The sequence below is a fragment of the Convolutriloba macropyga genome, chromosome 3 (genome assembly GCF_964194025.1).
Source record: "Convolutriloba macropyga chromosome 3, txConMacr16.3, whole genome shotgun sequence".
Lineage (NCBI taxonomy): Eukaryota > Metazoa > Xenacoelomorpha > Acoela > Convolutidae > Convolutriloba > Convolutriloba macropyga.
In genome coordinates, this window is record NC_134470.1 from 80,082,764 (window position 1) to 80,154,852 (window position 72,089).

The 72,089-nt window shown below is 35.3% G+C and overlaps 2 protein-coding genes across 2 annotated transcripts in view; one reads left to right on the plus strand and one right to left on the minus strand.

Moving 5' to 3' along the window:
• Positions 1-6,990, plus strand: part of LOC142336504 (protein SSUH2 homolog) — a 611,495-nt gene extending 604,505 nt beyond the window's left edge. The window contains exons 4-6 of the mRNA XM_075385391.1: positions 335-629; positions 3,466-3,744; positions 6,434-6,990. Of these exons, the coding sequence (XP_075241506.1) occupies positions 335-629; positions 3,466-3,744; positions 6,434-6,827 (968 nt within the window). The 3' untranslated portion in view covers positions 6,828-6,990. The remainder of the gene's footprint in view (positions 1-334; positions 630-3,465; positions 3,745-6,433) is intronic.
• A 13,934-nt stretch (positions 6,991-20,924) lies between these two features.
• Positions 20,925-60,716, minus strand: LOC142336506 (transient receptor potential cation channel subfamily M member-like 2). Its single transcript, XM_075385393.1, has 7 exons — positions 59,142-60,716; positions 53,133-53,958; positions 47,631-48,565; positions 38,372-38,541; positions 37,557-37,832; positions 27,812-28,002; positions 20,925-22,374 (listed from the first exon to the last, which is right to left on the minus strand). The coding sequence occupies exons 1-7, from the start codon at positions 60,118-60,120 to the stop codon at positions 22,191-22,193; spliced, it is 3,561 nt and encodes a 1,186-aa protein (XP_075241508.1). The 5' UTR covers positions 60,121-60,716; the 3' UTR covers positions 20,925-22,190.
• Positions 60,717-72,089: the final 11,373 nt, after the last annotated feature.

Sequence of the window (72,089 nt, forward strand, 5' to 3'; positions counted from 1 at the left end):
CAATTTGCCCGACGTTAGTCGGTTAGGTTTTCTTATTGTGTGCTGTTTCAGATGCGAACTCTCCACTTTTAGCAACTAAATTTAAGTATCAAGTAATTTTCACAAGAAAGTGCATGCCTGCAGTGAGTTTAAGTGCATGCTATTTTGCACGAGTATCCAAATATTTTTTGCAGTGACAAAATTAAATTATCCTTATTTTGCGTGATTATCAAAAATCGAGTTTTTTGTTGCAGTTTTCAAAGAAAGATCTTTGTTAAATTAAAGGTTTGAATCTTGTCTCGGGAATTGTTGTTTGATGTATTTTCCTCTCTAAATAATCCGATTATTGTTTCAGCTGCGTTTCAAGCACCAACTTCGTATCTACCTGCTTTCAATAAAGTTTACCACGCAAACATTATCACAGAAGATCAAATTCTCGCATCATTCGAAGAATACGCGAAGAAGAAGAGCTGGTTCTTCAACAGACCCAAGAACCCGCGTCGTTTTGTCAACATCAAAAGCCACAACACAGATTTCAGACTGAGGTACAAGTTGAGCAGTTATATTGAGAACAGGTCTCTTGTCACTAGAACGGAGAAGGTGCACGGTCAACATCGACCTCATCAGCTGGCAAATGCACAACCTAACAGGTACAAACTATAAGTTTTTAATTGCTCTCAAACGAAGTTTGTAACAACTATATTAGTCCTGTCGGTCTTTTTTATGCGGTTTTTCGCTTGACCGATTTTTTTTCGGACGCTTTTGACTTCTCGTCCTCAAAAACGGGATAAGCAGGTAGCGCCTGGAGGGCATTAGGTGCTCTTAGAGCCTCTCAGCTCTGTTTGAGCTCAAAATGTTTTGGAGACTCATACTTATGGTGTGAAGGGCTGTTCTTAGAGGTTGAAGACCACTCCGCTTATTGCCCCCCCCCCCCCCCCCCGTGCGCTGTAACCCCCACCCAACGTTTGCCCCCCCCCCCCATCATCCCTTGGTGCACCCCCCCTCGTTTCTAGCTACTGACGAACAACTGCTCGCAAAAAACACTCAAATTTATACTATTTTGCTTTTTTTCAAGCTTTTTAATAGTCGCGAAGCGATAGCGGCTATTATTGGGGACATCGTGGTGATGTTTTTAATTCGTCGTCTCCATCGATGATTCTTACGACCTGACTTCTTGGAATTGACTTTTTCAATGACTTCAGTGACTTCTACTGCTTTGCAGTTAAAATTTGTGTGCGCGACGTCATTTCTGCTTTTAGGTCAATTGCGTGACTTACCTCACTAAAAAAATGACTTCTGAACTCACTTATGGATCTTTATGAAGATTTACTAAGTAAAGATCAATAGTGCGCATCTAAGTAGTGCCAAACTTATATGCCCTAATTCTTCAGTATTAGTCTTGAGTTTTTGATTTTGAATATCATTTTTGAAAAAACTTCTTTAGGGTTTTTTTCCTTATAGACCGCATGTGTCATAAAGTTGACAGCCCGAAGCTAACCTCAAAAGTTTCTTTAGTTGTTTCAATTCATGGAAGGCCACAAGCGTCCATCGCGACTATTTTCGGCAATTTGCCGGCTGTTTAAAAATTTTCCAGATTTTTTATTTTTATCATTCCTAGCTGTCAAGGAACCTCCTCTAGGTTTTAATAATAGGCTACTGCATAGTTTATAGTAATAGAATGGTTTCAACATTTTAACATCACCAATTTAAGCATTTTTTTGACAAAACGTGCAATTTAAAGTTTTTTTGACATTTTTCCAGTCATTCCAGATCCAGGGGCCAGCAAAGGTCCTAAGGGGTTTGATAATTAGTTACTGAAAAGTTTTTATTTGCCATGGAATAGTTTTCAACTTTTTAATATCACAAATTTTAGCAATTTTTTGATAAAACATGAATTTTTTTCTAATTTCTTTTGAAAATTTTTTTTCCAGGTTTCTCCAGCCTCAAGGATCAACTAACCTCCTCTGGGGTTTTACAATAGGTTACTGTATAGTTTTTAGATGTAATGTTTTTTAAGATTTTAAAATTTTAGCTTTTTTTCTACAAAACTTGCATTTTTTCAATTTAACATTTATTGTCATTATTCTGGTTTTTTCAGCCTCAGAGGTCAGAAAACCTCCGTTAGGGTTTGCTAATAACTTACTAAAAAAATTTTGGTGGCCATGGATAAGTTTTCAAGTTTTTATTATCGCAACTTTTAGCAATATTTTTTATAAAACTTGCAATTTTGAATTTTTTTGTCATTTTTTAGGTTTCTCCGGCCTCAAGAGCCATATAACCTCCTCTAGGGTTTGGTAATAGTTTCTAGATGTAATGGATTTTTTTTCATAGTTTTAATATTACAAATTTAAGCAATTTCTTTAAAAATATTCGCAATTTTAAGTTTTTTAATGTTTTTGAATTTTTTTCCGACACCAGGGTCCTAGGGACCTCCTCCAAGGTTTGATAATAAGCTGTTGCATATTTTCTAGAGTTAATGGAATGGTGATTAATATTTATATGTCTCCAGTTTTAGTATTTTTTGGATAAAATTTGATTTTTTAAAATTTTTTGGTAAATTATTATGTTCCAAGTTTATGGATCTTTATGTGCCAGTGAATCTATTTCAGGCTTAAAAAAAGGATACTGGATAGTCTCTTAAGACAGTGAAATGGTTTTGAAATTGTTAATATCTGAATTTTTTGCGAAATTTTTTTAAAATTTGCATTGTTTTTTGTCCTTTTCTGAGTTTAACGATCTTTACTGGCCAACGAAACTTTTTAGGGCTTGCAGATGGGTTATTTGACAAAACTCCAGAGACAAAATTTGGTTTTAAACAATTTTTTGACTGCGAAATCTGGAAACTTTTATTTTTGGCAATATTTTGCAATTTTTTAAAATATCAGTTTTTCTATTTGATTATTTACGAACAAGGCTAGAAAACTAAAAGAGTCGAATCAGGCTAAAGCTAGCCTCACTAAACCGTGGCTAGCTACTGAAGCAGCGAACCGCTCGCCAGTCGTTTGAGAGCAATTCGCTCGACGTTAGTCGGTTATGTTTTATTCCTTAGTTGCTCGGGAAAAAATCGGAAAACGTGTGAGGAATTCTCCCGTGTAAGGAAGTGGCATTCAATGTGTAGAACATTCCAGAATATTGAAGAAGAAAAATGAGGCTACTGCTCTTCTTCCAGACCTAAGGAAAATCTGATTTGTTGGTTTTTCAAGATTATATGTCTAAAAGGGCTTTTTTAAGTAATATTACATTGCCAATCTTGCACCGAACATCGCATGTAAAATTGGTATGAGAAGCTACAGTCAGTCCTCGTCTTGTTTATAACACTTCTTCTTGACCAATAGTGTTGGCTCATATCCCTATCCATTCCTTGGTCCTAACTGGTCATTTTGAACAATCACGATCGTTCGTCCCTTCTAACTGGGCAGAAGCTACTTAGGCAATAGAACTGGTGTGCGCGATCATTGTTGTGATTTAATTGGTGTGTGTTTCCAGTGACCTGTGGTACTATGATCTGCGACCAGACAAGGAGTGGTGGAAGGGATCACGTGACCGAGTCATCCAGCACACAGTTGATAAGTGTGACAGGTGTTTTGGACTGATGAAGAGGAAGTGCGACTCCTGTGACACGAGAGGAAAAGTGAAGTGTTTCCCTCACAAGACAATCGGAGGACCGTGTGAGAAGTGTGGGGGGTCTGAGATGGTTGTTTGCTCTCATTGCAATGGGTATGGATCTGTCAAATGTGAAAAGTGCGACGGGATTGGAGCTATAAGGTGTGTTCTCCCATAGCTTGCTGTTCAGAAAGATTAGCAATTTTTCAAATTCTTCCGATAATGCCAATAACGATATTTTAATCAAGCTGCTTGCTATTTATTCTCTTAATAGAAGGGTGATCTTGGCATTGAATACTATGTCGTTCTGTTTCAGACCCGTTAAGTAGCTTCTATAATCTCAAATGTTGTAAGCTCGTCTCTTTATTTTCTTATGCTCTCAAACGAAGTTTGTAGCAATTATATTAGACCCGTGGTCTTTTTAGTGCGATTTTTTTATTGACTGATTTTCCGTCTGACCCATTTGACTCTTCATCTTCAAAAAGGGGATAAGCAGGTAGCGCCCAGAGGGCATTAAGCTATCTTAGAGCCTTGTGGCTTACAAGTCTTTTAAGTATGTGGTTCAGCAATATTGTTTGAGACATATATATTCAATTAAGCTAAAGCTAGCCTCCCTAAACCGTAGCTAGCTACTGACGAAGCCAATGGCTAACCAGTTGTTTGAGAGCAATTCTCCCGGCGTGAGTTGGTTGTTTTAATGATTCTTGAAATGAATTAACGAATGTTCACTTCAGCATGCATAATTGTTGACGTAACATCAATATAATTGTAGAGCATTCTGGGTTATTAACCAGGTGATTCTGCTTTTTGAGTCAAAACTCCTTTGGAACCGGAATATAATTATTATATTTTACAGTTTATTAATAGCCGCGGTCAGCCTCTCAAACCGCTAATATTTAGGCGCTCTACTTTTTACAATTCAAAGAATTTGAATTGTATTGGTGCGCTGTCTTTTTTTAAGACCTGTTCATGCTTTTTTCTGTTTTTTCACGTCAAAGAGAAGTCAAATTAGAGTGGTGATTTTGGTCACATTGAAATGGTAAAGGGAGTGAAAAATCGAGTAGGTTTGAGACGAGAGTTTTTTCAAAATACCTTCAAAGTGGAGTGAGAAATAGGTAATTTGAACAATTTGGCGTTTGAGATGGATTTTTTTTCAGGTGCGTCAATTTGACTTATGTTTCAGAGTTTCCTATCCTTCGGTGTTTTTAAGACGGTACATATGTGTTCTAATTGTGCCTATTTGCTTTTACTTGAATTCATTAAAGGGCAGCTAAAACTTGTTATGAATTTACCACTATTTGTTGTAAAATATTAGTGAATTTTAGATTGTGCCCCCCTTTTTAAAGTATCTGCTGTTTTATCACTTAATCTCATCAATGACAGGTCTGATTGGATGCTACTGAGGCATAAAAGAACCTAATTATTTGCTCGAGTTAATAACTAGTTGTTTTCATGACTTTGACACTACTTTTCTCAAAAATTTTTAGTGAATTTTCGAGTTCTGCAAGTATTTATTGTACTTTGTTGTGCAAGTATTTATTGTGTCTTATGTTTTAATCTCATTGGGGACAAGTCTCTAATGCTGCTAATAGGCGCTAAGTTTATCGATTTAATCGTTTTTGGTCGAAGCTAGAGCTTTCTATGACTTTGAAACTAATTGTTTTCATAAATAATTATCGAATTTTTTTTCAACTTTGTTTTTCTTTTCAACTTTGTCGTCTTAACTCTTAGTCTCATTGTTGACAAGTCTCATTTTTTGATAAAAAGGCTTCGATTCAAGGAAGTCATTTCAGTTCATAGGTATTGCTTTTGTGACTTTTACGCTTGTTCGTTTTTAAAAATCCTAGTGATTTTTTTTAGTTTTGCTAGTATTTGTTGTACTCATTGCCGTCTTATCACTTAATCTCATTGATGACAAGTCTGAACGGTTGTCTTTGAGGAGTCAAATAATTGATGTTATTGTGTCCCTCAGTAGCTGTTGCGTTCTGTGATTTCAGCAAGTTTTATTGCGATTTTTGGTTATTTTAGTCTTTTAATCATTTAATATTATTATTTAGAAGACTCATAGACATTTAATGATAAGTTGCTATTGAGAAATAGAGTTCATAGCAGTCATTTTTTGATTCTGTTGATTCTGTCTTTCCAAAAAATGAAAGTTGAATTTTTAGTGTTGCTTGTTTTTGTTGTTCTTGTGTTGTTTTTTTGCTTTGCCTCATCGCTAACAGCTCTCATTTGCCTTCTAAAGCGGAGTAAATTATTGTCAGGTCATAAATTAATACAAATCTTTGAATTGTATTTCAGGACTTGTTTTTGAATTTGCTTTACCTTTTGATCACGTTTTTCGTTTTACATAAGTCACGACTGACTCACCTCTGACTTACCTCGCTCACCGTTTCAACTGAATGGTTTTTAAACCCATGCACTGAATGAATTACGCAAGATAGTGAATACAGTCAAGGTCAAAAGAGCAAAATCAAAAGAGACGGGATAAACCGATAAAGCCCGGTCATTAAGTCATTGAGAATTAGGTTATCAAAGTTCATTAGAGTGTTTGCTAGCTGACATTGGAATTGAGCTTATTAGCTTTCAGTTTAGAAGCTGAATTAATAAAAGTTTTAGAATCCAACCGAAACTTCACTCCGAATTAGAACACTTTTTGACACTAAAAAAATAGAACAAAATTTAGTCAATTTATCTCTTTTTTCTTTTTCTGTTTCAATCCCGATGTGCTTCAAGCGCGTCAAAGGCGGCTATTTTCCGGCAATATGCCGGCTATGTTATTTATCAGAGTGCTTGATCTAAATGCATTGTTCAGTGTTTTCCGAGAGCTGTATTTCCCCAACTTTTGTAGAGTAATTCATTCGGTGGTTGCCAAATTCGAAACCAAAGACGCCTTTCATTTTGAAGGGGACTCAGTCTCAGTCCCAGACAGCAAGCTAGAGAAAGTCAACGGAGGTGTCCCAATGTTCTCTGATGAAAATTACCCTCCAATTGCGCCCTTGCCCGCTTACCCAGAGTCGCCTGCTCTTAATGAAGCTGCGATGAGATTTCTGCGCGAGCATTATGAGAAGTTTGTGATGAGAAGTAGAGAGAGTACGCGTATTTTGAAGCAGAAACATTCGCTGTTGGCCATTCCTGTGACCACTGTCGACTTAGTCTATAAAGGGAAGCAGTACAAATTGTGGGTCTATGGCACTGAACGATCAATTCATTGCCCTGCCATGGAAAGCTGTTCTATTCTATGAGTTAAGAAAATTTACAAAATATATGCCAATTGAAGTTTGCCCTGCTATCATATCTAATCATTTAATGGAGGATTATACATTAGTTAGTGTAGAAAAAGTTGAAATGAGCGAACGTTTCAAAAATCACTTAACCGAGGTCAAATTTAAAACGTAATAAAAACCAAATGAGTTGGATCTAAAGCGTTATTAGTATACGCTAAGCAAGACGGTGATGGGTGGGGGGTGGGGGTGGGGTGGGGGGGGGGGGGGGGGAGACACCGCATATTTAAACATTGCACATTTTAATTTATTTTGCGTACAGTCTTCATTTTTATAAGGAACGTCATCTTATCTTAATGGTATGCGGGGAAATGCGGCTATTTGTCTCAATTAAAAAACCCTTAAATTCCCCCGTAGGTGTAACAATTGGGTTTTTTGGAGTGCTGCTGATTTTGTTGAAATTTAAAACTTTCGTTGCTTTCTCACTACAGAAACCAACAAGAAACGAAAACTCTTTAGTGTAACTTTATTTTAAACACAGCAAAAAATGTATTTTTTTACTTGGTTTCTCTTAATAGAGAGAACATACATGCAAGGTTCGCTTGAAGACTTGTGACAAGATGGCAAGAGAGTTAAGCAGGATACAGCTATAAGGTGAAAAAGAATAAATGTATTCAAGCATGCATCAAGATAAATTGACAGATCTTTTATGCATGAATAATGAATTGTAGGTACGTCTTTGTAAAATTATATAAAAAATGTGTAATGTCTAAACTTGCGCTACACCTCCTGTCTTGCTTAGCCTTAATAGCGTTAGCATTTGAAGGACCAGCTGTATTTAAATGCATGCTTCTGAGTTTTTTGAACGTTCGGTCATTCCGTCTTTATGATGAGAGTCTATAATAGCCACGATAATTGGAGATTGAGATTCTGTAATTTTCATGACCGCAAGATCAGTTTCTATGCCCTTAGTAGCGATTTATGTTTTATTCAAAGCAGTCATGATTAGATGTCAGTAAATTCAATTTTATTGTGTGCTATTTGTGAAGATAGTGAATGAGCTGTAGGAATTCGAATGCGGAACAACTCTCGTCTCTTACTTTTATGTTGATGTACCAAATATCGCGGCTATTTATCGGCTGCCCTGGCGTCTATTCTTTCAAAGAAATGAGATATTTAAATAATGTGATTTATTTTCCTTGATTCAAAATTCAATTTTATCACTAACGCTCTTTTTGAGAACATTTAGGCTTAAGTGAAGTGTCAACTCAATGCAATCTGAAAAAACTTACTAAAAAACTGCAGTTTGATTGATACTCCTCATATGCATTTACTCATTTAAGTTTGCAGCATCGGCCAATTCGCGATTTACAAAAATTGATTAAATCCAAAAGTTCATTCTATAAACCGTCGGCTATTTTGTCGAAGCTAGCTTGAAAAATGCCAGCGAAATCTCATCGTAGAGTAGCGCGAAAGAAATTGCATTTAAAGGAGAGATAGATAGTGAAAATCTGTAATTTATCGCCTTCATTTTGTAAGAAAGTTTGTTTGTATCAGCAAGTAGTAAATATTGGGGTTTGCGACTTATGGGAGGTAAAAACATGAAATCAACTTGCACTTGCGACAAGCAAAGATGTGCAATTTTAAAAAAAAACAAGTGATGTCCATATGATTTTGAAAAAGAACTCGAACTGCACAAACAAGGGGGCTCGTTAATGTGCGTTTGCACAATGTTCCAACCTCCCCAGTAGTTTTTGTGACAAAGAGCACCCACAAAAACTCAAAAAATAAAATAACGAGAAAAAAATGTTTGCTCCAGCGAAAAGTTGGAACTACAGATTAGTAATAAAACTAAGTTACATTAAGTCGAAATCAGAAAAAAATCAAAAGGTTCAAATATTTTTATAGCTGCGAAGCTGTAAGCTGAGCGTAGCTATATTGCGGTGATCTTGGTTCTTTTACGACTCGAAGAGGAGTATTGGTTTTCTCTCGGTTTTTTTTTTACAGGAAGTAGATTTGTTCACGCGGCATTTTGACCTAAAAGCGAAAGTGAAAAAAGCTGTCTTGTTGAACAGATTTTCGCTAAGCGAGAGAAGTTTTTTGATCATGCGCTGCGTTTAGTGAATGACTTTTTAATAGACTTTGAAAAGTAGTTTTTGACTGAATTGCACATATAATGACCGTTTTTAGCCGTTTTTAGCCGCGTCTAAGTGGCCCAATTTTTTTGCTTTTAATTTGGTATCTTGTAGAAATAAATTTTATTCGATACTATATTGAAATGTCAACCTCGGAAATTGATACGACAGTGTTTTGCAGAGCCTGAAAATGAGTTTCAAGTTGAAAATTAGCACATAATTCTTGATTTTTGTTGTTAATTTTTTGCTTTTTTAATATTAATTTCTCATTTTTGGATCTTTTAACCGTCTTTTTGTTAAAAATCAGTTAATATGGCAGCTTCTCTTTGATAATTCCTATACTCAATGCCTCTTTCTACCTCGATGTAATTTTGTTTCATAAAATTGTACATATGCCAATCCGATTTTGGTAGTTTTTTTCCGATTTTCGTCAGTTTTTCGTTTGTATTTTGGTTGTAATTGCATGAAATAGTTTTGTTGTGAAACATGAGGGACTTTAATTTCGTTTCAATAAAAATTCAATTTGAAAAAACAGTTAAAACTTTTTCATAAATGCATTCTTATCTTAAAAGTTCTTTGACCATTTTTTTGCAAAATGTTTCAATGTTTCGTATTTATGAATTCTGCTTTTTCCTATATTTTGTTCTCCTCAGGAGGATAGATCTTTATATCGGATCACTAGTTATCTTTTCTATGTCTTGAATGCTGAACAATGAAATGTATTCTTTTTTTTCTTGAATTTTTTAAATTTGACTTTCAAAAATCAAAGAATGTCTTTTTGTTACGGTGTTCTTTACATTGTGCACATATTTACATTCTAGTTAGTATCATTCTAGCTTTGTCCTGGCACCTACATTTATTTTCGGGATATTGATTTTTTTCAGTTGTAAAAAATGAATGATTTCAGCTTTTTCTTAGATTTTCGACATTCTTTGGTTTGCAATTAATTTCATTCAACATAAGGCAGTACTTAGAGTTTGATAGCAAGTTTTTTTCAAAATTTCCACTTATTACTAATTACTACAGCTTTCTTCCGGCCTTGGTCTTATTAAAAACGATTTTTTGCCTTTGAAAATTCTGCTGCTTATGTCTTCTATGATCAATTTTATTTTTGATTTAGTATGAAATCATGTTGTCTAGCTTAAGAAGGAACGGGTATGTGTTGTTTTTTGTCTTAATCGCAGTTATTAGAAGTGTAATTGTAGGTGTTTTCTGATTCTTAAATTTGAGCTTTCTTTTAATAAAAATTAACTTGTTTCTAAGATTTATCTGCCGTTTGCTTTCGCGATCTTTTTCAGATTAGAATCATGGTTTATTTGAGGGCTACTGATAACCTTGTCAGCTTTTTCAGACAATCAGGTTTTTGATCACATTAATTATTTTGGATTTTTTAACGATAGCAAGCGTTTTCAATAATAAAAAAATTTTGCTGCAGTTTGTTTCTCTTGTTGACAGTGGTTTAAGTTTCACCAATTTTTAGAGCAGACACGGGGAGGTAGTGAGGTAATGGTTTAATACAAAACGTAAGGGCTTCCGTTGCAATTACGGTTTTGTTAGTGAAGTTCTGACGCTTTGAGTCGCTTCCGGAATTCTTCCGGCTATGATTTTTGTTTCGTCGTCTGACGCTCTTTTTTCGTTTTACATTTGTTCACACAGCAAAGCTGAAAAAGTCAAATTTTCTGAACGACTTCTTCCTCTCACTAACGGCATTTGCGCGCGTGACGTCATTTCTCACTCGCTTTAGCAAAAGTTTTAGGTTATTTTGAGTGATTAGATTTTGATCATACGTGACTTACCTCACTCAATAAAATGACTTTTGCACTTTAAAACTTAAGTTTAATTTGAATTTGTTTAAGTTCAAAGGAACTCCTATGTGCAGTAAAGGTCCCTAATAAGAGGCTTCTGTGGAATGAATTTTAACAACCTTTAGTTTTTTGAGCGGCGTCGATTTTTTTTTCAATTTAGATCTGTATCTGTTTCTATCTCTATTATATGACACGCAGGTCTATTCTTTCGCAGCTATTCCGGCCATCTGCCGGCAATGTTTAATTTTTGAAAGTCTTTTTTATCTCAAAGGCATTAAAACCATTGAATTGGTCCATTTACACATCCAAAGACTAAAAAAACAACAATAAACACGGTAAAAATTCTAATAATTTTTGCGAGAGAACTGTGTCGCAGCCGTCAAAATCCACGTTTTTTGAAAATGGTACTACCAAAGCCGAGATCCATCAGTTAAAATTAAAACACTTATAGAAAACGAATTCTATTTCACAATGAAAAAAGGTTGAGCTGTCACTACTGAGACTCAGCTACAGATCGACAGTAGTATGATATGAAAGATGCATAGTTCAAAAATTTAACTCATAATTTGACTCATAAAACAAGTTAAAACAAAGTAATGAGAGCCATTGGATAGCAACCGAAAACACGATATAGTTTTATTTGGACCAAATAAAAAAGGCAATTGGGTTTTTTGATTAATGAGACTACGCCATAAGCAAAACACAAATCAATTCAAGTTTTGTCGAAGTCTAAATACTCATGACCTCATAATCCAAAGTTATTATGTTCTGTTCATTGAAGCTTATTTTCTTGCACAAGAGACTTGCTTCAATTGAAATTTTAAAACATTAAAAACAAAAATTGCAAAAAATATTTGGAAAGAAAGATCGCGCCCAAATACAATTCGAAAAATTTTTGATTAGAGTTCACGAAAAGAGCAAAACTGGCCCTTCTATAGCTGCGCGTCCCACTAAACACCTAATTGTTCAAAATTTTGCGAAATAGGCGAAAGAAATATTTCTATCAAAAATAAATGATGCATTTTGGATACATATCGAGTCAAGTTATCGAAAATGGGCAAATTTTTAATTCAAAGAGACACTTATTGGAAGCTGAAACAAAATTAGCCCCCTTTGGAAGTTGAAACAGAGTTTCATAGGAGTTGTTAGTCTCTACTTCTGGCAAAAATAAACAACTCTACTTTCTACGTCTAGGCTATAAAAGCGTATTCGGCAACATTTTTGATGAGAGTCTGAAAAACGAAAAAATTCAAAAAAAAGCTGGGATCAAACCATTCAGCAACCCTTCTCTATCCTTAGGAGGTTGGACCAATAACACTATCGTTGAGAATTTTAACAAACTTAATCAAAATTAACAAAAATAAAACTCCCCGAAAACAAACGAAATTCAAAAAATCTTTTTATCACTGTTTGACACTGTTTATCAATGTTTAATTCTGTTTCAACGAAAGATTAAATGGCTCATATTGGCTTTAATGTTGTTACCCTGACGACCGCAGTCATATGTTACAATTCTCTCCTTTATAGGAAAAATAACTGCCTCATTAGAATAGTTTAATTTTCAGATTGAGCTTGTATCGTTCTAAAGATTAGGTGGTTACTTCACATTCGTTAAGATGAAAGATGACTCAAGATGAAGGAAACTCCAATTTAAATGAAAAATATTCGATGATCATTTCTAGTTAGATTGCAATTCCAGCTCATCATGTTGCAAGCGCCATAATTCAAGAGCATTTTGTCTCGACTGGTTCTTTAAAAAGTGAATTCTCTTCTAATAATCTCTACAATTATTCTAACGAGGTCAAACAAAATTATTGAGCAAAATTAAGAAGCGACATGAATTACATAGCTCAGTATCTCAATTGTGCATCTCAATCGTTAGTCCTAGCGCACCAAAAAACGGGAAAAATCTCATTTGCCCCTCTTGCTACCTTCTTGCTATTTTTGTATACGAGTCCATCCCAGATGCTTAAGAATTTCAAATGCTTAATAATTGTCTAATATCAGATGCTCAACAATTGTCAGATTCTTCAGAGGCTTTTAGTCTAAGATTTATACTGTAATTAATAACAAAGGTTTTTTCTATATACTGAGTTAAATTAAATATCGACGTGTACACATAGAAAACTTCTTTCGTTACCAAGTACATAATTCAAGGTCGAATTTCATTAAGTCATTGTTCATGAGGTTATCAAAGTTCACTACAGCGATTGCTAGCTGGCATTAGTATTAAGCTTAATAACCTTCAGTTTAATTTTTCTCTCTTTTTTGTTTTAATCCTGATCTCCGGGTCACCAGCAGCTATTTGCCGGCTATGTTAACCTATAGATTACTTTCATATTTGACTCAACGTATCAAGTGCTAGCAGAAATGGTAACATCGCTGAAATTAAAGAGTTAATATTAATAGCTATTAACTTTTGAAGAAATTTACGCTAATATTGAGCGGCGTTGATGACTTAATCTTAGCTTGGAAGCCACTGATCACCAGAGAAATGAATTGAAATTTTCAATAAATTTAAATCTACAAACCAATCCTTGTATCGGGATGATATACTATGATACTACCATCGTAACAAAGATACTTGCTTCAATTGAAATTTTATAACATTAAAAACAAAAATTGCAAAAAAATATTTGGAAAGATCGCGCCCCAATACAATTCAAAAAATTTTTGATTAGAGTCCACGAAAAGAGCAAAACTGGCCCTTCTATAGCTGCGCGTCGCACTAAACACCTAATTGTTCAAAATTTTGCGAAATAGGCGAAGGAAATATTTCTATCAAAAATAAATGATGCATTTTGGATACATATCGAGTCAAGTTATCGAAATTGGGCAAATTTTTAATTCAAAGAGACACTTATAGGAAGCTGAAACAAAATTAGCCCCCTTTGGAAGTTGAAACAGAGTGTCATAGGAGTTGTTAGTCTCTACTTCTGGCAAAAATAAACAACTCTACTTTCTACGTCTAGGCTATAAAAGCGTATTCGGCAACATTTTTGATGAGAGTCTGAAATACGAAAAATTCAAAAAAAAGCTGGGATCAAACCATTCAGCAACCCTCCTCTATCCTTAGGAGGTTGGACCAATAACACTATCGTTGAGAATTTCAACAAACTTAACATCAAAAGCTTAATTCAGCAAAATTAACAAAAATAAAACTCTCCGAAAACAAACGAAATTCAAAAAATCTTAATTCTATTTTCTACGCCAGACCGGCTTTTCAATGATACCACACACAACTCTCTTTGATAAATATATCGATCGGCGAACCCAAAGGGCTGAGAATGCAAAAACATGTTACCCTTAGAATTAATTAATCATTGACACTTTATCAATGTTTAATTGTGTTTAATTCTGTTTCAATGAAAGATTAAATGGCTCATTGCCTTTAATATTGTTACCCTGACTACCGAGTCTTGTGTTACCATTTTCGACTTTATAGGAAAAATAACTGCCTCATTAGAATAGTTTAATTTTCAGATTGAGCTTGTATCGTTCTAAAGATTAGGTGGTTACTTCACATTCGTTAAGATGAAAGATGACTCAAGATGAAGGAAACTCCAATTTAAATGAAAAATATTCGATGATCATTTCTAGTTAGATTGCAATTCCAGCTCATCATGTTGCAAGCGCCATAATTCAAGAGCATTTTGTCTCGACTGGTTCTTTAAAAAGTGAATTCTCTTCTAATAATCTCTACAATTATTCTAACGAGGTCAAACAAAATTATTGAGCAAAATTAAGAAGCGACATGAATTACATAGCTCAGTATCTCAATTGTGCATCTCAATCGTTAGTCCTAGCGCACCAAAAAACGGGAAAAATCTCATTTGCCCCTCTTGCTACCTTCTTGCTATTTTTGTATACGAGTCCATCCCAGATGCTTAAGAATTTCAAATGCTTAATAATTGTCTAATATCAGATGCTCAACAATTGTCAGATTCTTCAGAGGCTTTTAGTCTAAGATTTATACTGTAATTACTAACAAAGGTTTTTTCTATATACTGAGTTAAATTAAATATCGACGTGTACACATAGAAAACTTCTTTCGTTACCAAGTACATAATTCAAGGTCGAATTTCATTAAGTCATTGTTCATGAGGTTATCAAAGTTCACTACAGCGATTGCTAGCTGGCATTAGTATTAAGCTTAATAACCTTCAGTTTAATTTTTCTCTCTTTTTTTTTAATCCTGATCTCCGGGTCACCAGCAGCTATTTGCCGGCTATGTTAACCTATAGATTACTTTCATATTTGACTCAACGTATCAAGTGCTAGCAGAAATGGTAACATCGCTGAAATTAAAGAGTTAATATTAATAGCTATTAACTTTTGAAGAAATTTACGCTAATATTGAGCGGCGTTGATGACTTAATCTTAGCTTGGAAGCCACTGATCACCAGAGAAATGAATTGAAATTTTCAATAAATTTAAATCTACAAACCAATCCTTGTATCGGGATGATATACTATGATACTACCATCGTAACAAAGATACTTGCTTCAATTGAAATTTTATAACATTAAAAACAAAAATTGCAAAAAAATATTTGGAAAGATCGCGCCCCAATACAATTCAAAAAATTTTTGATTAGAGTCCACGAAAAGAGCAAAACTGGCCCTTCTATAGCTGCGCGTCGCACTAAACACCTAATTGTTCAAAATTTTGCGAAATAGGCGAAGGAAATATTTCTATCAAAAATAAATGATGCATTTTGGATACATATCGAGTCAAGTTATCGAAATTGGGCAAATTTTTAATTCAAAGAGACACTTATAGGAAGCTGAAACAAAATTAGCCCCCTTTGGAAGTTGAAACAGAGTGTCATAGGAGTTGTTAGTCTCTACTTCTGGCAAAAATAAACAACTCTACTTTCTACGTCTAGGCTATAAAAGCGTATTCGGCAACATTTTTGATGAGAGTCTGAAATACGAAAAATTCAAAAAAAAGCTGGGATCAAACCATTCAGCAACCCTCCTCTATCCTTAGGAGGTTGGACCAATAACACTATCGTTGAGAATTTCAACAAACTTAACATCAAAAGCTTAATTCAGCAAAATTAACAAAAATAAAACTCTTCGAAAACAAACGAAATTCAAAAAATCTTAATTCTATTTTCTACGCCAGACCGGCTTTTCAATGATACCACACACAACTCTCTTTGATAAATATATCGATCGGCGAACCCAAAGGGCTGAGAATGCAAAAACATGTTACCCTTAGAATTAATTAATCATTGACACTTTATCAATGTTTAATTGTGTTTAATTCTGTTTCAATGAAAGATTAAATGGCTCATTGCCTTTAATATTGTTACCCTGACTACCGAGTCTTGTGTTACCATTTTCGACTTTATAGGAAAAATAACTGCCTCATTAGAATAGTTTAATTTTCAGATTGAGCTTGTATCGTTCTAAAGATTAGGTGGTTACTTCACATTCGTTAAGATGAAAGATGACTCAAGATGAAGGAAACTCCAATTTAAATGAAAAATATTCGATGATCATTTCTAGTTAGATTGCAATTCCAGCTCATCATGTTGCAAGCGCCATAATTCAAGAGCATTTTGTCTCGACTGGTTCTTTAAAAAGTGAATTCTCTTCTAATAATCTCTACAATTATTCTAACGAGGTCAAACAAAATTATTGAGCAAAATTAAGAAGCGACATGAATTACATAGCTCAGTATCTCAATTGTGCATCTCAATCGTTAGTCCTAGCGCACCAAAAAACGGGAAAAATCTCATTTGCCCCTCTTGCTACCTTCTTGCTATTTTTGTATACGAGTCCATCCCAGATGCTTAAGAATTTCAAATGCTTAATAATTGTCTAATATCAGATGCTCAACAATTGTCAGATTCTTCAGAGGCTTTTAGTCTAAGATTTATACTGTAATTACTAACAAAGGTTTTTTCTATATACTGAGTTAAATTAAATATCGACGTGTACACATAGAAAACTTCTTTCGTTACCAAGTACATAATTCAAGGTCGAATTTCATTAAGTCATTGTTCATGAGGTTATCAAAGTTCACTACAGCGATTGCTAGCTGGCATTAGTATTAAGCTTAATAACCTTCAGTTTAATTTTTCTCTCTTTTTTGTTTTAATCCTGATCTCCGGGTCACCAGCAGCTATTTGCCGGCTATGTTAACCTATAGATTACTTTCATATTTGACTCAACGTATCAAGTGCTAGCAGAAATGGTAACATCGCTGAAATTAAAGAGTTAATATTATTAGCTATTAACTTTTGAAGAAATTTACGCTAATATTGAGCGGCGTTGATGACTTAATCTTAGCTTGGAAGCCACTGATCACCAGAGAAATGAATTGAAATTTTCAATAAATTTAAATCTACAAACCAATCCTTGTATCGGGATGATATACTATGATACTACCATCGTAACAAAGATACTTGCTTCAATTGAAATTTTATAACATTAAAAACAAAAATTGCAAAAAAATATTTGGAAAGATCGCGCCCCAATACAATTCAAAAAATTTTTGATTAGAGTCCACGAAAAGAGCAAAACTGGCCCTTCTATAGCTGCGCGTCGCACTAAACACCTAATTGTTCAAAATTTTGCGAAATAGGCGAAGGAAATATTTCTATCAAAAATAAATGATGCATTTTGGATACATATCGAGTCAAGTTATCGAAATTGGGCAAATTTTTAATTCAAAGAGACACTTATAGGAAGCTGAAACAAAATTAGCCCCCTTTGGAAGTTGAAACAGAGTGTCATAGGAGTTGTTAGTCTCTACTTCTGGCAAAAGTAAACAACTCTACTTTCTACGTCTAGGCTATAAAAGCGTATTCGGCAACATTTTTGATGAGAGTCTGAAATACGAAAAATTCAAAAAAAGCTGGGATCAAACCATTCAGCAACCCTCCTCTATCCTTAGGAGGTTGGACCAATAACACTATCGTTGAGAATTTCAACAAACTTAACATCAAAAGCTTAATTCAGCAAAATTAACAAAAATAAAACTCTCCGAAAACAAACGAAATTCAAAAAATCTTAATTCTATTTTCTACGCCAGACCGGCTTTTCAATGATACCACACACAACTCTCTTTGATAAATATATCGATCGGCGAACCCAAAGGGCTGAGAATGCAAAAACATGTTACCCTTAGAATTAATTAATCTTTGACACTTTATCAATGTTTAATTGTGTTTAATTCTGTTTCAATGAAAGATTAAATGGCTCATTGCCTTTAATATTGTTACCCTGACTACCGAGTCTTGTGTTACCATTTTCGACTTTATAGGAAAAATAACTGCCTCATTAGAATAGTTTAATTTTCAGATTGAGCTTGTATCGTTCTAAAGATTAGGTGGTTACTTCACATTCGTTAAGATGAAAGATGACTCAAGATGAAGGAAACTCCAATTTAAATGAAAAATATTCGATGATCATTTCTAGTTAGATTGCAATTCCAGCTCATCATGTTGCAAGCGCCATAATTCAAGAGCATTTTGTCTCGACTGGTTCTTTAAAAAGTGAATTCTCTTCTAATAATCTCTACAATTATTCTAACGAGGTCAAACAAAATTATTGAGCAAAATTAAGAAGCGACATGAATTACATAGCTCAGTATCTCAATTGTGCATCTCAATCGTTAGTCCTAGCGCACCAAAAAACGGGAAAAATCTCATTTGCCCCTCTTGCTACCTTCTTGCTATTTTTGTATACGAGTCCATCCCAGATGCTTAAGAATTTCAAATGCTTAATAATTGTCTAATATCAGATGCTCAACAATTGTCAGATTCTTCAGAGGCTTTTAGTCTAAGATTTATACTGTAATTACTAACAAAGGTTTTTTCTATATACTGAGTTAAATTAAATATCGACGTGTACACATAGAAAACTTCTTTCGTTACCAAGTTGAAACTATTGTACATAATTCAAGGTCGAATTTCATTAAGTCATTGTTCATGAGGTTATCAAAGTTCACTACAGCGATTGCTAGCTGGCATTAGTATTAAGCTTAAAGATAAAAATTAAACTGAAGGTTATTAAGCTTAATACTAATGCCAGCTAGCAATCGCTGTAGTGAACTTTGATAACCTCATGAACAATGACTTAATGAAATTCGACCTTGAATTATGTACAATAGTTTCAACTTGGTAAAGAAAGAAGTTTTCTATGTGTACACGTCGATATTTAATTTAACTCAGTATATAGAAAAAACCTTCGTTAGTAATTACAGTATAAATCTTAGACTAAAAGCCTCTGAAGAATCTGACAATTGTTGAGCATCTGATATTAGACAATTATTAAGCATTTGAAATTCTTACGCATCTGGGATGGACTCGTATACAAAAATAGCAAGAAGGTAGCAAGAGGGGCTAATGAGATTTTTCCCCGTTTTTTGGTGCGCTAGGACTAACGATTGAGATGCACAATTGAGATACTGAGCTGTGGAATTCATGTCTTTTCTCAATTTTGCTCAATAATTTTGTTTGACCTCGTTAGAATAATTGTAGAGATTATTAGAAGAGAATTCAATTTTTAAAGAACCCGGAGCTCAGGATTAAAACAAAGATAAAAATTAAACTGAAGGTTATTGTTTTAATCCTGAGCTCCGGGTCACCAGCAGCTATTGGCCGGCTATGTTAATCTATATATTACTTTCATATTTGACTCAACGTATCAAGTGCTAGCAGAAATGGTAGCATCCCTGAAATTAATATTAATATCTAATAATATTAATAGCTAATAACTTTTGAAGAAATTTACGCTAAGACTTAATTGCGTTGATGACTTAATCTTAGCTTGGAAGCCACTGATCACCGGAGAAATGAATTGAAATTTTCAATAACTTTAAATCTACAAACCAATCCTTGTATCGGGATCATTTGTATCCAATCCTCAAGTAACTATTGAGTAATAGTTACTTTGGCACGATATGCCTGGGCTGCCCTTTGCCCACTGTTGTTCCTTGTCAACAGTTAAAACTTTCGTGAGATTTGCTTCACAAATCTTCTTTTGCTACCATGAAAAATTCATCCATTTCCTAACCATTGAATTACATCTATATAATCAACATTATGACTTGGTGTTTCTTAAAGTTACAGTTTTTAGCACGTGCCTCCTGGTACAACATAATTCAATCACGCGAAAGTTGATAAATTTTCGATAATTACTATCGTTCCAATGGTGTCCATATTTTACACTGAATCACTGCTTAGGTTAATCACATCTTGCTTAAGCAAAATAACTCTAAAAAATGCCGTTTCTGCGATTAAAGAAATTCCAAAATCCATTTGACACCTTTGCCTAACAATTTTTATACTTTAAAGGGTGAAAACAATCTATTCCTCTAGTGAGTAGGCAAAATCATGAGTCAAGAAACCTTGACCATCAGGAGGCCAAGAAACCTTTCAGCAAAGCTTGGAGGGCGAAATTCACTAAGGTGCTTCAAATGACGTCCTTCAAATTTATTATATCGTGAATGAGAGATAAATTAGAACACGCAATTCGAAAGTCAAAACGGCGAAGCAAAAATTTCCACAAAAAACAGCCTAAATTCCCGGGAAACTTTATAGCCTCCCTTAGCATCGAGAGTTGGGAAAGGTGAACAGTTGCAGTGTGGATAGGGGAGTCTTAGGGGTGGCTTAAGGGGTCAAATTTAAGATTAAGAACCGCTCTTCACAATATGAAATCATCGCAACACAGTTTCGGAGACTAACATACTTAAAGACTAAGGCTCTAAAATTAAAATGATCAGACGAAAAATCCAATGGAAACATAGCCGATTGAATACCGGAAACGACGAAGAGTCGCACAATATAGTCTCTTCTAAACTAAGCTTACCTAAATTAAGAAATTAATTAGGAAATTAAGTTCCTAATAAAATTATGGAAATTGTTTTTTCAAATGCAGAATTTTTACGTTGGTAGCAGGGGGAGGGATGGGGTGACTGTAGCTTGGACAGGGAAGCGGCATTACGTTTGGTTCGTAAAGACATACGTTTACAATAATTTGCTTCACAATTTGTTCGAGAGGAAGTGAATTTGAGTAAAAACAATTTTGATGGCACGGGCAGGAACTCGTTAGCATGTCTTATTCTCCTTGAATAGGCAAATATAAGTCCTACTTTTTTAACAGTGCTTACTTCATCGGCTTTTCCACAACTTCCACATGTATCAGTTGTTTTAAAAAAGGTTGTACAAAGCAAATGTAAATTGATTGAATTTGCGAAAGGTAAAAGTTCTGAGAAGCGAGGAGATATCAATCACTAAACATCAAACCACATCTAATAGGTTAGTAGTCGTAAGTTGAATTCAATTCGCATTTCAAATGCAGTAACAAACTATATGTTAAGAGGAGATAAGAGGTAGAGTTGTACCAGCAGAATCTAATTCCACACAAGGCTAGTAATTAATTACCACATGTGTCACTTCATAGCATTGGGATGAATTTTTAACTTTACTTCCATAGATAGAAATCAATACATGATCGAGCAATAAAAAATATACAATATATATTTATGTAATAATATATTATGGCAATTCTAATGAGCACACAGACAAGCATAAAATATAAACTGCGTTCTGGTTAAATCAAAACAAGATTTCCCCTCAAAATAGACACCTTTATTAAATAAACTGATAAAAATCAATTTAAAAAGTTGGGTTCGAATTTATTGAACCCGGAACAATGTTCACCCCACCTCCCTAATACAAAATTTGTGTCCCCTTTCAGCCCTGTAGCATTTACACGTCGTTCATGTCGTCAACAACGCCTGATTTAATAGGGGTAAATTAGCTCCATGTGACACTGCCATTTTCACCGTTGTCAGAGGACAATGATCTTTACTTGCGAACCTGAAAAGAGGGGCAAAACAATTTTGGGGTGCAAACATTGGGGTCAATATAGAAACTAGGGTAGGTTTTGGTTCATTGGGGCCAAGTTAATAAAATGAATTCATAATCATTCTGCTTTTCACCTGTTTGTTTTTTTGCCAGCTTGGCTAAATAGAAAAGAATGTATAAATCACCAACACCTTGTATATATATACAATTTGAATGAAAATATCAATTCTTTAAATTATATTTATCAGCTCAAACTGTACAGAAATTCTTACAGTAAAGCTAGTTTTATCTGTGTCTCAAATGCGCGTTTTGTGCTGAGAGAAATATCAATGAAGAGAATCTCTCATCTGTGCAGGTTAATGTAATATGTGCGTTGAATTTCCGAGATGAAACAAGCGAAGCAGGCACTGAGCGAAAGTGTTTGTTGCCGCAAATCGAATTCAAGGTTTTTTCTAATTTTATTTGCCGTTAAAAGTTTTTGAATGTTGCAAAATTGTGCAAAAAATTGACAAATTTTCCAGTTTTGTTTTTAGTTTCTAAAAATTTATTTCTACAACAAAAACAGTATTAGAACTCCTTAACACTGTTCGGATGGTCGTGAACAGACCAGAAATAATTATGGGTGCAATTTCTTCTGGGCGATTCTGGCCATGTCCTGGATTGTGAGTTCCATGTCGAATAGACGGCTGTGTTGATTGTCCACACACATGATTGTGTTCTCTAACTCCTGCAGAGGACTCAGTCTCGTCTCCCTCTCCTTCAACGTTCGATCCACGCAGAATGTCTCGAATATGCTGAACCTGTACAGAAAGAAAGCACTCCATTAATGCTTGACGGTTGTATTTTCGATAGACCACAGGATGCCATGAATCAAACATAAATGGGTCTCATATCAGAAATAACTTCGAGTTTTTCATGTCACTTATCATATCACACTGAATCGTAACTAATAATTCCTATTCCATAAGTTGTGTGACCAAATTATTCAAAAATCCTCGAATGTATTAAATACTCAAATAAACATATACCGACTTATACTGAAATAAGCATAGACCAAATTATTCAAAAAATTACTATTGGGAGCCCGAATCTATTGCATCCTGCTTCAGTCCGGGGGGCTTCTTTATACGACTATAGCAACTAATAAAAACTTAAGTGAAAAAATTACACCAATTTTGGCGCATTTTTCATTTAACTTTTAGTAGTCAACTACCGCCACTTGAGTACGGCTGCTTGAAATTGTGAATGAGAGAGAACTTTAGATCACGCAAAACGTCAAGGGCGCAAAAGTCACTCGAAAAGTCAAAACGTTCAAGCAAAAATTTTGCACAAAAAAAGCACTCGGAAGAGTTCCGGAAGCGACCCAAAGCAACGGAATAAAAGTAACTGCAGCCCAAAGCATTATCTTTGGTCTTAAAACATTTAATCTTTACCTGATCAGATTTTATTTAAATATTTGGTGAAAAAGTACACTTGTCATAAAGAGAAAGATTTGAGCACTGACATTATTGAAGCGTGAAAAAGTCACTCGAGAAGTGAAATCGCTAATTCACAAAGCGAAAATATCGCATAAAAAAGACACTCACGATTTATATAATTGCTTCAAATTTTGTTCGAGAGCAATAAATAATGGCAAAAATAAGAAAAAAGCTAATATCGTTAAAATTTAAAAAAAAACAACTAAAAAACCAGAGCAAATAGAACTATAGGTCTTAGCAGAATGCTGGAATAATACATGCTAGAATACGGACACATTTTAAAAAGTCAACGACGTGATAATTAGAAAATTGAAAATGAAATTTAAAATAAGAACGCAACATTCATTATTTAGCATTCATGACTTGAAAACATGCATAGCCATCCTACTGTCTGAACAAAAAACTTGAAAAAAGATTAACGATTCGAAACACTAAAACATTTTGCAAAAAATTGTCAACAAAATATTGTTAAAATTGCTATTATAAAACAAATTTTAATGAATTTCCAAGACAACGCCAAAAAATCAGCGATCACTCCCACGAAAAAAAAAATCCGCGAGCGCGCACAAAAAAACAAAATTTTAGAAAAATTGGACAAAAATTGACAAGATCAGATTAGTATGTATACATTTTAGAGATAAATGACTCAGTTAATTGGGGTGTCTAATGCATGAATTGTCAAAGGTACGTTGCTATACACTTTTTTAAATAAAAGTCCGCTCAAACAAAGATAATTAATGAAAAGACCAAAATCTACTTAAAAATTGAGGACATGTGCCCATTTTGCATTTGAAACATTCTCTCAAAAACACTTTTCAAAATCGAAATGTTATTTAATGAGCGCAGAGCATGATCAAAAATTTCTCTCGCGGAGAAAAATTGATTTCAGACTCTTTTTTGCTATTAGGTCAAAACTTCTCTGGAACCACAGGCGAGAGCTCAATTTAATTTGGCGGGGTAGTATCCAGTTAACTCACTAAAGGGCTTAAAATTGTGTTATTAGGGCTTACATTAGAGCCTTTTCGCAAGACATTTTATCCATCGCGAATTAAGTTAACGGCTTGAACTTCTGAATGAGACACAATTTCTACCCAACAATAATTAAGATCTCGAGCGAGAAAAAAATTCACTCAAAAAGTCATCGCTCAAGCAAGCAAATGTTCCAGAAAAAACGGTCAAGCAAATAATTAGATCGAAGGCGCTCAGTTTTGCGTGGATGCAGTGCACCTGTCAAACACCCCCAATTTTGCAGCAAAAACTCGAATACACTTATCAAGACAAAACCGTAAAAGCATTTATGACCTTAAGAAATTCCCAAAACAGTAAGCGATCCCTACTATAAATTACTTTTAGGTTCAAAAGGCCGTAAGCTTTTCCACGCAACAGTGATTTTGTGTCAAGAGTGGTCCAGTTTGTTAATAAAGAGAAATAAAGCGATCGGGAGAGCGATTCCTTATCAAGATTTCAACGCTCCAGTCCGCTAAGAAACTGCTTCAGGGTATATGTACGCAAACCGCACTACCACACACGAACGGAACGACATATTCTAGAAAGCGGAATTAGTTGTCAAGCCAAGGGGTTCCGCCAAGAGTAGGTAGAGTTAAATTCTTAAGTTGAAGAAAGATTTTTTTATCATCAACGAAATTGATTTTCACCCAATGAGCCTCTCTATTCAATCTTAATTTACAGACGTACCTATTATTTTTCGTATCCGTTTAATATATGCAAATTGTCCAATGATACTATCGAATAACAGATCGGAAATAAAATCCAGCAACTCGAAGCAAACTCATATTTCGGCAAAACTGTGTTTATCAATAACTACAAATAAGTAATATTGAAAATTACTCTTTTTAAATAAACATAGCTGACAGACTGCAAGAAAATAGCAGCGATATTTCTGTAGATCTGTAGTCTTAAAATACTTCTGAAAAGATCAGATTTGAAAATTTTGAGAATTTAGTGGTTTTTCGACTTCGTTTTGATACCTTTAATTCATTAGGACATGCACTGTAAAGCTTTCATCATCTAAAATTCAGTTAGAGTTCCTCAATCTTCTATTTCGTCAGAAACGAGTTACAAAACCATATTAACGCGAATGATCAAAAATCTCTTAAAAAGATGATGATTTTAGTGACCGTGACGTCACAGGTCGTGACAAAAAAAATTGACAAAAGAAATCAATAGACGGCCAATTATGGCACCATTTAGCTATCGCAGATAATAAGAGCACAGTAAAAGTAAAAAAAAGTCTTCAAAGACTAATTTTATGTCCATTAAGTTTTTTATCACTAAGCAAACGAAACATTTGTATTTGAAAGTACAGGTTCTTATGAGCCGCTAAACTATGAACATAATTCATTAAAACCACCGTTACAAGAAATAATTAAGAGTTTTAGCAGCTCGATTTCATGGTCATCTGCAAAATTTGGCATCACAAAAGACCAGCAATTGCTATTTGCATCTTTTATTTTCAATTAACTCTCAAGATTAAATTTGGGGTACTTGGTCTGAATTGATCGAGTACCCTGTTAGAATGTAGATATTCCAAGTGAAAGTTGTGAAGTGTTACAGCACTAAACCAAACCGAATTTCCGAAGACCAATTTTAAATTGACAAAACACTTGATTAGAGAACTCATGGTCGAAATCAGTTCTAAGTTTAGTTGATCTCAGAAAGTTTTTTTACGATCAGGTTTGTACGCACAATTGAGTCTTTGCCCATTGTTTGTTCCCATAAACCCACACAATCGGGTCCTCAAAATTTCGTCCTCATCAACCCACAATCGGGTTGAAAAAAGAAAAACATAGCTCGCAGATTGCCAGGAAATAGCCGCAATAGCTTTGCAGATCTGCAGTCTCAAAAGGATTAAAAAGACAGACTAAAAAAATTTTGTCTTTTCATTAAGAAATGAGATGTTAAATTTTGATTAAGAATCTGTATAACTTATTGCTTCTTCTATGAGCTGCTCTTAAGTAACCGTCAATTAGAGTGATATGCACTCACTAGACCTTATCTCTTTGAATTAAAGTAAAGTCAATTTAAGAGAGGAGTCATTTCTGAGAGCGAGGTAAGTCACGTGTGACCAAAAATTTAATCACGCGAATGAACAAAAAAAAATTCGCTCCACTATGAGTGAAAAATAAGGTCACGCACACAATTCAGTTGAAATTGCATGAAATGAACATAAAGCAGATTTGAAATGATTGTGACGTCATATGGTCGTAACAAAATCTTGACGACGAAATAAAAAACATAGCAGGACAAGTCCTGACGTACAATTCAAAGAATTTTCATTGACTAAACAAAAAAAACTAGACTTGGAACGACTGTGAATGAATTGGGAAAACCATTTCTAAATATCAGTTCAAAAAAACAGAAAATCGATGTCAAAATGCCGCCAGGGAGAACAAAAAACCACTAGCGAGAAATGTAAATTCGATTCTTAAAAAAATTAGGCCTAGAATGAACTATGAAAGGATTGGGAAAACCATTCAGAAACAAATCCGATCCAAAAAATGAAAAACAGTAAAAATCTAAGTGAAATTGTCGCATGTGAACAAAAAACCACTAGCAAGAAAGCGGACTTTTGTTCAAACACCGTTTTTACACTCTACTTTATAATTAGAGCAAAAAAATTTACCCCGCAAAACTACTCGCTTTTTCGCTTCATTTACTGTTTCGGCGTGACCAAAATCACTACTCCAATTTGACTTCAAAAATTATGAAAATGTGTGATTAGATCTTTAAAAAAAAACAAAACAGCGCCCCAATACAATTCAAATTCTTCGAATTGTAAAAAACCAAGAGAAGGCCAATAATAGCCTCAGCTATCGCTTCGCGGCTATTAAAAATAAAGAGTGTCCCCACTCGTTGGCAATATATTCAGGAGGTAGCTGTAGTGCTACTCAACTGGCAAAGTACTAGCCGAAGGTACAAAATGAATATTTGTATAAATCTATTTTACAATGACAATAACAGATATTGTCACCCGTGGGACAATTCTAGGACTTCACTATATCAAAATGAGCTGTTTTTTAAACTTGTCCAGAACTGTACAGTGTTAATTAATGTTTATAATATTCTCTAGAATAACCGCTAAATTTTTTGAAATGCTCAATTTTTGTGTTCTGGTAAATTGGATCGTATTTTACTTATGAAAACTGATAAATAGTCAAATACTCTTTTTTACAGCGGGTTCAGTTAAGGTTATAGATGTTTCAGTTAATATCGAACAAACTGATGCTTTGGCTAACAGCAAAGTACTAGACATATTGCAAAAAGAACAACAATGCATTCCGAATTGAAATAAACCGACTAACGCTGGACGCATTGCTCTCGAACGACAGGCGCTCGAACTCAATATAATTTAACAGCGTCGGGATAGTATTTCAGAGAAGTTCGCTTAGACCACTACTTACATTAAGAGTTAAAAAACAACTAATTTAGGCACCCTTTTCATTAAGACTTCTAATAGTAAACCACTGCGAATCAAGTCAGAGGATAAAATTAAATGTCTGGACCTCAGGTCATGCAAAAATCGAGTCACGCGTAAAAGTCATTCAAAAAGTCGAATCGATCAACCGAAGTGACAGACTGCCCTAGAAAATAAACCTTCACGAGAAAATTTGTATAAAAAGACACACGGCAACAATAATTCCATCAAACTTCATAAGAGATCAATTTATGACAAATTGCGCATCCAAAAACGGTTGCATAAAATCGTGGAAAATTTTGCGATTTAGCTTAAACCACTGACCTTTCAGAGCTCTTCTTTTCAGCCTCTATCTCCTCGGGTGACAGTTTGGTGTTTGAGGATCGGAGGTACTTGACGAGGGAGATGACACTCTCAATTATGGAGAAGGGAGGGGGAAAGTGGGGCTTGTTCTGGTATTCTCTCACCAGCAGGAACATCTCGTTCTTCCACTCCATGTCTGAGATACCTTGTACCTGTTATCAAAACACTGCTTCATATCGATACCGCGAAAAGTTAATTTGGAAACGTTTTTCCGATTCTTTTTCGTGTAGACAAAATCATGAAGGCCACAAGCAATCTATTTATATGCTTTAAATATGCTTCAGACCTTTTCTTGGCACAATGGTTAATATTGAAACCACAAATTGCAATTACCAGTTTGTTTTGTAGACCAGTTTCAATTACCCTAAATTTGATTAAGTTCTGTCGTTAATTATTTAAGAAGCCATTTAGAAACCAAATTTTCGCGAGTACCACTTAAACGACAAGTTCTAATTTCCGATTTGGTTGGTTAGAACACGTTCTTTGAAATATTGCGCAAATTAATAAATTCCAGTGACTTTACTTAATCAAACGTATGTTTTCCCCATAATTTGTTGATTTGAATTTGTAAAGGGAACCCTTCTAGGTCCTTTGTTATGTAAAAAAAATGAATGGGGAACTGTCAACCTATTTATACACGCTAGAAATTTGGAAACCTGAAATTCGAACTCAATTCCAGCAATCGCATCAAACCGATCGCAAAACTTCAATAGACGTCAATTTATAGAAATGCTTTCAATGGCCAATTACGCGATAAGACATCTTTTCTCGTTTAATTAAAGTTTTTTGGCTTTTAGGGAAATTATTCAGTTTCACTGTTTTCTGGTTTTTATGTTAAAACCAACAGATATTGACGATTTCTGTGTTTGTCCTCGCGACTTCCGTTGAACGTTATGGGTCAGTATGGAACTTAAAAAACATTAAAATTTGCCAATACAACCTTAATGCTTTTGATGACAATGCTTCTCGGATCTCCCCCCCCCTCCCAGTACGTTAGGCACCCCTGGTTACAGAGCACGTGCCATTACAAGGTAATTCTTTGTAATAAGAGGGTACGTGCGTCGGATCGTGTATCCACTAAGTTGAGAAGAGGATAGCAGAACAGGACTGAAGTATAAGTATTACAGCTTAAAGCATGATTCTATCAAAACTTAATGCTGATTGCAATCCAGCATGACCAACAACACACAAATCAAAATCACACAAATCTTGCGGTCTAATAATATTAATTAAATAATTGTATTGACAATGAGATGAATCCTATCAAGGAATCGATATCAGCATCATAGTTTATTATCGGACTGTTTAAATGCGTCAGCTATCAGCTTAGCCATCGGTAAGTCCACATTAGGCAGCCAGTATAACTGTTCAGAAACGATTACTTTGATTGTGCTTTAATATATCAAGGTAGTTTGACATCAATCAATATCTCACACAATTGCTGTTTACCTATAAAATCTCAAACGCGTGCGCGAGCCTTCACATCTGTCGAGACGTGAATCTAAGAACCTATCTTAAGCGCAACATGAATCAATCGCTACATCACAAAAGTGAAATTTTGCTATTCTTCAGTTAAACCGCATCATCGAATTTAAAACTACCGGGTATATTGCTTTATTAACCCCCCCCCCCCCCCCCCCCCCACCCCGTCTCTCACACACAAACCATAAAGGGCTCATGTTTAAAACCTTCAACACAAGTGCTATCTATAACGCCATAAGAAGGAACCGCTTAGGATCACATATCCTGATAGTGGCATCCGACTGAAGGGATAAGAACTTTTAAACATAGCTTTCAGATTGCCAGAAAATAGCCGCAATAGCTTCGTAGATCTGCAGACTCAAAAAGATAGTAACATAACCGACTAAGGTCAGGCGAATTGCTCTCAAACGCCCGGCTTGCTTCGTAGTGAGCTGAAAGGCTCTAAGTGCACTTATTGTCCGCTGGGCGTTACCTGTTTATCCAGTTTTTGAGGACGAAAAGTCAAATGGGCCAGACGAAAAAATGGTCAAGCGAACAATCGGATAACAAAAGACCGACAGGACTAACATACTTGGTACATACTTCGTTTGAGAGCAATTAAAAACAGAAAATTTGCTATTTAAAAGCTGAGATGTTATATTTTGAATAAGAATATATATAACTTGCTGCATCTATTAGCTGCCCTCAAATAACCATCAATTAGAGTGAAAGTCAGTCACTTTACCTTATCGCATTGAATTAAAGTAAAGAAAAGTCAATTTCAGATTGAGGAAGTCATTTTTGAGTGAGGTAAGTCACGTGAGACTAAAAAATTGAACATAACCGACTAACGTCGGGTGAATTGCTCTCAAACGACCAGCGAGCATTTGAGGGCTTCGTCAGTAGCTAGTCACGGTTTAGTGAGGCTAGCTTTAGCTTAATTGAAGGCGCATAAGTGAGCGCAGCGGGGGAAGCACCGTGGGGGGGGGGTGCACCGGGGAGCTCATAGGGTGGCAACAATGGGGGGGGGGGGGGGGCAACAGTGGGTGGGGAGTCAACCTCTAAGAGCCGCCATTCGCACCATAAGTATAAGTCTCCAAAACAGATTCTGTGAATCGAATATTTGACGACCAGTGAGCTAAAAGGCTCTAAGACCACTTAAAGCCCGCTGGCGCTACCTGTTTATCCCGTTTTTGAGGACGAGAAGTCAAATGCGTCAGACGAAAAATTGGTCAAGCAAAAAATCGCAAATAAAAAAGACCGACAGGACTAATATAATTGCTACAAATTTCGTTTGAGAGCAATTAATCACGAGAATGAACACAAAAACTCGCTCCAATATGAATGAAAAATTACGTTACGCGCGCAATTTACTTCAAATTGCATGAACGAATGAAAAAAAAGTTTTAAAAAAGATTTGAAGTGATTAGGACGTCATATTGTTGTAACAAAAATCTCCTTAAAATAAAAACCAATACTTCTCTTCGCTCTGCGGCTATTAAAAAACACTTTGTATATTCTAAATTTTTAGCAAGTCTGAAAATTGATTTTAAATTTTTTTCATGACATTGTGAAAACTTGTTTCTTTGACCCCGACCTAGGAAGTAATATTTGCCGCCAAAAACAAATCAGGGAAAAATGGAGAAATCAAAGTTGGCAAAGCGAACCAAAATCTCAATTCAATAAGATGAAAAAAATGCACGAAAAGATCAACAGTAACCAAATCATTTCAACAAACTTCGTTTTTTTTACTGAGTATAGAGATTGATACTGAGTCTGGATCAATTCAATTGAATTGCTTCGCCGTTTCCATGAAATATTAAGCTTATGATATCTTCTCAATTGAAGGTGTACAACTAAATGAGTACTTAATAATCCACATCAATGTGCAATGCCAGTTGTACATTGCACAACATCACCTAAAAGCCAATGAATTGTTTTCGCATTCCAAACATAAAAAATGATAGACTTATAAACATACAGGGAATATTCACATTCCTTCATAAAATACAAAATACTAAACAATTGCGCCATTTGTTTTCGTTTTTACAGGTTATACAGAGATTTAACAGATCCTAGCTGTCCATTGATTTTGCAAAAAAAATCTGTCAGTTTCCATTGGAATTTTAAATTGTTTATCACTAACCTTACAATCGATTAATTATAATTCCATTTGCTTAGCTTAAATTCGTAGTATTGATTGCTTTTTATTTTCGAGCAGCTGAACTTCTAAACGGTTTGCTGCTTTACAGGTCACCGCTCATACAACTTCTTCGCACAATGTCATATATGACTTGTATGATTTCTCGGTAGTCATACAAGGATCATATATGATTACCTAGAAACCATACAGCGATCATACAAAAAATTTTGAAAACTAAAATATTTTTTTCTATTGAAGTCAAAAAAATATCTTGGAAATCATACAAGGTCATGAATGGCACATAAATAATTGACTGGTGCCACAAATTCTCGAATAATATAGTCAGAGGATATTTTAAATTATTATATCGCACTTGCATTCAGCATTTGATTCTTTGTGTGCGCTAAATTTAAACATTCAAAAAACGAAAATAAGGTTAAATGCAAAATTTGTTTCAAATATTTCGAATAAATCAGCATTAACTGGCTTCAGAGAATATCAAAATTTCTTTGGACTTACTTTTTAATTTAGTGCCTAACTCTGCAAATAATAGTGTACGTTAGGGTCTTTTGGGGGGATCGCAAAGTGATGCCGGGGAATCACAAAGGTGATGCCTTACCGAAAAAATTGGAAAAACATAAATGGAGATTTTTGAAAAAAAGATGTACGATTCTTGCTACTCATACTAGGATCATATATGATTTCTTGGTAATCAAACAAGAATCATATATGATTCCTTGGTAATCAAACAAGAATCATAATGATTTCTTTGGTTTCATACAAGGATCGTACTAAGAAATCAAGGATCGTATGGACAGTATGAAATCATATATGATCGTTGTAGGAAATGAAAGAAACTTCAACCCAGGTTCTTAAAAGCTTCTGAAGTTCTCAATTGCATGTCCGATTGAAGCTTAATTAAACTAAATTTTGAATTGGATAGTTTGGGTGGAAGACTTTTTGATTGGTCAGTAGATCTAGACAGTAGTACATCCGCTGCATTTAACATACTGCATTACCCCCATTACTCTTTTGATCTAAACGTTGCATAATTTTAACTACTTTTCAGACACACATTTTGAAAGTGAATGCAAAAGTACAGTTGTATTAAATACTAAACATAACCCACTAACGGTCGCGCCAATTGCCATCTTTATTTTACAGTAAAGAATTAAGAAAAGAATCCTACCAACCCAAGTCCATACTAGCTTTTAAAAACCATACAATTGAAATATGACTGTAGCAACTGTTCGCGCTAACTTCTCAAGAAGCAGCTTGGTATTCATTTCGAACGATATCTGGATGTTAATTAGAATATTTCAGAGAAAAATTCTATCGGTTCATCCATTTTAACGTACACGTGTGTCAAGCATGAAAATTTTATACCTATTACTTCAAGTCGCCAACATCAACTCATCAGTAATCGAACATTACTAACTTGCACTATAAATATGAAATATTGATTGAACAAACAGCAGCTGCCATCACTGCTAAGAATTTGATTGAAGAGTCCTGGAAAACGAAATGTTGAACCTGGAAACCCAAGTTACAGCTTGCAAAATGAATTTGCTGTTGCAATCTTATACGTCAACAGAAAACATTGCATTTAATTGAAGTTACTTAAAACAGAGAATTTCTTTCATTGGGGAACAAATTGGGTATAATGCCATTATGACAACTAAGATAGCGGGTGGGGGGGGGGCAGATTATAAAATTAAGCAGCTAGAAACAAGTCAACTTACTATACATGGCGACTGTGGATTATTATCAAAAAGCAGTGAGTTTCTTGCTTTCAGTGGATTAATGGGAAATTAAACGGAATAACTGGAAAAATTCGAGCAGAAAAAAATCGAATTCGAGTACGCTGAAATTCCTGAAGAGCGAGGCAGTTCGCTCTAGATGAAGTATGAGATCATTCACAAGTCAGCTTTAAACAGTATCTTCCCGTCAGTAAAATCAGGTAAAATTAAATACAGTCATTATGTCAGAAGGGTGTTGATGAAAAAAGAGCGATGTTAATAATAATAGGCTATATCATCATGCGCCCGTTGGCTCAAAACTCACCTAACATTCAACCTCCATCTAACCTCGATACGGGTAAGCAGTCTAGGATCTGTAACCTCTACCCCGTGAACAAAAACAATGTTTTCATGAATTTGCATGAACACGCTAACGGGTGTTTTACATTGAACATAGTTTTCTTTTTAAAAAAATAGTTTTCATAGGTTTAAAAAATGATTGTGATGATATGCAAACAAGCTTCCTGTTCGGGGCCCCCGAAGCATGCGCAACTTCTGCGAAAATGGACCAGAACTGGATTCGGAACCAGCATCTCGTACTTGCAAGCTGGTGTGCAATCCATTACACCAACTAGTCTTACGCTCTTGAATTTGGGCATCTCTTATAGCCCATTCTCATGTTCTTTCTTGTTGCTCAAGGCTTTATTTATATAACCAAGTATACGTTGATTAAGTAGCCCCTCACGTCATAATGTATCAAGATATCTGATGCACAATGTACATTAGGTTGTTCTCTATCAACCTTCTAACACGTCCAAGATTGTTTTGATCTCCGCGGTAAGGAGATTTTCTTAGGTCAGCTTCGAACCACCAAAACTCTCATCTGCACTATGACACTAACGTCTTCTGAGTTTTTCTTCAATAAATTGTACAATTAGAGAATCTTCAATTAGAGCTCCTCAACAATTTACTGCCATCCAGCTTTGTCTGTTTAGCCGTTTTTGAAGAAGAGAAGTTCGAAGCGTCAGGCGAAACATAAGTCGCATAAAAAAAGAACAGGGGTTTAATATTACCGCTTCAGACTTTCTTTGATTGCACAAAATTGTATATCGTATAAATACTTTGTACACCTCTTATTGATGTACACCTCTTATTGCTATGAACTCCTTAATATTCAATTAAATATTATTGCCCAATCTCTCATAGATAAATATCGACATACGATTAACGTCAGATGAAGTGCTCTGAAACCACAGGCCGAGCTATTTAATTTCGAGGTTGTAGCTTTTTATGTGTACGAAAACCCGACCCATCAGGGGTTCATGCCCGTAACCTCCAGGATAGCAGTCATTTTAACCACTAAGCTATAACCACTTTGATACTAACTAACGCACAATTGCTTTTCTATTAGCAACCAACTGTATTTGGGAATGAGAGCAATTGAGATCACGCAAAACGTAAGTCAAACAAGAAAAAGTAATAAAGCGAAGAAGGTTCTCGAACAAAAATGCCAAAACGGTCTAGCAAAAACATTGCATGAAAACTTCCTTCGAAAGCAATTAACAAGGAACAAAGAAACCCAGTTAGCAAGGGACATTGTTCTTACAAATTTCTATAATAGTACCGTTGATCGTCAGTAAGAACCAGCAATCTTCAAGTAATTACACCACTGAATGAATGAAAAAGCTCCACAAATTTCACAAAAAGCTAAATCGGACCCAAAAAGCTAATCGATTCACGAAAAAAGCTGAATCAAACTTTCAATTAAGTTGCGCTTTGCATGTTGACCGTTAAATTAATGAACTTTAACGCTTAAAGCACAAAAGGCTAGCTTGTCAGTTCACAAAATTTTATCAGCCTCTCGATAGATTATCATGAACATTATTCGACAGTTTTTTCCTCCACCTTTACACTATTAATACCCAACTGCACGACCAAAGCTCCTTTATGAGCCTTTCAAAGCCACAAATTTGGGGAAATAAATTTTGATAAACATGAACAAAAAAAAACTAACGAACAAAAAGACAAAACTATTAAAAATTACATTATCACGCATTATCACGGTACATCAAAAATTACATTCCATTGCTGCTTGTGTACCTGGATCAGGTGTACCTTGTTTACTGAACAGGCAAACTCTCTTCTAATCAATTAGGTAGAAAACGAAACGGTAAGAGTTTCATCTCAATTTATTACCTGAGGAATGCAATAACTTAATTTTGGGAAGTAGTATAATCGCCAAATTAGAAATAGCGCTGCTTTCAGATACTGCTTTGCACGTCAACAAAATTTTTACAACGCTGGAAAAATCAAAGTACTGAAAAAAACCAACACAAGAAAATGACAACTCTTATTCTGCAAGATGGGACAAAAAGTTTTTTGAAAATTTGAAAGAACCCCCTCCGAAGTTTTCGAAAACTTCGTTAGAACTAGTGCAACTTGTTCAATCAATATTCAACCCTGACAATTTAAGTCTGCAAAGTTATTCCGATGCTTAAAAAACCAGAAAACGTTAGCAAATATCAAATAACTGCCAACTTCAACCAACTTTTCAATGAAAACTAGGAGGGAAGGGACCCTAAAAAACGGAAGCTCAGTGTGCAGAAGTAGCTCAAAGAACAGGTTTCAAATATGAACTCAGATTAAAAGCTTTGAAGAGATATTTACAAGCAGTAAGGCTATCGCTGGCCTTCATAATTTAATATTCTCAAAATTGAGGGACTACATTGGAACTAAGAAAAGCTACGACCTGATCAGACAAAAATTGTAGAGGAACTAACTCAAATTTCGACTAGTTACCAAGAGAAGTTATATGCGGAATTAAGCAATTAAATGTCAGACAGCCATGTGGACCGTTATCAATTCATACATGGGCAGTCAAAGATACCTGCTATAAGAAGCGGATATCTTGGCCAACAATTGAAATCAATTTAAAAGCCCGAATGAGTACCCATTGGAACCTAAGAAAGCACCATGTTACTCCCATATACAAAAAAGTGACCCCTTTTACCAGAATCGGCCCATTTCAATCACAGGAGCCTTATGAAAAATTTTGAGAATGCTGAGCGATCAAATATTGACTACCTTCACACCAACAAAAAAATTTCAAGCACGCAATTCGGTTTTCATGCAAAGTATTCCACAATTGACGCTCTGGCATACTGCACATACATTTTTTGATACCTGATGGACAAAAATCTTTTCAAAAGCACTGCACTTTTAGATCTCTAAGGCGTTCAACTTGGTAAGTCATGAAATTTTAATCGAAAAGCTGAAATTGGAAGGATTCAGTTAATGCTCCTGCCAACTTATATCGAATTTTCTCAGATCGCCTACAGAAAGCAATAGTAGAAAATAGGGAATCTGATTGTATCAAACACCACAAGGTACCATTTTAGGTCATCTCCTTTTTAACATCTATGTCAATAATCTAAAAAGCAATCAACGAAAACTGTACACTAGTGACGTAGATGATACTTTGTTTTGCGCTAGTACCAGCCCAGCAGAGGCAAATAAATTACCTCAGATTTCTTTGACGGATATAACGCATTATTATGAACAACACGCACTCACGCTTAATGAAGCTAAAACAGTGTAAAATTTTCTGCCAAAAAACCTTTAAAATAAACTAAGTAGGCAATTTTACAATTAGGGAATCATAAAATCAATGCCAAATGTTCAGTTAAGCTCCTTGGAGTTTATCTAGACCAAATTCCATCTTATGACGATGAGATCAAAAATATGGAGAAAAATGGCCTGTGGTATAGAAACAGTATACAATTAAAACAATTTTCCCGATAAAAACAAAACTGCTTTTAATCAATGCTCTATAATCAGTCACCTACACTATTTTGCATTTCTTCTAAAAGAAATTTCTAAAAAGCTAATTATAACTCTCGATAATCAACTCAGCTGGGCCGTTATGGCCACATTCTGCAGACAAAAATTGACCATTCCTCTGATCTAAAGATTAAGTGTAACATCATACCTATCAGACTCCTCCTAGACAACAATTTGGCTTTCTTTTTATGAAAACTTTTAAATATTAGGTTACCGCATAGTTAGACAAAAGTCAGATTTTGAAAACAAAAGAAAATTTTTAGCAATGAAAAATCACATTAAAGCAAAGAAAATTATACAACATTCTTAATTGCTTTCAAAAAGGGTCCAACAGTCTCCATGTACTCTAATGTGTTTTGGATTGATTTCAGGTTCAATATTAGCTGATTTTATATTAATATTTTGTATAATAATTATCGATACCTATAATTTTACACTGTTTTTTGTTAATATGATTGCTAATAACACTTAACAAAATCTGAATTCATTTTTTAATGAACCTATAATGTCTATGTGTGCATACCTCACTGTAGATGGTTCCGAAGATGGCAATGACCAAGTTCAACAAGAGAGCGTTGCCGAAGAACATGATGAACAGGATTGCGAAGAAATATATGAGCAAGAACATGTCTCTTTCCTCAACTGGGAGGCCCAGGTCTGTCACTGAACCCTGTACTGCATCCATGAACAGTTCCCCAAGGAACATGAAGAAGGGACGGAGGAAAAGCCACTTGTAGTCATCCATTGAGTTCAATGGGCCACTGTAGTTGTCCTCGTACGAGAACGAGTTCATCATCACCTATAAACATCACAATAGTCGAATGAGAGATGCTACCTGCTCAGATGTAAAAACAGTTTCCTGAACAGTTTCCCTCTCCTTGCCCAATCAGCAACATTTCCTTGCCCAATCAACATGAGCATACGTCTGCGTGAACAATCTTTTTCCATAACAATTGTTAGCATAGACCAAATTGGAGTCGCATTATCAATGGTGATTTTTTTTAAAATCAAATCAACAACGGATGTTCTCATCATAGCAGGACCAGCACACCTGTTAAGGACATGGTCGTTGTAAATTGATTTTTCATCCTGCAATTTGAGAATCATAGACCTACGAAGAACTGTTAGCAAAATCCAAAATTTGCTTAAACGCTTGAACGCTTAAACGCTCGTGCATCTGGAAATTTCTAGCATAGATTTCCAAGACTGTAGTCCATTCCAATGTACAGTCCAGTCACGAAATATATTGTTCATGATATCAATACAAAGCTATAAAGCTAATTAATTAACATGCCAAAGATTTGGTTTGTCGAGTTTTCACACAATTAATTTACAGACCTTGAGAAAGATTCCAGATGCTAGAATGAGGATTCCCAGGATGCTGAGGAAGATGACCAGTTCCACCAACATCTTTCTGATCATAATCCACATGGGTCCCAGCAAGGGGGAGCAGTTGTAGAACCTCAGCAGTCGAACCCACATCAGCAGACACACTATTCCGTACCACCCTGCAAATGTACCATGTTAACTCTCTGGGAAAACTGCCGCCTTAAATAAGCACTCCCTCCCACTATTTTCAACAAAACTGTTTTTTTACACAATTGCTGTACTACGATTGTGGAGCTTCAAAAGTCTATAGTAAGGGACGATGATTTGGAAGATAAATTGCATAGAAGGGCTAAAATGAACAGCTAAGAACTTCGTTCTGTAGCAATTAAACATGAAAAAGAGAAAACCTGACTGCTGAAATCAAGGAGGTTTGATATTGAGTTCAATTTACTAGTCTGCCACGAAAAGATCTCTTCTTTCAACTCCGAATTTTAATGACAGCCAGATGGCTCCGGATTTATTGCCTTAAATTCGCACATTTAATCCGGCAGTTAAGTGCATGGTCTAGACTATTATTGCTCTCTGACAAATAAGCATATGGCAATTGAAACAAGGTATCTTTTCTGTTACCACCCCCAGCCCTATATTTCTGCAAACCAAAAATTTGCATTTATCATCAATATAAACGCCCCATTTACTTTTCATCTTTACCAGAATGACTGAGAGGAATGGATGCACTTTTACAACAGTTTCCCAGAAAAACAATTTGATCAGCCCAATTCTGGTACCAAATAAGCAAAAATTGTTCTCATTAATGCGTACATTATATTAAACATACATTATTCTTAATGTGAGAATACATGGGCTAGTATCAATACCAATAACGGATACAGATGGTAAATGAGACTTATAAGAACAAAGTTCAAGAAGAAAATCGGGCTGTATAGGTTTATCCCGTTTCTATTTTTGATTTCGCTTTTCGATACTGACTCTGTTGATTCTAGATTATTTTGCTCAGCAACTGATGCTTAAAAGCACTTTGGGCAGATTGAGAGAACAATAAACTAGGCCAGAGAAGTCAAAAAGGTTTTACGCAAAATGTTGAACAAGCTGTGAACTAAGGCAAAGAGATGGAGAAAAAAATTTTTGCTTGACGGAGTAAGAACATAGCAGGACAAGTACAGAACTACAATTCAAAGAATTTTTTCCGAGTTTTTGTTTCAACACCGTTTTCGCACTCAATTTTTAAAATAAGAGCTTAAAAAATTAACTGCAAAACCACTCCCTTTTTCACTCAACTTTCTGTTTCGGCGGGACGAAAATTACTACTTCAATTTGACTTTAATAACCATGAAAACAGGTAACAGATCAAAAAGACAGGACAATTCAAAGAATTTTCATTGATTAAAAAACTAGATTGGAGTAAAAATAAATTGGAGAAGGCATTTACAAAAAGAGTAGTCAAAAAACTTTCAGAAATACAAAAAACACAGAGAAAGCGGATTCCAAACACAGCTTTCTCACTCTTTTTTTAAAGCTAAGAGTAAAAAATTTCATTTTGCATTCAATTAAAAAAAGCTGTTAAATACAACTTGAACGAAAGATTAGAAAAAAATGAATTTAACATTCCAATTAATATTCCTCTTGGTTTCGTAAAAAGACAGAGCTTCAATAAAATTCAAGTTCTTTGAATTCTAAAAAAATAGGGACATAATATGAGGGCTGACAAAATGAGGGCGGCCAGTTTATTTCCATATATGCATTAATTGTGAATTTTCGATATGCTAGTATTTTCTAAATGCATATTACTAGTAAACTTACATAGTGTCTTTCCATGCATCAGTACGGTTAACCACCTATAGAGAGCAAAAATGCGTTGTGTTACAACTGATAAGATTTGAAACAAGTCTAGGAACCCCGTCAGTTTTCAAGCACATGTTTTTTGTTTTAAACTGTCTCCAATTTGTTAATGAGTTTCAATGGAGTCTCACCAACACGCTTTTAAGTTAACAATTAACCAGAGGGGGCGTAGGATATTAGGCGATAACTCGATTAGTCGAACAAGTTTTTTTACACATTAGAAGAACGCCATTTTTGAAATTTATTTTGCCCATCGCAAAATTCGGGCAAATCTATTTGGTAAAAAAAATACAGAGGCAAGAGTGGAGGTTTATCCTGTTTAGAGTAATGGAAAATTCGAGAAAATGTTGGACGAACATAAAAAAAAACGCTGCAACAGCTCAAAATATAAAAAAAAATTGATACCGTTTTCGTAAGATTTTATCGTGTAGAAACATTTGTTAGGGACACTTGGGTACTTTATTGCTTCAAAAGGATTTTGAAGTAACGTTTTTGAGTGTTTTATGTAATGGTTACGTGACTCTGCTTGAAGTCACAGAAATTCTTGCGTTTATAGAGAACGGCGAAGCGGTTCGAGACATCAAGTCAGAATTTTGAAGTGACTTCTGCAGAGTCACTTAACCATGCTTAAAACACGAAACGCGAATATTTTAAAATGACGAAAGTCAACGAAATTCAACTTCTGGCTAAGTAGCAACTTCTGGCATTTTAACTTCTGGCACTGCAGACTTTCGCCATTTTAAAATGTGCACGTGAGTGTTTTAATTGGTATTCGCCTAATGTCTGCGAAACTTTAAATCTAAATTTTGCCTAATGGATACAAAAAAGGTGTTCGCGTAATCGAATTTTTGTTTATTATCCCAACCCCCGCCAGAGGGCACTCTAGCCGATTAAAAAATTACAAAAATAGGCTGAACATAAACTACTAACGTCGGGCAAATTGCTCTCAAACGCCCGGCGATCGGTGGGGGAGGGCTGAGGGGTGGTGGGGTGGGGAGTCCCAAGCGTAGTTACTACTTAATCCCGTTTTTCTTGACGATTTGGTGAGACAAAAATGCATTAAAAAGACAGCAGGACTAGTAAAAATTGCTCGAAAACTTTGTTAGAGAGCCCATCATAATTCCTTCGATTTTTCTTTGGACAGCAGTTAATAACGTTTGAGTGAGACCAATGGAGTGCTTAATACACATTTAATTTACGAGTTTATGACTTCCAGTTTTGAGTAATAATATTCTAAAAACCTAAGCAGTTTAACGTGTTGTGCTGCAGAAACGCAATTGGTAAAACATAATTGGCGTCCCAGTTTTTTTTACTTTTTCCATTTAGGTAACACGATCCGACAGATTTCAGCAATTATAACGTTTTAAACTTCGCTTAATGAGCCTCTAGAGTACCCAAATACGACACATCAAAGTAATTTCGCCGTACTTATGGCAACTTTTAAGACCTCACCGGCTATCTAGTTTTATTTCTGTTGATAAATTTCCTGTTTCTCAATACAGTGATAGCTGTTCTTTTGATTAATCACTTTACGTACTTCCAAGAAAGAGAACATTCTACCGAAAGCCTATCAATATATCCTGTGACTCTCAAAATTTGATCTAACTTAGAAAAGGAAATAGCATAACCAACTGTCAAACAAATTTTGCAGAAACTGTTCCAATTTTGGCCACAGTTACACGCAGAGTCACCAACAAGAATTCAAGATAATTGCAGAGTTATAGACATTGTCTTGTCAAACCAGGGGTATTTGAGATTACACTTGCCCTCGTCTTAAAGTAACCATTGCAAAGCAAAATGATAGCCACCGTATGCCTTCCATAATCCCCATTTACGCCCTAAGAGCATGAAACACTGGCTAAACATTCCCGGGATTGAAGCATTGGAACCATAGAAATATATGCCAGAACCAAATTTCATTGCCAGATAGTATATTTGTAACTATATTTAACTATTTTCAGATTTCACTTAACTTACTGTCCTCGCAATATTTAAGGACACCGCAAATGAAGTCAAAACATTTGCAAGCCAAGAGAAACAAAGTAATCATAAAAGTTCATGCTTTCACTGCACGTTTTCCAATCCCAACAGCTACGTTAGTCGCAAGAACCTGTAGCCTCCCTCCAACAATTACCGCTAATGTGCCATAACTTGCCTCTAAAATTTAGTATTACAGTTTAGTATTTAGTAGAGGAAGGGAAAGAAAATATTGTTACTAAACGACAAAACTTCTCTGCTGTCAAATTGTCGGAAAAACAGCCGGCGAATTCCAGGAAAACAGCCGCCGTTGACTCGATTGACGCATATCGAGATTTAAACAGAAAAAGAAGAAAAGAAGAGATAGAAATTGACCGAATTTTTTCTATTTGTCAGAAGTGTTCTAATTTGGTGTGCAGTTTCAGTTAGATTCTAAAACTATACTTTAATCAGCCTCTAAACTGAAAGCTAATAAGCTTAACACTAATGTCAGCTAGAAATCACTCTAATGAATTTTGATAGTCTAATTCTCCATGACTACACGTTTCGTTTCATTTTGCCTTTTGCTTTTGACATTGACCGTATTCACTACATTGTCCAATTCGATGTGTGAAAGATTTTAAAATCAGTTCAGTTGAAACAGCGAGTGAAGTAAGTAACGCGTGAAATGTGAAAATTGTTACTTACGAAAAACCAAAAACGTTAACCAAAGGCAAAGTCAATTTAAAAAAACATAGCATGACAAGTCGTGACACAATTCAAAAAATTTTCATTGACTAAACAAAAAATAGACCTAAAATGGATTATATATGGATTGCTAAAAACCATTTAGAAAATCTAATAAAAAATAGAAAAAAAACAGTACGAAATTTATGTCAAAATGCCATGTGTGAACGAAAAATCACTAGCGAGAGAGAAATTCTGTTCAAACGCTTTTGTTCTCACTCCCCTTCAATAATAGAGCAAAAATTTTACGCCGCAAAACCATTCGCTTTTTGCTCCACTTCCGGTTTCGGCGTGACCAAAATCATCACTTCAATTTGGCTTCAAGAAAATGAAAATGTAAAGGGTGTGTGTGTGTGTGTGGGGGGGGGGGGTCAAACTTTCAGAACCGGCCTTCACACAATGAGTATGTCTCCACCACTGTTTCTGTGAATCGCATACTTGGAGATTATTGACATGAAAGGCTCGAAGAGAACCTAATTCCCTCTGGTTGCTACTTGTTTATCACGCTTTTGAGGGGGAAAAGTCAAACAGGTCAGACGAAAAATCAGTCAAGCAAAAAATCGCAAAAAAACCACAGGACTAGTATAAATGCTAAACTTCTTTTGAGAGCAATTACCAAGGAGGCTCTGTAATGTGTTTACGCACATAATGTTCCCACCAAACTCATCCACATTTTTGAATTTATGTTTGTACGGTTGAAAACATTTGAATTTAAACAAACTCGGCTAAAGAAGCATATTTCGTACCATTTTTGTTAAAAGTTGAATTTGGAGACAAACTAGTCAACATTTTAGCCAAAAAACTGATCAAGTCATTCAGCAACACACCTCTTTATTATTTTGTATTATTATTATTATTATTATTATTATTATTATTATTATTATTATTATTATTATTATTATTATTATTATTATTATTATTATTATTATTATTATTATTATTATTATTATTATTATTATTATTATTATTATTATTATTATTATTATTATTATTATTATTATTATTATTATTATTATTATTATTATTATTATTATTATTATTATTATTATTATTATTATTATTATTATTATTATTATTATTATTATTATTATTATTATTATTATTATTATTATTATTATTATTATTATTATTATTATTATTATTATTATTATTATTATTATTATTATTATTATTATTATTATTATTATTATTATTGGTTTAAGCACCATTTAAAATCTCAACAGGACAGGAAAATTAAAACAGATAAATTTTGAGTTTTCGCCTGAATAAAATTTCAGAATAAGTTTCAGCTCGAAAGAGAGTTTATTCCACTCAAAAGCGGCGGCATGCGAGAACTAACGTCTTCCAAAATTAGAGCGAAAATTGGGAACATGTGAATTGTAAAAAAAAATATTGAGACTTTGTAACCATCGTGTTTTGTTTCATTAAATCCAACAAATATAGTGGGAGTTTGCCAGGCTGCTGTACAAAGCGATGCGAATACAAAAGGATATTGAAGATAATGCATTGCCTAATTGGCAACCAGTGTAGCTGCTTCAGGTATGACGAGGTTGGTGTTGAAGGTGACAATCGAAAATTCAAACGCGCGGCAGAGTTCATTATTCGCTGAAGTTTTGCTATTAAAAAGTTTGGCAGACCATAGTAACGCGAATTACAGTAGTCAACACGTGATAACACTAAAACTCCAATTAACTCAACTTGGATTGATGTTTTAACTTGATCCCGAAATGACCATACTTTACGGAGATAATAAAACGAATTCGAACAAACAAAGTTAATCTGTCGTTGCAGAGTAAGTTGAGAATCAATTGAACAACCTAGAACTTTTACCTGTTCAGTGTAGTTGCCATCTTCTGGCGGACGTAAGAGACCATGTTTAACAATTTTACATTTCCGAATAATCATATACTCACTCTTATCCGCATTCAATTTCAATTTTGCATTGCTGAACCAACGTTGAATCGAGGTCAAAATATTATCAAACATGCATTGACTGAGGGTCGAACCGAACACAAAACAAAAAACGGTATCATTTGCGTAGAAATGGTAGTCTATTTCCAATTCTTTCAGCTTGTTTTCTAAAGGCAACACGTAACAAGAAAAAAGTAAAGGACCAAGAACCGACCCTTCTTGGCACGCCCGTCTTAACTTTAACATCACCAGAAAGATATCCATTTATGATAACTTGTTGCGAGCGATTCAAAAGATAATTTTTAATAAACAGTAACACAACAGATTGCAAACCAATCCTTTTCGCTAATATCTCAAATAAAAACGGATGATCAATTATATCAAACGCTGCGGACAAGTCTAATCCAATATACATCACGGAACGCGACTCGTCCAGATAACACTGAAGATCATTAAAGACTTTCAGTAAAGCCGTTTCCGTTGAATGCGAGCAACGAAAAGCACTCTGATACTTTCTCCTGAGATTATTAGATTCCAGATACAAAATAATTTGCTCAAAAACAAGGTAATAGCAATTACACAATTGTTAACAATATTTACATAATTTCAAAGCAAAATTGCCAAAAATTGCACAAAAATACACCATTTAAACCAAAACCACGGAACATCAGTCAAATTTTCAGACTTACACGTCGACAACTCTGCCATGAATATCGATCGGTCAAAAATGACAGAAAAAATCAGTCGAACATATACTTCCTCCCCTACTATGGTGGATCGGAACAAATATCACATTTGTGTAAAATCGAGAGTAAACTGTTATTAAAATACACTTCTGGGTTGTATGACATTGACGTAAATGTCGTATATAGTCGGATTTCAATTGTTTTTGAAGTCTTTATTAGACTGCTGCTTTTCAACATATTGAGTATTTAATGGATTGAAAGGGACGGAGTGAAAATATTAATATTGAGTGTTGAAATGAAACGCAGTATTGTAATGTGATCCGTTTGAACGCGTGCTTGATTTTTGAAAAGTAATACCAGATGCATTAATGCTGACGATTACCTCAGCTGTCTACTAAAACTACTCTTTAAGACGAAGTTTCTGTTAACTTGAAAATTACTGGACAGTATTGCAGTCAGAAGTGCTATATTACTCTTCCCAGGTCGTAGTCTATTATCAAAAAGTTGCAACGCAAGCAGACGTTTCGAAACTTCCCAAATGAGTTCGAAGATAAATGTTTAAACATACAGAGATATGTACGCTATTTTAGTTTGAAAAATGACAAAAAGTAGTAAAAAACAGAAAAGTGAAAGAAAGTTGATTTTTGTACAAAACATTTTTTAAGTGCGACCTCTTTTATTTCATTCCGCTGTTAGACGCACTCCTGTTCCTTAATGAGAGGATCAGGAGGCTAGTACAATACCTATGAGCAATAGAGATGGTAACTAAGACTTACAAGAACAAAGCTCACGCAGCATGCATCTAATATTGGGCTTTATGGGTTTATCCCGTTTCTATTTCTGATTTCGTTTTTTCTTTCAATGAATCCGTTCATTTTAGATTGCTTTGATGAGCCGAGAAGTCAAAAAGAATTCTAGCAAAATGTCGAAAAAGCGGCAAAATGAGGAAAAGCGAATTAAATTAGGAGCGCAAGTAATAACAGGGAGGGCGACTATTAAACAGTTCCTGAGAAAATCCTCGCGACTATTAAACAGTTCATTTTTCTTTTCATTAAATTTAGTTTGCGATCTATACCAAACCTCTAAAACTTATTTGTTTTCATTTGTCAGATACGGTATCCAAGTAAACGGAAGAGTTGAAAAAAGATTATTGGAAGATATTTCGGAGAACGAGAAAAACAGAACTTTGACTAATGGTTCCTGTTTTGTTGGCATCACTAGTAGATTCTTGAACCCACCATTGCAACAAACTGATGTCTAAAATCAGACTGTCGATTCCAAGGAAACACTATAGGACTGGTTTCCTCAATCACTGCAAGAAATTTAGACAGCTCACTCCTGCGGTAAGTGAACTGTTGAAATTGATTTAAAAATAGTGGAAATAACTTTGTATGGGATATTAATTATATCAAATATATCAAAAAATTATATCTAATATATCAAAAACATCAAATATTATTTATTTTAGAAAAAGAAAAAAATTGTTTTTTAACTCAACCTTCTTCATTACTGATGATCAGCTGTCCTTGGATCCTATCATAACCAGTTGGGCCCAACAAGAGCAGGGTAAAAACATAGAGATACTACTAGGGTGAGCTGTTTGTATATTAAAAAAACTTCATTTAGAAAAATGTAGAAAACTAACGTCATACCTTTTCTTCGATTTATCAAACATTAGAAGGTATTTGAAAGATTATGTTTAGATTGACAGAGATTTTGCATAATTATCCGAAAGTAGGTACGTGAAGTAAAAAGAACTTGAAGCAAAATTTCTTGCCAAAATGGCACAAAATTGACTCAATCTTCAGCTTCAATTTCTGATAATATTCAATATATCGTGATCAAAACGACTAATTTGATTGCTAATAGCCTCACTGATAGATTTTATCTTAAACTTTTAAGCTGAGTTTTTAACATGAAAAGCAACTGTACTCAAGGTTTCTCCCGAAAATTTGCATCACATTGTTATTCACAACATTGACATTAAAAAGAACTTTTCAGATCCGAACAAAGAAAATTTTCGTTATGAGTTATGTTACGCAATCTCGCAGGAACCATCTTTTTATAACAAATAGCAAGTTACATAAATTAGATTTAAGTTAGCTTACCTTTGACTACTCCAGGATAGGAGCCGTGAAACATGAACGCTATTAGAGCAATGTTGAGGTAACAGAAATCTAGAACATTCCACTCAGATTGGACCCACAATTTAATCTTCATCAGCCACGTGGCGTCCTGGGCAACTAAAGATTGCACTAGATCCAAGTAAGAAGCTATCCAGATCCAAACTACTATCCACTCGTAGAAGCTTCGCTCCCCGGTTTCCGAGAAGTAGAATATATAGAACATAGAGTATATAATTAGAAACGCCATATAACTAATCATATGAACGATGAACTTCGTCACTGGGACTCCATAAAACAGGGCCAGTTTATCCAGCAGTTGTTCACCTTCGTCTTCCTCGAAACCCTCGCCATCGTCTGAGGATTGTTCCACCCCATTGCCGTTCTTTTTATCATTCGATTCGGCAATTTTAGTTTTACTCTCTTCCTTAGTCAACATTGCTTTCTTTTTCTCGACATTACTCGGTTCCTTAGGTGCTGCTTTCTCATCGTCATCATCATCATCGGGATCTTTATCGGGTTTAACCGGAACCACGTCGTGAAGCCATAGCTCTTCGGGTGCAGCAGGAATAAGCTTTTTCGTGACCGAAATGAAATTCAAATACGGTGGGAAAAGTAAACCTAGGAACACGTGACCAAGAGTGCAGTTTAGACGCCCTTTCCACTGGTGTTCCAGGACAATTTGACTCAATGGATGTCCGATGAACTCTTTGGCCTCTATGAAGCCAGCAATATCTAGGACGCTTTTGCGACCAAGTGCCCAGGGTTTAAGCTCCAGAGTTACGTGGGCGAGTGACTTGTTCACATTCCAGGCACATTCCAGTACTTCCTGAGCATAATCTAAGTACACTTTGGAATTATCCAGAAGCTCTTCGATCTTGGTCTCATTGACTGAGTGGGTAATCAATGCTATCGCCTTCCTAAAACACTCAGCTGTTAAAATTTCCACAGTCCATCAGTCAGGATTAGCACCGCTCCTCACCCACCCCTAATGAAGTACCAGCAAAACAAATTGCAATCTTATTCTCTAGGACCAAAAATTCAGGCAGCAACTGAGAAATTTGGTTCCAAGGGCGGAATGCTGGATAATAAGACATGGCATTCGGATAAAACTCGCGTCATTAACACGCCGCAAGGAGAATGCAGAAAACGTTTGATCACAAAAACATCACAAAAATGTAAGTAAGCGCTGATACTTTTAGTGTCCAGGTAATGAATATACAACTTAGGAACTCCCAAAATCCTGTGAAAGTCCTTGGGAGCAAAACTGTGTTCCCAGCCTCAAGCTCTACAAAGAAGATTAATTCACAAGTAGAAGCAAAAACCAAAAAAAAGTGCAAAAAACGCATAATATTTTAACATAGCCACCAGACGGTCGGAATAGCTGCAAAATTAAATTAGGTGTCGTGTAGAATTACAGATGGAAACAGATACAGAAATAAGCTGAATAAGTTAAAATGATGGCTACAATGATGACTGTTTATTGGGGACCTTTACTACACATATGACTTTTGAACTTAAATTCATTAAAACTTAAGGTTTAAAGAGCAGAAGTCATTTTGTTTAGTGGGTAAGTCACGTATGATCAAAAGGATCTATTCTGTTTCGCCCACTCAGCTTAGTGCGAATATATGTTTTATGACCCCCAGGCGCAAGCGCATGATTTCTACATAGTAACGTGCTATATAACAATACATAATTTGTAACTGGGGATCATAAGAACAGTGGGGGGGGGGGGGAACAGAATAGATCCGATCAAAATCTAAGAACGCAAATTACCTAGAAGCTCTTGCTAGATATAGTGAGAAATAAAGCCACGCGCGCAAATGCCGTTAGTGAGAGTTAGAAGTCATTCCAAAAACTTGAATTTTCCAGCTTTGCTCCAGGACAAATATAAAAAGAGCGTCGGACGACCCCCAGGAACACCCCAAGCTTCGTGGCTAAAAACAGTCGCTAAATTTCTTTTGAGTTCATCTGACCATCTGGCAAGATCTGACCATTAACCAAGTTGCATACCTTCACTGGCCCAATAAAAGTACTGCAAATAGAAAAAGGCCAAAAAACACCAAAAATCACAAAATTTCTTAACAATTAAATACAATTTTTCGTTGAACTACCACTATATATGCCAAAAAAAATAACTTTATTCCCTCGGGTTTAACCAGCTATCGTGTTTAGGAAATTCAAAGTCAACGAAAAAATGTGTACCAGACTACAAAAAAGTCGTGCATTGTAATTTACAAGAAATTAAGAATGAAGATCACTGATCTGAGCAGTCCAACCGAGCATTGAGCCAAACACACATTAAAACCCCAACATGCAAAAAATGAGAGAAGTTATGAAAATAGCAATCAAAATGGCATATACTTTTGTTGTTAAGGCATTGAACATAAAATTTTCCCGTCAAAAAGGAAAGCACTTGAGAACAGGTAACAAAGAAAACACAATCAGAGTAGTAGAAAAATCCTCAACAAGAAAAGGCGAAAACTTCTTCAAATTGTAATAATGTTGTGGTGATAATTTAATTTCATCGCAAACCAACCTATGCAGTTTAACTCTTCAATCGTACCAAGCTTCGAAATCGGAAGATTTATTGAAACCTTGAACAAATAGAAGTGACAGAAACTTCCATAAAAAACTGACTAAAAACTGAAAGACACAAAACTGATTAATTTGTTTGGTTTTCCGATTACTTGTCTTTATAACCCACTCATTCCGGCCAAAATCTACAATCTTTTTATTCTGCAGGCCATCAGAAACATGGTAAGCAATACTAGGCAATAAGAAGCGAAAACGGCACTACGAACTCCACACAATTTTTTGATTCAATTGAAAAATAGCTATACATAACTCACAAAAAAGCTGAAAGAGGTTTATGCTTGTATAAAACGTATATGTAACCTAAAGCACCCAGAATTTGCCAAATTATCCCGTTTCAAAAGCTCTAAGTAATCGAAAAAATGTGTGAATAGATCACAAAAAAAAACAAGACTAGCAGATTAGATTACTGAAATGATCAGCAGAACAATCGAACAACGTGAGGCAAACCAACATCAAAACAGTTGCACAAAATGAGAGAACAATTATCAAAAAGAGCATTCAAATGGTATATACTACGGTGATATTTTTCGTTGGCTGCCTAACGTATATTGGCTTAAAAATTATAGAAATTACAAAACCTTACAAGAAACCAATGCAAATTTGTGTTTCACTTAAATTACATCAAACAATACTCGGCAGATTGTCGGAATATAGCCGTCGTTTGGTTATAATAACCCCGATTGCGAACGAAAAACAGAATGAAAATTGAATTTCGTACAAAAAAAAAACATTTTAAAAGTCCTAACTCTTTTATTTCACTTCGTAGTTGGAAATACTAATGTTCCTTATTCAGATGACAGACTCTAGAATCAATACCAATGGGTATTAGAGATTGTAACTAAGACATATAAGAACAAAATTTAAGTAGCGGGCATCTGAAAGTGGGCTTTATTTTATGGGATTATCCTGTTTCTATTTTTGATTTTTTTTTTCATGACTCCGTTCATTTTAAATTGCTTTGCTGAGCAACTCTGTTTAAGAGCTCTTGGATCAGAAAGAGCGAAGAATGAAACTAGCCCAGTGAAGTCAAAACAGAGCAACCGAGCCGAACTGACTTGAAATATTTACAAAAACAGAAATTATCAACAAAGCATTCAAATGGTAAATACTTCTGGTGATAAGGTATTGAAAACCAAAAATTCCAATCAAAGACACAAAAAACTCGAAATAACTTTACAGCGGCATCCTGCTTGACGTACAATAGACAAGTAGAGGCAGAAAACAACCTGTAAAAAGCTTGAAAAACCAGAAGATCCTATAAAGGCCTTGAAAATCAAGTCCGTGTTGCTAACATCTACTGAACAAACCAGCTTCAATCTTAAAAAATGTGGCTGCAAGATTGAAAAAAAATAGCCGGAATAGCTTGGTAGATTTGCAGACTCAAAAGATAATTAAAAAACACAGAGCAAAGAAGAAACTTATACTCCTTTTAGTAATTGTTGAGATGTCTTTTGATTAGGAATCTGTATGACTCATCGCTGCTTTAATTAGCTGGACTCAAATAACTTTCAGTTAGAGTAACACACCCTGAGTCGACCTCGTTTCCTTGAACTAAAGTAGTCATTTTGATAGAGAGCAATGTTATTTCTAGGAGTTAGGTAAGTCATGTGTGACCAAAAACTTATTCACGCATATGAACAAAACATTGGACGGGGAGTCTGAATGGGACTAAGAAATTCACCAGCGGGCTTCAAATAACCTCATTATAGGTTAATTTATACAACTATTAAGATTTAAAGTGGAAAAATGGCACCAGTTTCGGCGAACTTATCATTTGACTTTTAGTATTAAATTTCCGCCAATTTAGTTCAGCTGCTTGAAATTGTGAATGAGCGAGAAGTTTAGATCATGTAAAAAGGCAGAAAGTCAAGGGCGTAAAAGTCACTCGAAAACTCACCTGTCAAGAAAAAATTTTGCATAAAAAAGACACGTTTACAATAATTGCTTCTCTTCGAGGGCAATAAACAAACTCGCTCATCTACGAGTTCATCTCTACTAGCTCATCTCACTCATATGACGTCACACACGTAATTCAGTTTAATTAAATGAATGAGTGAATGAACCAGAGAAGACCAATAGCCGCATGAGCTATCGCGTTGCGCCTGTTAAAAAATATATTGGACCAATGAACAGGAACATAAAAATGAAATTATTTAAAAGTTGAAATGTTGAAAGTTGAACTTGCAAAATGCAATATTTTTTACAATTACGCCATCAAAGCTATTTTTTTCTGAAATCTTCACAAACAAGAAATTTACAGGCTAGCAGAAACCTGGACCAATTTAAAAGAGAGGAAGAGGAAAACAACTATATACTTCAAGTTAGCAAAATCATTAAGCAGTGGATGAAAATCTTAAGTAAATGTTATCAAAACAATTTTTGTGCATCTTAAATTTACCAACTAACGCATTTCTTCTGACTTGTCCAAAACATTCATAAATAAAACATGGAAGTAATTATGACTAGCACAAAACCTATACGAACTGCATTGAAGAATCCTATTCGATCCTATTTTGTCAAGAAACCTCAAAGCGCAACTTCAGCACTTTTAAAAAAAACAACTTAGTGACTCTAACCGAACTCAATGCCTGAGGGCTTTTCCTGTTAATCACTTCTCGGAAGCTAAATTTCATCGACAAATAGATCTTATGTTACAAAAAAAAAACGATGAGATCAAAAGCCTCGCTATCGCTCGCGGCTATTAATAAAAGAACACTTATAAAAAAGAAACTCTGAAGAAACTGAGTACTTTCAGTCTCGTGTATAGTTTCAGGCAGTGCAGTTAACTAGTTTTACAGACGGTGAGTAAATAACACAAAATCATTCATTATTTTGAAAAGAAATAGTTCACGTTCGCAATCATTAAGGATCAATACTTATACCTACCACAATGCCGATCCGATCAAAGCTAAGTGGAGCCCATTGTGGCAATACTTCCAAAAGAACAAGGACGCCTCCATCCTCTCGGTCAGAATAGCCCAAATGAACAGTTCTCTAAATGGATCCTGGAAAACCGACCTAGCACTGTCACCTTCACCAACAGTGGCATAGAAGGACTCGGGCTTCGCACTCGAGTATCTGTACACTATTTGGTAAACATCTTTGAGCTTGAAGCTATCCTTGTTTTTGGCATGCATTTCTAACAGCTCTCGGATAGCAGACTCTTTGTCCAGTACTGCATGTGCGTAAAGAGATGCCAATTTATTTGGCGTTAAGAACTTCTGCCATTCGAATCCATACTCTATGAATAGCTCGATAAACTCAATCTTATCCTCCAAAATAGCTTTCGTCATCAATTTGTTGATATCGCGTTTTTCACCCATATCACCACCTTCGCTGTTAAGTATATCTTTAATGACGTCATCGCACCTGTTCCACTCCAATGCTAGCTCTACTGGGTCTTTCGTCTGGGCAGTTTTTCCGTTAAGTAAAGCTTTGAGAATGCACTGATTCAGTGGCATTGACAAAGATAGGTTGATTCTGTAGATGAAAATATTGCGTCTCTTGTCTATGCAGTTGTGGAGGTGTTTCATCTCTTTAGCGGCTTCGAATTGGTCTTCGGAGTAGAGAGCTCCTTTGGGTTTGGGGTCTACAAGATTAGCTTCTATCTGTTGGACTATGTATTGCTCTTGCTCCGCCGTGAATTTGTTGTTTTCCTGCCTCTCAGCAACTCGAAGTGCGTAGCAGATCACATCAGATGCACCTCCAGTCCCTAGAAATATTTTACAAAATTAGCCGGAGTACAACTCTGAACAACATTGTTCCAAATCAAAACCTTTTAGAACCCAACACAACGTGGGTTCCATTTCCAAATAAATGTTCCATTGATGTGTAGCGCTCTGATTGTATGTTCTAGAGACATTTTTAAAAACGTTACAAAAAACGTTACATTTGTAGCAATATTTTAAAAAACATTGCTACAAATGAATACCTTTCAACGGAGTACATGAATTTCGGCTGCATTAGTTCAAAATATTGCGTTTTTTGAATTATTGTTTTGATTAAATGCTTCTGTTGTTGATAGAAGATGATTATTTGAAGAAAATTACAAATCATCCTACAGAAAACAAAGATAAATGAATTAAAGTCATCAGCTACAATGCGAATTTTAATTGTCAATAATTACAGATGTCTGCAAGTTAAATAACTGCAACAAGCCAAATTAATATTGCTATCTTGCTCTTTATTGTAGCTTAATTACTTTGATCAATAGCATTTTATGATGACAAGCCGCCGCCTGCATCAATAATTTAATAATATGAACTGAGAAATCTTGGGGACATCTTGTTTCAAAAAAGTCTGGGTTTCAAAAAAACAGACTAACAAAAGGAACGGTGAAAACTAGGGCTAAACATCTATATAAAAATTAGGTCTAGGGATCGATCTAAATATTGGAAAATTCTGGTCAATTTATTCAAGTTCTTTGTTTTAGACATTGGAAAAAAATTGGTTTTGTTAGGAGATAAACAACTTAAATTTTGTCAAATTTGAATACGTTTGCTGATTCTTCCATAAGGAACACAATTTAAAAACAAAAACGGCTGCAATGGGACTTTTAAATTCAAGATTATAAATTATGCTAAACTATTAAAATCTAGATTTTTATAGTGGCTATTATTTTTCAGCATTTCGACTAAATTAGAGATCCCCAGACAAAATTCTTCTGAATTTCATAGTTAACGATTTTCTAATACGCAAGATATTCGACAGAGCGCTGATATCGTATAGTAAAATGATTGTTGTTTTGAACTTAACTGAACTTGTTTTTTCAAAACCTTCTCTCTAAAAGCATATTCTCTCTATATTTACATGATTGGGGGGGGGGGGGGGCTATAGGTTATCTGACCACTAAGCTGGGTGTCGGGGGCTATAATGGGAAAGACCCGAAGCACTTTCCTTTGCTTGCTATTTGTTCAGCAGTTGTTCTATTAGATTGATTTAATTTGGACACGTGCATGCTAGAAAGAGGACAAGTGCTTACGAAAAACGGATCTATTCTGTTTCGGCCCCCAGTGTTTTTATGACCCACAGCTACAACATATGTTGTTATATAGCAAGTTAATATATAAGAAAATAGCACGTGCGCCTGGGAGTCATAAAAGATTGATGCTCACTAAGCTGGGTTGAGGGCGAAACAGAATAGATCCCGAAAAACGTATGTAGATGAACAATCTTTCTTTCATGTGGTTCTCTGCTTACTTCAAAAAATAATCTGAAGGGCATCTTATGTGTTTACTTAAAATGTGTCTTGTTTGTGTTAAATTTCTGTACTTTAAACATGAACCAACAAACGACTGATAAACTGTTTTCGAACGACAGGTGGGGCAATTTAATTAAGATGGAGAGCAGCATATATACATTTTTATGGGTGCAAAAAATTTCGGATTTATTCTGTCCCCCCCATGTTTTTATGACCCCCAGTTAGAAATTATATGTTGTTATATAGCACGTTACTATGTAAGAAAATAGCACGTGCGCCTGGGGGTCATAAAAAATCTATGCTCATTAAGCTGGGGGGGTGGGGGGGGGGGGGCGGAACAGAATAGATCTAAAATTTCATTAGACAGGGGTTCCAACCCGCGTTCTCCCACATGCTAGACTGAAACCACCCATCTCTAAGCGCCTTGTGATATCCTATACCACGACTGGTTTTGTTTTAGCAAAACACTTTTGCAAAGAGACATTCTGAATAAGAGCAACTTAGATCACGCAAAAATCTAGAGCGGGTCAGGAGTTTCGCCTCTCGGCAAGCGGTCAAACTGGGTCAGGTGTTTGCCACTCACAGTAAATCCCGTAGCTGATTTGTGTTTGCTGAGTGATCCATGATTACAATGCCTAACTTGTTTTTTTGACGAAAAGTAACAATAAGGTGGCAGTAATTGCTTTTATGTTACAACATCAATGTCAGCTTGGCCGAGCCGTTCCGGCTCGGGTTAAACATTCAGAGAGCAGCAGCATTATGTCCTCCTGTTTAACGTGGGGACTGTCTTCAGGGGCAAGCCCCTCAGACAGTCCCGATTTTACTTTATACTGAAAAAATCTTAAGTTCAGAAATTTTTCAAGTTTTCAAAAATGCGTTTTTTCTTTGATTTTTAGCAGAAAAAACATCGACCAGTAGTAATTTTTTCCCGAGAAGCACAGTTGTGGCATCAAAAATCACTTTTTCAAAAGTTTGATTTTTTTTTCAAACTTAAGCGTTTTCCGGTCAAATTTTCGAAAAATTGGGTCAAAATTTCAAAAAGTAAATTTCAATTTTTTCAAAAATTTTTGAATTTTTGCATTTTTTTTACTCGCATGCATTACTAACTACTTGGATGACCGACTTGACTTTACAGAACATCAATATCTCAATTAGGTTAGCAGCAAACACTTTTAGAAAAGGGCCCTTTTGCCCCCCCAACCGCAAAAAAATTGTTGATCAAAAATGACGTTTAGAGTGCCCCTACGCCAAAACTACACTTCTGTGACCCCCCCTATTTTTCGACGGCAGACAACTTTTATCGAGGATGTCAAAGGTCAAAAGTCAATCATTTCAGAGACAAGTCAAAAATCACGAAAAAAATGTCAAAAATCACGATTTTTTGAAAAATTTTGACTTCTGTGACTTCCGACTTCTCTGCGCGCTATAACACTGCTACTTGTGCTTGATCGAACTGCGCAACAAAAAAATTGAAAAATTTTCAAAAAATTGCGAGCGGGGATGACTTTTCTCAAAAAGTCGGTTTTTGACCCCCCCCCCCCCCCCCCCCCAAACCGGCAATATCTCTTCTCACAAGCATATTTGGGAGATGTGACCTTATCGACCTCATTTTCTCACCATTTCGGGACCGCATGCAAAGTCTCATCAAAAGTTACCATCAAGTTTCCGAGATCGTAAAAGTTTTTGCACCCTGGATCCTTAGTTAAAGGAATACTATCTGGCAGGGCCCCTACCCCGCCAATCTGGGGAAAACTTGTTATTTAATTGTGTGAACGCGACCACCAAGAAATCAAGTGTGATAAACTGGATCTTTTCCGTTTGTGCCCCCCAGTACGTTATGCGCCCCCAGTTACAGAGCACGTGCCATTACATATTAAACCACTAAGTAAAAAATGTCACATGCGTCTGGGGGTGCAAATAATATGCACCCACTAAGCTGGGGGGGGGGGGGGGGGGGTCACGCGTGCGGGTTACTGCCATAAATGAGTGAAATGGGGTAGACGAGGTCGATTGGGGGGGGGGGTGGGGGTGAGGTGATGGGTGGATGAATACGTCGCCTCAACAGTTTCGTGAACGAATGAACAAAAAGTGGCTGTGACGTTATATGGTCGTAACAAAAATCATGACGAAATGAAAAAACATAGCAGGACAAGTCCTGAAACACAATTCAAAGAATTGAATCAAAAACTTAGAAACGCTCTGCCTGACCAGCGGATCAATTGAACATTGCCAGCCAAAACACAAACGAAATCATCTAAAAAATTGAGAGACTAAAATAATCAAACAAACTAAACAAAAATATACTCATTGCTAAGACTCTTGAAGCTTTTACCACCAAGGCAAAATTTGATCCCTTTTACCTATTTCAAAATATGTTTAAAATCAATTTTTGTTTATGAAATCGGTCCAGTATTATCTCTGCAAGACCTGAAAAAAATTCATTGGCCCTTGAAGATCGATTAATTCGAAAATGACCGAAAAATTTTTTAAAAATTTAATGGAAAATTTAATGAAATGTTGCAATATCAACATTTTCAGAATAATTTCTGTGTCTCTAGAGGCTATCCAGTAACCCAAGTCCAAGCCTTAAGGAATTCATTGGCTCAAAGACCGATAGGCAATAATTTCACATTTCAAAAAAATAGAAATTCGTGCTATTAAAATACTGAAACTATTCAATTTCCCCAACCAACTATTTAATAACTACCAAACTTTACATGAGGTTATCTGGCTACTGAGGCAAGAAAAACTGAGTGAGAGACAAATGCTTTAAAAAAACCTGAAAAAAAGTTACAAATTTTATCAAAAACTTTTTAAAATTCGAAAGGCCAAATTGTTGAAACTAATCCATTGAAACTAACAAATCCATTGAAACTAACAACGATGCAGTAACTTTTCTATCAGACCGTGGAATAGGTTATCTGGCACTTGAGAATGGACAAATATCAAAAATTGACAAGAAAAATTTGAAAAAAAACTTTAAAAAATTGCGCATTTTATCAAAAAAAAAACTTAAAATCGAGACATTAAAATGTTGAAAACCAATTCATTGCAACTAAAAACTATGCAGTGCCCTATTATTAAACCTTAAAGGAGATTATCATGACCCCGAAGCTGGAAAAACTCAAAAAATGACAAAAATTCTCAAAAAACTTGAAAAAAATTGCAAAAATTAGTATCATTTTGCGAGTTTGTTTGTAGTACCAAAACATATAGCTCATTAAATGGCCATAACAAGTAATTTTATCTCGCAAAATGCCTTCATCAACTTTTAAAAACTTCAGCCTACGACTAATCAAACAAAAAACTGAAAAAAATCAAAAACATGAAAAAATTACAAAAATCACAACACAACATAAAAATGACCTTTTAACCTTAAATTAAGGCCATCCCAGCAGCTCTACCACTCTAAGCACTTGAAGGACTAGTAAAGCCCACTTTGGGTCTGATGAAACTTAATGCCCGCTGGGCTTTACCTGTTTATCCCGTTTTGAAAGATCAAAATCATTGAAAAATATGTGAACACATCTTAAAAAAAAAACAGCACCCCAATACAATTCAAATTCTTTGAATTGTAAAAAAACAAGAGAAGGCCAATAATAGCCCCAGCCATCGCTGTGCGGCTATTAATAAACTATAGCAAGGTGTCTATTAATAAAAAACCCATTCTCACGAAAACTGCCGAAAATTCAAACCTTCGCAAATGACGACTGGAATATCATCAGACAATGCTGTCGAAACCTCCTTCAGAGTCTCTAGTTCTCCCCCCACAATGAGCAAAACAGAGGGCACCGTAAAATCATCAAAAGGTTTAGCAATATACGACAGCAGGTCATTCCGACACTCCAACTCTTGGAACTGTCTACCTTTAATCCCACCTTCGACGCAGAGAAAATGAGAATAAAGAGGATTCAATGTCGTCATGAACTGGTCATCGGTTATCTGTGAGTCTACAGCGCCGTGCTTGATCATAAAGTTCAGCCTAGCATTCTCATCTCGTTTCAATCGTTTATCTAGTCTAGTTCTAATGTCCACGCAATCCCAATTTACTAGTCCTAACAAGTAGAACTCATTTTCATCCGGTACGATCCAACGTCGGAACTGCAGTTCTCGCAACGCTTGACCAACTAATCCGTCCACTCCAGACAGGGTTCCACCTCCGATGATCCACGACTTTGAACTCGCTACGGCTTGTACCAACTCCCGCTTAAATCGTCCTACTTGTTTAGAAGTTAAAGGGAGGTAGCGCTGACTGCCCGATACTGCTATTACGAAACTGGGTTTTTCTAACATCCATCGTTGAGTTATGATGTGGATTAGCTGTTTAGGGTGAGTGTCATTTGCTATTATGGCGACATCTGCCTCTTTTTCCACTGAGTTCACTTCATCCGTCAGGGTCAGTTTCATGAAAGATTTCCAAGCCACATACTCCAAGTGAATTTCTGATCGCCATGTTGTCGCTTCGTTAGTGTAGCGTCTTAAATTGGGAATTGTAAGATGTTGCGATCTTAGATATAAGCAACCTTGGCAACGTCCACGTCTCCTGTGATTCACGTCAGGGATAAATTTCGAGCAGCTCTTTCGACAGTATTCGATTTCACAGAAGAATTTCATTTGTGCTTGTTCGGCCGCTATAGCACTGCGATCGAATAATTTAGAATTTGGTTGGGCCATTTTCTCTGTTACTTTGTTCTGTTGTCAATTCAAAAAATAGATAACGTATTTGCTACACTTTTGCGTAACAGAAGGTAGACTAGCAATAAGAAAAAGGAGTTTAAAAATTCTACCTCCGGGCGAATTTAAGATAAGGTCACAATTTTTTGCCCGTTTGTTGCCCTTTTATGAACTCGCTTTTGGTGTCTATTCTCTAAGCCCTCAAGCAAGATCGATTAATCAACGAGTGACCCATTTCTGTAGTGACCCATTTGAAGCACACGAAAGGTCAACACCTCCTCATTTGTTCTAAAAGACAGCCGTGTATGAAGAAACGATCAAAGCAGCAATAAACAACAGTAAGTTTAGTATAATCCAATCACGCGCAGGTTACATTACTGTATAATACATGACTATACTGATCCGTAAGGGAGTAAAGAAAAGTATTTCGTTAAGATTACCACAACCAAAACGGGTCTATTACTATACAAGGTTCTCAGTTGCAGCCAAATTTATGCCTAGAATTTTATCAAGCTTACCAGAAGTATTTGAAACAAATTCTCACGTTTAAACCATTTGGAGAGCAAATTTCTATACGAACAACGCATAAAGCGACCACTCTTATAAGTTAGCTCAATTTATCATTAGATTACAAACAGAGAAACAGAAAAGTGAAAGGGTGAAAACGCAAGTTCTTAAAAAATAACCAATAACAATCGCCGGTAATACTTTGAAGAGTGGACTAAATCAATCTTGTGCATATTTTGTGTTAAATTGTTCTGCACTCAATAGCTTTAAACCGTCTGGCCAAGTATATTAGAGTAGCTTCTTTTCAGTCCCCAATAAACGTATACTCTATTAGCATTATCGAAGACAGAACCGCCACGGCAAATACACTCAAAGAATCTGAAACTCTGGGTCAGGTTTTTCTCAATTCTTAAACCTTCAAACAACCAGAGTCTACTTGAAACGTGCCTTGAAGAACTTGGGACCGATTTCCGAAATGTCTTAGAAATTGAATGGTTAACATATAACCACTTGTTTTGCAAAGCCTTATGGCTCGCTATATCATAAGCCAGTCTGGCCCGGCAGGCGTTCCTGCTTTGCGAGTATAAAGAAAGACTTAATAAAATCACGCAGAGAACGAAGGACAACCAAACCTTCAAACAGATTTCGTTAAATCTGCGCTTGATATTATGTGCTTGAACCACACTTTTAATGTATAATTTGCAGTTCACAGAGAAATTTTGACAACGGAATGGTCTGGTAACTTAACAAAGTTTGGTTTTATGATTTCTCTTAATCTCAGCAAATATCTTGTTACATTTGCGCATTATCATTGATTTACACTGAAATTGTCCGATAAAGAGTTTCGTTGCAGGTCTCAGTAATAAAAAAGTATTAACCGCTTTTATCAGCCTTTTCTAACAAAACAATATGTGATAGATTCCAAGTTGCAGTTTGAAATTTGAACAAAAAAAATCAAACCCTTAAAGCAGAATTTTTTAAATTAAAATACACATATTTAAAAGAAGGTTGAGTGATTTTTAAAACCCCTTTTAAAACCCCATATCTTCGTAACTTTTATTTACTTTTTTTGAGATGAGAGACCATCAAACCAATTTTCTATGAAAACTACAAGGAAGATATCTAATGTGCGCCCGCACACAAAATTCCAACACATTCAGTGCTATTTTTGTCCCGACCCACTTTAGTGGTGGAGGAACCAAATACTCAAATGGGTTCTTTTGTTCAGTCAATTTCGGCCGATCGATATATCCATCGTAGAGGGTTGTGAGTGGTATCATTAGAAATCTCATTCAACGTAGAATATATAACTAAAATGAATTTTTTGAATTCCGTTTTCCACGGAGTTATCGAAGTCCAAAACTTAGTGAACATTTATTCACTAATTTTGTTGTCATTGTTCACACTTTCCGTATATTTTGGCAACTTTTGCTAATAATTTTTTTAAAAATAGTCAAAGAAGGAAGCAATGGTAGCGGTGGTTTATTCTTTGTTGAACTGTTAGATCCAACTTTTTGGCCAAAATTTTTTCAAGAATTTTAAAGATTCAGCCTTATCAAAAATGGCATGAAATCTTCTTTATTCCACTTTGTTTATATTTGCTGAATAAACACACCTAGAAACTGTTGAGAAAAATCTTTATCTCAACAGAAGCTTAGTTTAAATTGTGCATATTTTGAGAGTGCATAAAAATTGTCCATAAAAACCCAAAGTATCCGACATCAAAATGGAGACAACTGCACTAGCAAAATGGAATAAAGACAAGTTGATACAAGAAATTTTGAAACTAAGAGAAAGCAAAAGAACATCACTTAATAGTAGTTTGCAACAATGTGAAATTGATGAGCTCAGGAAAGATGTAGAATTATATAAAGAAAAAGCTGCAATAATTGAACAAGAAAACAAAGAACTTCGAGCAGCTTTAGACAACGAAAAAAGATTATACGATCAGTCAACGTCGGAAATCATTTACTTGAGAGCTCAAAATGACAAAATGCTGACAAAAATTATTGATGGTATCGTTGACAACGAACGTAAAGCGTCTGAGAGTGCTAGCAAAAAGTTTTTCCCCAAATTTGTACCTAGGTTTGCCAAAAATTTAGTTATTTCGGACAGCACGTTCAAATTTGTAAAACAAAGCGATATCAGTAACGAAACAGTTATACACTCCTACCCATCTGCAACCATTAATGACGTCAACAGTACCATTGATTCGTATTCAACAGGAACAAAGTCGGAAAGCCTTATATTTCACCTTGGGCATAACACTATTGATCAGGGTACTGACGGAAAAAAAGCAGCAGAGCAAATTGGTGACCTGGTTGGCAAATGTATAACAAAGTTCAAACCACACAAAGTTGCAATTTGCAAAACACCGAATGTAAAGAATGGTCTGTATGGAAGAGATGTAAGTAACAAAGAAATTAATGAATACAACAAGGAAGTCGATAGTATAGCCGATCAAATTAATGGTGAATTTCAGTCGTGTAAAGTAAATGTCCTGAATTACGACTTGGAAAACACAGATATAAGGCATGATGGTGTTCACCCTAATTTACATGGAATCAATAAAATAGTAGCGACTCTGAGAAACCACTTGAAAAGGATTGGTTACAATTGTTCGACAAACGATGTCTCTTTGAGACATATTCCACCAAAGCGCAAAGATCTTTTTGTACCCATGAGAGATGGGTGGAATAATTTCAACAATCGTATTGAATTCTGATACATTTGGGTGACTTTTTAGAAATCATTAAAAATGTTTTATTTGAGGTGTAGGTGGATTTTTATCTTGGTTTTAATTTTGATTAAGTTTGCTTTTTTTCTAGAAACGATTGAGTTTCTCAAAAGTCAATCAAATTTATGTAAACTTAAAAAACCTAACTAACGTCATATCGATCAGATTAAAATTTTTTTACTATGGTTCGGAATATTTAACATAAAATATCTACTTATAATCATCGTAGTTATTCTACAAAAATGTGGTGACATTGAAAGAAACCCAGGTCCATCAAATTTGAATAGAATAACAACAATTGAAAAAAACAATGGTGAGTGTGCGAGAAAATCGGAGTTCCCCAAGCTTTGGTATATGAATTGTAGAAGCCTCAATAATAAACATGAGCAATGGTCTCGTTTTTTGAAAAATCTTAATGAAACCTCATTCCTAGTTGTTACCGAAACATGGATAAACGAAAAAACTGACATTCCCGAGTTTTATCTGTGCAATAGTCATCACTTCATTCACCAACCAAGATCATCATTAACTAATGTACAGAGAGGTGGAGGGGTAGGTATTTGGGTTCCCAAACAGTTTGAAGTAAAAATGAGAAATGATTTGAACACAATCAATAGAAGTTTTTTTGAGTCAATGTGGATTGAAATTGGTAAACCTTTAACACAAAAACTACTCATTAATGTAGCATACTGCCCCAATGTAAATCTTTCTAACTTTTTTCAGGATGAAATGACTGTAGAAATCTCAAATGTGTATTCGTATACAGATAATCTAATTTTATTAGGAGATTACAATATAAACTTGTTAGGCACAAAAGGTAGACAGTCACTTGATATTTTCACAGCAAACAATGGGCTCTTTTACGTTAATGAAACGGAGGCAACATGGACAAATGGTGAAAAATATTCGTTAATTGATCACTGCTTTATCTCGAAGAACCAAATTTTTGAAGCCAGTGTTCTAGAGTCGACTCTTGGAGTTGATCACTTCACAATAGTATATCAGTCATCATTAAAAATAGATCACAATGATAAGAAAAGGCAGTTTTTGATACGTAATACCAAGAAATATTCAAGATCAAATTTCAATCGTGACATTGCGCTGCAAGATTGGTCGCCCATGTACCAGATAAATGAGCCGAACGAAATGTTTTTAAAATCTATCGAAATTTTTGAAAATATACTGAGTTATCATGCACCCTTGAAGTTGGTAGAAAGTAGTACCAAAAAACAACAAAAGCAATGGTTGACAAAAGAATTACGTGGTCTCATAAATGAAAAACACCGTCTCTTTAATGCGTGGAAGAAAAACCCAAAATCAGAGATTCATAACATTTACAAATCTTTACGAAATTCAGTGAATAGAAAACTGAAAAAAGCTGCAGATGATTACACAAAGAATTTTTTCCAGCAGCTACCAACTTCAAGAGAACAATGGAAATTCATCAAAAACAGGATCAATTCCAACAGCCAAATAGAAAAAATTGACAAATTAAGGGAAGATAGTCATTTTGTTGAGGATGACAGAGAGATTGCCAATGTTCTTAATAATTCTTTTGCGAGACTAGGATTATACAAAGGCAAAGACGTTGCTCCAAATTGTTCTTCCCTAACAATTGATGGACCGGAATTTAGCTTCCGACCAGTCACCAGAAAAGAATTGTATAATGTTATTGATAATCTACCTAAGCATAAATCTCCCGGACCGGGCTATATACCACCATGGGCGCTAAAAGATAGTAAACTGTCTATTGGATCTCATTTACAATTTGTCGTCAATGAATGTATAAACAAAAACACGTTTCCTAATATTTTGAAAACAGCGCATGTTACACCTGTCTATAAGAAGGGAGACCGACTAGAACCAGAAAACTATCGACCCATATTAGTCACACCAACTCTAGCAAAAATTTTTGAGCGATTACTACTTGAACAACTAACTCGCCACCTAACTCTTAATGGTCTGATTAACAAGAATCAATTCGGCTTTCAAAAGCAAAAGTCCTGTCTCGATACTATCATTTCATTAACTGAAAAGATAAACCAATGCGTTGACGAAAACGAAATTGTTGTCACACTCTTTTTAGACTTAGCAAAGGCTTTCAACTCAATATCTATAGATGTTTTTATGAACTAAATAAAAAGGTATGGAATTGGAGAAAATGCAAGAATCTTATTAAACTCTTTCCTTTGTTATACAAAACAGTGTGTAAAAAATGGGATAGCAAAATCAGATTGGGTTGTCATAAATCACGGTGTTCCTCAGGGAACTGTCTTAGGGCCTCTAATTTTTATACTTTATGTCCACGATTTCAGTGAAGCTGTATCAACGAATTGTGATGTATTACAGTTTGCCGATGAAACAGCAATTCTATGTCATGCAAAGAATGAAGCAAATTTGCAGCTAATAGCTGAAGATACATTAAACAAGACAGATCAATATATGAAACAAAACAGGTTAACTTTGAATGAGAAAAAAACGGAGTTAATGGTGTTCAGGAATGAAAAATTGCCGATCATTGAAACTGTCGATTTCAAGGGACAACGATTGGAAGCATCTGAAAAATGTAGATATTTAGGTGTAATAATTGATAGGGAACTGACATACCAAAATCAACTAAATAAGGTTATCAGTAAAATGGCTTCAGCAATCAGATCATTATATTTGGTTCGTTATCAGGTACCGCTAAAAACAAGAATAAATCTTTTTAAATCACTAGTTTTGTCTCATTTAGATTTTAGCGCAATTTGTTTTCAAAATTTACCATCTTACTCTATTGACAGAATTAACAAACAGATAAACTAGGGAATAAAAGTTTGCTTTATGAAAACCAAATACGATACTGCCAGAGATCTACTTCTGGAGACTAAAATTCTTTCAGCAGAGCTCCAAATAACACGGGTGTCTTTAAATAGGTTTTTCAATATTCTCCAACAAACAAGAAATCGCTCTAATAAACATTTCAGATTTTTAGAAAACGTGCCTATTATTGTAAACAAACGAACCCATAACCTTTTCTTAGAACAAAAATGTAAGTCAAAATGGAGTAATGGTTCAATTGTTCGTAACTTTATTCGAAAATGGAACACACTTCCAATTACGATTAGAAAAGAAACGTCGAAGACCAAATTTAAACAAAAAGTTACAGCGGAAATGCTTAAACGACACGAAAGAGTTCCAATAGACAGAAGGGTTGCAGGATTTAAACATATTTTTTATTAAATTATTTTACGAAAACCAAACCTTAGTTTGTTATAAATTAGAAAAAAAATAATGTTTGATTAATAAATTTCTAACATGTAACATTAACCAAGTGGTTAGTTTAATTTACATGTTTGCAGATTAAAAAAAATTTCCCTGTTTTTTTTGCTAATTTCACTCAATAATGACGCAAAATGCATCATTTATTTTTGATATATTGAATTTATTTTGATAAATTATCCATATTCATAAAAATCAAAAGAATTACGTCTTCTTAATGGACGAACGGTAATAGCAAGGCTAGATTATGTCTAATGATTATTATTTGAAGTCCAAGAAAATCAGATTAATCAGCTGCTGTTTTACGTTATAATAAAAAACCGCTTCGATGAACAGCAAAATTTTGCAAAATTTTTAGCAAAATTTTTAGAAAGTTTGATTTTTTGACAGTTTTCAATCTTTGAGGTTCTTTTTCTTGTCTTGTCACAAAATTGACAGGTCAGATATCACATTATTGGCGAAATGTTTATGGTTTAAACTGCTTCGACAATGCCTTCCTATTTTTGTCTTTGTCGCTCTTTTTGTAGTCGTATGATAAATTTGCAGGTCTTAGTGGGTTGTTATGGATAAAAACGAACCTTATTACTGATTTCAGAAGATAGTGTTTCATGACTTTGAAATCAAATGTTTTTAATAAAAAAACTTATTTTTTTAAAAAATGATCTTTTTTTGTCTTAGCTCTTCGCTTTGCACTTTACACTTCGCTTTGCACTTTACACATCGCTTTGCACTTTGCTCTCTAGCTCTTACCTAGTCCTAATAATGAAAAGTCTCAAAATAAATTATTTGTGTTTAGGAATGGCAAAGTTGAACATATCTAAGCTTTTTAAAGCATTTTTCAGCGTTTTTTCAAAATTCAATTTAATCTTTGATTTTTGTCGCATTTTTCGTTCTTTTTGTGGATGTGTGATATATTACAGATCTCAATGGCTTTTTTGAGAAATGAAAGAACTTATTTAATAATTTAATTTAATTGCTAATGTTTCTATGATTTTGGAATTAGTTGTTTTCGAAAAGTACAAATGTACTTCTTAATTTTTCTCCGTTTTTGGTCCTTTTTTACCACTTGTTACCAAGTCTAATTAATCAGAGTTCACGTATCTCATTTTTGGTGTTCAGAGAAGTAGCAATTAATTATACTTTTGATTTATTACTGAATAAATTATAGTTTTAATGGCTTTTATTACTGAATAAATTATAGTTTTAACGGCTTTATAGTTTTAACGGCTTAAAAATTATAGTTTTAACGGCTTAAAAATTATAGTTTTAAAAAATTATAGTTTTAACGGCTAAAACTAATAAAAAAAATATTAGTTTTAACGCAATTTGTGATCAGGAAAATAACAGGCAAAATTTAACGCAATTTGTCATCAGGATAATGACAGGCCTCAAGGTCGTCATTTTGAGGTATGAATGAACATTAATCAATTAAAAGTTTCAATACATATCTAATTGTTTACAATGTCTAAAGTTATTTGTTTAAAAAAATCTCAATGTACTTTTTTACCTTTGCCTTTTTTGTTCTTTTTTGACCAGTTGTTACCGAGTCTCATTTAGGACTGATTCCGTGTTTTTTTCTAGTGACGTACAATTTAGTATGTTTAATTTAGGTTTTATTTGACGCTAGTTTGATTTTGTTTTATGCAACTTTGTTTTGCTAGAAACAAGATCAGCAAGTAAAAGAATTATCTGCCACAGTTTGATTTAAAACTGGATAAAAAATGCAAAAGGGGTTGTAATCAGATCTAAATTTGAAAAACAGCGTATTTTTTAAGCTCAAAAATTATTACTAGCCGACAGGGTTCTCGTTATTTAACTTATTAAAGCAGTCGAGCAAAATCAAATTCTTCTTTATTAAGGAATATAGTTTTCATTACTACTGACTATAAATATTTGAGTTTTCTCCAAAAACATTTTTTTTTCAAATTTATAAAATAGTGTCTTGAAAATTTGAAAGGGAGATTCCCTCAACCCACCAATTAGAGCTAATTGATTATTCTCTGAATCTAAAAATAGCAGGGTCAACTAAGTAAAACCCGAAGAAGAATAGGAAACCGGACATCAACAAAAAAATTCATCCTTATGTTATATTTCAATAGCTCAAAACAGATGATAATTCCTCTCCAGGTATGCAGGTCATAAATGATTTTTGATGTATTTGTTTTTTAATGTATTTGTTTTTTTTACATCAAATGTTTTCTGATGTAAAAATTAATCCTTATGTTATATTTCAATAGCTCAAAACATGATAATTCCTCTCCAGGTATGCAGGTCACAAATGTTTTTTGATGTATTTGCTGTAAAGCATTCACTGAAGAGAAAAGCCAATGAAAAACAAACGAAAAACCGACCCCAGATGGGTTTAAACCGCAACCTCCTGGACGGCATTCATACACATCAAATAGTAGGCTATACGGGCTTTGTTGCTCCATTGCTTACCATCACTTCTATTTTAGCAACAAACTAATTCGGAATGAGACCATTTAAGACCACGCAAAATTCAATAGGCCAAGAGAGGAAGAAGTCACTCGGAAGCAAAGAATGATCTAGAACAAAAGTTCATAATAGGTCAAGCAAAAACTTTTTAAAAAATTTACACACATCTTCAATAATTGCTTCAAAAGCAATTAATCAAAAAATTTTCCACGACAGACAATGAAACATTTGTGGTGAATGATAGCAAATATTAACTGTCCCTTCAATGTGTCATTATAATCAAGAAAAACTACAAAATAATGAAAGACAGCTAGTTGTAATTTATTGCAGGTATTTTTAAGTGTTAGTGAGAATATGAAACTGTTGACATGACTCTGCCTCTTTCTACCTGAACCACTTACAATTACTTGGTCTCTTCAATTTCAAATGAACAATACATATTGTCATATCGTAACGGAAAGAAAACAAACAGTAACAATGTAATTTCTGCCTTTCTTTTTATGAAACACACTTTGTCAGAATTTAAATTCGGAGCGTTTCTGTGTTACATCAGGCAACAAAAAATTGTCAACAAAGCAGTGCGAATAGAGATCGCGTATAACACCAGTCTTGAAAAAGATAAGACAGATTGAAAATAGTATTCCGTTTAACGATCACATTAACAAAACTTTGCAGGGAAGCAATGGCGCTGCTGATAATATAGTTTGTAGTTTGTTTCAACCACCTTATTGGTGAATTAATTTAATTGAAAGAAGACTGTAGTCAAGGACTAAACAAAGTTTCGAGGTAAGTTTTTTGCATGGTTTTCTAGCTGCAGCTATATAGGTGGTTGGATGGGATTATGGGGAACTGGCAGCCAATACAATTCACAAAGAGAAAAGCTTGTTAAAAATTGTCGACTTTCACAACTTGTTGATCTCATTTTCAGAGGAGAGCTATAATGTTCGGTTTTTAATTGCTGGAAATGATGGCCAAGACTGCTTATCATTCATTCAAGTAAAATACCCAAGCATACCTTTGTAAGCAAGGTGAACGTAACCGATTATGGTTGGAAGAATCGTTCCCATTAAATAAGGGGAGTGGTGTCAAAAACGGAATGAACTTGTGTGCAGGCGCAAGTAGACTAATTGTTGTGATAAATTTATTAAATAGCCCCCGAACAAATTTACCCCCGCTGTATTTTCAAATACATATGCGCGCTGGGCTGAATCAAACCTAAATCTTTTCAAGCCTCGCCACCCCAGCCGCAGGCGAGTGAACCAATCTCCCACCCCGACTCATCACATCAGGTCGTATCATTCTAACTGATTTCATTTTTAGAACAATTTCTTCTGTTTTGAATGTTAGCAGGCTCCGTGAATGGGAACTTTTGATGCCGACCCTCTTCCCTCCAGCTGCTCGGACTTGGGTACTTCTCGTACCAAATATATAGACGAGGGTCAAGTACAGGGTTGTGTTCACTCCGATCGAGGTGCTAAACTGCTAGATCTCCTTGTGATGTTATCAATCAATACCCAAATCAGAAACTGAACACTGTTGTTGTAATTGCTGGCTTCAATGATCACCGCAGTAGTATTGAAACTTTCATAGAGCATTGGAAATTTCTCATTCAGCTCATTATTGTTAAATTTAGCCCAAATAATTAAATTGTTCCCAAAGTTATACCCACCAGCTGTAATCGCCTCATAAAAAAATCACTGCCCTTAACTACGCCTTGTATAATTATATGATTCTTGTGCCTTAAAAATGATTATTGTTTTGCGCTCATGTTCTTGAACCTAACCTGTTCTGTATAGACACCGTGCACTTCTCTTTTCATGGAAACCGTGTTTTCACTATTATTGTGTTTACCATCATTCAATATTCGAAACATTGTTATTACGCTCCTTTAAAGCCACCAGCATTCCCCACTCCTAGCCCGTAGCCTGAGGGCCGATCAAACCCATTGTCCACTCTGCAAGGGTCCCTAAACGTAGGGGAGGCGTCTGGTTTCATACGTGTTATAAATATTTTCAAGTGAAGTGCAGCGCTCTAGCGGCAGCGAAAGCGTGGACCGAAAACTTCAACTGCAATAACTGCTCTGAGTTCACCGCAGCCACCAAAACAGAAATCGCAACGCAGGCACCACATAATGCTTTGACCGTTCCCGACACTGCACTCATACATCCTGCAACATCGCACGCCCCCGAACGTTCCGTCGCCGCATCATCGCATAATTTTTTTACAACTTCCAACCTCATCATGCGGTAACAGTGCGCGAATTATACCGCGAGGTCGTCACGTGGAAGCCACTGTTCTTCACGCTCATTGAGAACAATACAGTGGAACGGTTCGCCGAAGCCATTCACAGTGTCCTCTCCCCGATTGCTGTAAACACGGATAGATCCGATATATCTCTGTTCCTCTGTTTCATACTTTTGCACCTAACCCTCAGTCGAACAAAAAACACGGACAATGGATCGAACAATAGGACCATCAAGCGTAGATAACGTGAATGGCACAGCTGCAATTTCTCAAAACTGTTCTGTGAAACGAAGGCAATCCAAATGAGATTGAAATCAAAGAACAAAAAGCAGCACTCTGACCTCAAGATGTGCAAAGATTTCATGTCTCGTGGTAAGATCAGTAATTCTTTTCGCGTTCTTTCGGATGATCATAAATACGGCGTGCCTACCGATCTCATAGACTGTAGACCGGTACTCGAGATTTTAAGAGACATTCATCCTGAAGGGCAACCTTTGGAGCTCAACTGCATTCAGAGCGAACATCCACGTCCGCATCCCTACCAACCCGCTGTTTGCGACAAAATCAATTTCAGGCTCGTCTGAAAGCAAGTAATGAAGACTCATGTCAGTGCCGGGCCTTCAGGTCTCGATGCCAATGAGTGGCGTAGACTACTTTCTGCTTTCGGGCAAATTTCACGAACTTGTGCAAGCTTGTTGCCAGGTTTGCTAAGAAGCTCGCTAAGCCCATAATACCGGCGGATCATTTGATTGCATACAATGGTTGTCAACTAGGGGCTCTGGAT

Coding starts and splice junctions, on each gene's coding strand:
- LOC142336506 (XM_075385393.1), bottom strand. CDS start 60,120: ATGGCCCAACCAAATTCTAAATTATTCGATCGCAGTGCTATAGCGGCC. Junction 38,542..47,630: donor CTATCCTGGAGTAGTCAAAG/GTAAGCTAACTT, acceptor GTACATTTGCAG/GGTGGTACGGAATAGTGTGT. Junction 22,375..27,811: donor GAAAAGAAGAGCTCTGAAAG/GTCAGTGGTTTA, acceptor CTTTCTGTACAG/GTTCAGCATATTCGAGACAT.